General features: G+C 42.4%; 6 protein-coding genes across 6 annotated transcripts; all 6 read left to right on the top strand.

Moving 5' to 3' along the window:
- The first annotated feature begins 2,143 nt into the window (after positions 1-2,143).
- LOC137800190 (cytosolic sulfotransferase 3-like) lies at positions 2,144-7,601 on the top strand. Its single transcript, XM_068597254.1, has 8 exons — positions 2,144-2,176; positions 2,438-2,567; positions 3,718-3,840; positions 3,918-4,018; positions 5,514-5,640; positions 5,730-5,827; positions 5,923-6,097; positions 6,185-7,601. The coding sequence occupies exons 1-8, from the start codon at positions 2,159-2,161 to the stop codon at positions 6,295-6,297; spliced, it is 885 nt and encodes a 294-aa protein (XP_068453355.1). The 5' UTR covers positions 2,144-2,158; the 3' UTR covers positions 6,298-7,601.
- Positions 7,602-9,404: 1,803 nt separating this feature from the next.
- On the top strand, positions 9,405-13,291 carry LOC137800067 (cytosolic sulfotransferase 3-like). The gene is made up of 9 exons (XM_068597075.1): positions 9,405-9,542; positions 10,794-10,888; positions 11,306-11,441; positions 11,551-11,679; positions 11,965-12,065; positions 12,161-12,287; positions 12,374-12,471; positions 12,915-13,089; positions 13,182-13,291. The coding sequence occupies exons 3-9, from the start codon at positions 11,306-11,308 to the stop codon at positions 13,289-13,291; spliced, it is 876 nt and encodes a 291-aa protein (XP_068453176.1). The 5' UTR covers positions 9,405-9,542; positions 10,794-10,888.
- A 22,130-nt stretch (positions 13,292-35,421) lies between these two features.
- On the top strand, positions 35,422-36,955 carry LOC137800068 (cytosolic sulfotransferase 1-like). Its single transcript, XM_068597076.1, has 4 exons — positions 35,422-35,483; positions 36,392-36,518; positions 36,608-36,705; positions 36,801-36,955. Exons 2-4 carry the CDS (start codon positions 36,425-36,427, stop codon positions 36,903-36,905), a joined length of 297 nt encoding a protein of 98 aa, XP_068453177.1. The 5' UTR covers positions 35,422-35,483; positions 36,392-36,424; the 3' UTR covers positions 36,906-36,955.
- A 234-nt stretch (positions 36,956-37,189) lies between these two features.
- Positions 37,190-42,359, top strand: LOC137800066 (cytosolic sulfotransferase 3-like). Its single transcript, XM_068597074.1, has 9 exons — positions 37,190-37,205; positions 38,157-38,251; positions 39,275-39,410; positions 39,520-39,648; positions 39,845-39,945; positions 40,041-40,167; positions 40,254-40,351; positions 41,114-41,285; positions 41,378-42,359. The coding sequence occupies exons 3-9, from the start codon at positions 39,275-39,277 to the stop codon at positions 41,488-41,490; spliced, it is 876 nt and encodes a 291-aa protein (XP_068453175.1). The 5' UTR covers positions 37,190-37,205; positions 38,157-38,251; the 3' UTR covers positions 41,491-42,359.
- Positions 42,360-43,216: 857 nt separating this feature from the next.
- LOC137800395 (cytosolic sulfotransferase 2-like) lies at positions 43,217-52,853 on the top strand. The gene is made up of 9 exons (XM_068597574.1): positions 43,217-43,367; positions 43,460-43,615; positions 43,681-43,803; positions 44,322-44,419; positions 44,917-45,055; positions 45,168-45,218; positions 45,406-45,462; positions 48,662-48,756; positions 52,809-52,853. Exons 1-8 carry the CDS (start codon positions 43,235-43,237, stop codon positions 48,718-48,720), a joined length of 816 nt encoding a protein of 271 aa, XP_068453675.1. The 5' UTR covers positions 43,217-43,234; the 3' UTR covers positions 48,721-48,756; positions 52,809-52,853.
- LOC137800392 (cytosolic sulfotransferase 3-like) lies at positions 52,809-56,954 on the top strand. Its single transcript, XM_068597573.1, has 7 exons — positions 52,809-52,944; positions 53,054-53,182; positions 53,572-53,672; positions 53,768-53,894; positions 53,981-54,078; positions 56,018-56,189; positions 56,282-56,954. The coding sequence occupies exons 1-7, from the start codon at positions 52,809-52,811 to the stop codon at positions 56,392-56,394; spliced, it is 876 nt and encodes a 291-aa protein (XP_068453674.1). The 3' UTR covers positions 56,395-56,954.
- Positions 56,955-59,547: the final 2,593 nt, after the last annotated feature.

Raw genomic sequence — 59,547 nt, 5'->3', positions numbered from 1 at the left:
AATATATATATGTATATATATATATATATATATATATATATATATATATATATATATATATATATGTAAAGATATATATATATATATGGATATATTACTTGCCCTTTTTTCATGAATGTATCCTATTCCTCTACATTTATAATTAATTGATAGTGAGGTTTTGCAAATAATTTGACTGAATTATCTCAAATCAAGGTCCACTTTCGAAACAAAAAAGTAGGTACAAACAGTACTGAACTTTTTAGTTAAATACTGAAAAAACAATATTTCATTTTTGAGAAATCGGTTTATTTTGTACATGAACCATATATTCTTTATTTTACATAATATGTAAAGTACACAAACGTTTGATACTATTGAATATAATAATAAATGGGCAGATCTTTTTTTCTTTTGACAAAAGATTATAAAAGAAAATATAATATTTTTGAAAAAATATTACATTATGTTCATATATCACTTCACACGTTTTTGTAGGTTTGTACTGCTTATTGGACAACATATATCTGCCATAAGTTTAGGCCTAGTTGATTTATTGGCCAGTGACTGAGATTATCAAAATATCCTCATGCAACGGATCCTTTGAAATCTTTTTACACCTCATTTTCGATACGATTTCAAGCGTCATGTGTCAGTGGGATACACTTTGATACAAGCATCTTTACAAAATAAACTTATTTTCAAAATAAACTTCACAGAAAATATCTTAGATTTAGGAAACAAAATTATTTGGTTAGGTTTTGGAAAAAAATCATACTGAGTTAGGTATAAGCAACAAACAATTGAGTTAGGTGTAACCAAGGTCACATAGAGTTTATGACGTAGGAGTGCCTTAGCCAATCAGAACGCAGGTCTGCAGGGTTGCAGGCAGACGAGGCAGCAGGTTCACTGGAGGTGAAACAATCCTGCACAGAGTCGATTACCGGCGATCGGCACTTTGCACGCCGGTTAGGTTTGTGTCCGTACTTGCTCCAAGGTCATGCACATACGGTTAACGATAATCTTGCGAGAGCGAGGAGGCCGCAGATTTTAGAGCCAGGCGCCACAGTAGCTCTCCACCGACTGTGTGGCCCAGTGCATGATGGGAAACGCCTGGCCGTCATCACATCAGAGAGCTGATTGGGTTTTAGATTTGTCAGCAAACGTGTTTTAAAATTTTTATTTCATGTGTAGTTGTAAGGCTTAATGCTGGATTGTTGACCATTAGTCTCATGTTTAATCAGAAAACACAATTTGTGTGGTTGATAAAACCAAATCTTATTTATACAAAACATATCAAAATGACTAGTAATGTATTGCACAGGCAGAGATAAAAAAGAACAAAGGATGCAGCCAGCTACACCCACATTTCTACATAATTATATGTTTATAAACACATATGAATAATTCCGAACGTGGTCTGTAAACTACATGTAGACTAACAGGAAGTAGCCGTGTCTGTGGCTTTCTGCCGAAAACTGTCTGACTTGACCACTGTTTCTTTTCTGCTGCCTGCTCGAAAGTCTTTGATCAAATTTAAGCATTATTCATCAATGTGACGGTGGTCCTCAAACCTAAATTCTAGCATAGATTAGTTTGATGTTAGATAATAAATCAAAAGTGTTGATGGCTGCATATCCAATTTGGGTTGTTCTTTAAATGTGTCCTGCCATACAATACATCTTGACATTAAAAGGTTGCAACACATTGGGTTTGCCTTAGTACGAGTGCTCCGTTGTTGAACTTCCTCTCTGCAGGTTCACTGAAAGTATTTATGAAAATGTGCCAAGACTCATAACACTTTATCTCATAATCACATACACACATAATAGAGAAAGGGTGGGTCACACTGAACTATGCCTTTCATTTGACCGAATAAACTGGTTGAACCAACGCACACTGTGAAGACATTTCCCGAGATGGCTTGTGTTTGTTAAATGTGGATGCAGTATGTTCAAGTTTTCTGTGTAAAGGAGATCTTTCAGAGTTGCGTGTGTCTTCATTCTTCTGTGACTACAGGGACAGCAGAACGCGGAAGGGTGGGAGCCCCGTATAACGTCCAGGATCGAGTGCCCAATTGCAAAGCTTGAAGTATTATGCAACAAGGAGAGAGAGAGAGGAAAGAAAACAGTTTCCCTTTCTGGTATTGTACTACAGCAGAGGAACAGCAGCAGTCAGCATGTCTTTGGATCCGAAGGTATGTGTTTCTATTAATCTAAGAAAGAGGAAAATGCAATTGCAACAAAGAGGACAGGGAGAAAAGGTTTAAAAAAAGTTTGGGTAAAAAACAAGACAAAAGTAAACATACAATAAAATGTATCACACTATATAAAGTGTATTTAGGATGTTGACTGTTTACTTTTTACAGATATAAAACAGATTTGAAATCTGACTTTAGTGTCTGCAACTGATAGCGAACAATGTTTGCGTTCTTTTCCACACCATCAATTTGCTGCAGTTACCTCGACCAGAATTGATTGATTTCCACGGGGTCTCGATGATCCGGTACTTCACTGACAACTGGGAGAACGTTCAAGACTTTCAGGCCCGGCCGGATGATATACTCATTGCTACATACCCCAAAGCAGGTAACCTATGATCCCATGAACACAAACACCCAGTGTGAATCATTTGTAGCTGATAATAAAATGTGTATCAAAGGTGAGTGATTGGGATCAGTTGCTTCCCGAGGCTCAAACATTCGGGCTCTGAAGCCCTGGGTGGTTTTTAACTAGCCTTGAATATTAATTAAAAAAAACAACTTTTAAAAAAATAATTGTACATGATGACTGAAGAAAGAAAAAGAAAAAGAAGATGTAAAGTCAAGTGTAGCGTGCAAGTTAAGACAGGAATACTGTACAAGACAAATGTTTAAAGTAAAACTGAAGACAAATGAACAAGGAAAAAAAGATGTAAAGAGTACATTAATAAAAGTTAAGTTCAAGAAACAAAGACAATAGGGAGAGTGAAGAACAGTTAAGACCTAACCTGAGACCTGTAAGAGTTACAAATATTCATGAAACATCTCAATGTTTACTGTTGCTGAATGGTTGCTGTTGGTCGGTGTGAGAAAAATTCACTCGACCCCTCGGAGAAAAATCATTAAAAGTCGGAACATTTATTCGTTGCAAGGAAGGAGCAGAGTCACAAGTGCAACATGAGAGACAAATTGCATAGCCAAGACTGCTCAATGATCTCTCAAAGAACCCCCTCTTGAAGACACATCATGACCCACTAACAGAAACCCTCATGACGTCTTCAGACGATAACGAAGGAACTGCATGTTCTTTCAGACAGAAACATACAGATTCTCCAGTCTTACTGCTATCAGGAGACATGCTGAGTTGGTGTGTAATATTAAACAGAGACAGTAAGATGAGAAGTCTGAATAGAACACTGAAACAGTGAATGATTAAGCGTGAAACATTTTTTATTCCAACAGCATGATCTGCATGATGAATGGGGCATTTTTGTGCCTGGGCTTTGAGGGAAGTTTGTGAAAATTGCTAGCCTATTTGGTATTAACTGGTAACCATGAAAGGCCTCAATTTGATTCAGTCCAGAAGACCAGGTACCTGTAGGGTATGTGGAGAGTGTTTCTATGTCTAAAGATTTCGTCGGGCGCTGTGCATCTGCTTCTCTCCTCCGGGCTAAGACCCGGATGTGTCAAACTCCTAGAGACGCCCCTGGTTGGGATCATTTATTTTTTCTCTCTGTCTCTCTCTTCCTGTCTTTTAGGAACCACCTGGGTCTCCTTCATCCTTGACCTGCTGCACTTTGGTCAGACAGAGCGCCAGACCTCCGTCCCAATATTTAATCGAGTGCCTTTCTTGGAGATTATCATCCCATCTTTGAGTTCAGGTATTTACCTCACTGTAGCTGTCAAGAAACTAACAGGTTCACTGCTTTACTCACTCCATTTGTACCTCTTCACACAGGAAAAGACCTGGCGGACAACCTCCCCACGTCTCCTCGACTCATCAAAACTCACTTTCCAGTCCAGTTCGTGCCAAAGTCCTTTTGGGAGCAAAACTGCAGGGTCAGTAGTTTGTGTGTTATTTGCAGTCGATCAATGAACATGCAAGATGTGACCGAGGCTTTCAGCGGCGTGTAGTTCACATAAGAGGTGGACTGGGAGAAAGAAAGTGTCCCGGGAGTTACTGTCACGTTCATACAGACTGTCACGTGTGGACAGCAGACACTTACTCTGTTATACGGACGATTTGTTTTTGGAGCTATTTTAACCACTTCATCGTGGAAAAAAAGGCGCTTCATTAACGGTTACTTACGCTTTAAACAAAAACAAAAAAACACATAGGTATCTTCTCACTAGGGTTATGATATTGTAGCAATTTAAATGAAGTTAAACAACCATGTGGTTACGGAGATTATTAAGGTGCAGTTGACAATGGAAAATCTGATTGTATGAAACTATCCTTAAAGGTTAGTCAGTTAGTAAGTTAGTAAGTTAGTAAGTTAGTAAGCAGCGCTGCAGGCCAAAGGCAGAGCAACACAGAGAGACAGGATATGTACAATGAGAAAATGAGTTAATAGGGAAAAATAGTTATAATACATGTAGTGTATTTGTGAAAAACAATTAAATTATACAAAATAGCTATAACTTTGTGATTCTGTTTAGGCCAGCAGAGAAGGTTTAGCAGGCTCTGACCGAATTGGTTTCACCGCGTTTATCTTCTGAAACTGTCTATAAATTCTATATTTATTGTATATTATAACTGTCTGTTATATGTGTATATGACAGGAAAAACATATTCACTCTCTTGAATCTGAGCGCTCAAAGCCTGTTACCCAAACAGGAAATGGGGAAATCTAGAGGAAATGAAATTGCTTCATAGTGGTAGTGATTAATGTAATGAAGACTTTGAGGACCAATCAGGTAGAGACACGTAGGAGGAGATCCCCAGCTTCACTATTCACTCACATGACCTCAATCGTAACTGAGTCAGTGTCCTTGCTTCTTCATTAGGTTGCAATTCAATATTGGCCAAATTAAGATAAATACAAATCAAATGGGTTGACGTTGTTTTGCTTTAAACTAGATATAAATATTAATTAGTTGAAGCGTGTTGTGGGCTCCCCAAACCAAATGATTATACATTTTAAACATTTAAATGGATTGTTGTCATCAAAAGGTGTTCATGAAACATGAATAATGTGTGTCATACTTATACACTTAAATGCAAGTGTGAAGCTATCATTTAGGAAAACTCTGCTGTGAATAGCCTTGAGAAATTCAGATAGCTATTTGGTTTTAGTCAGGTAACATGGAACCATGGAAATGGTGGATGGAGGGCCGGACAAAGCTTTGTTTGTAATCACAAGTGGCACCAACATTCGCAAAATGCCAGCAAACTATGAGCAAGCACTAAGGCACTCATGCTCAATGTGCTGTTTGTTATATTATAATCCGCTTTGTAAGTACAGATAGAAAACGAAATGTGACAAATGTGTATCAAATTGACAAATGTATAAAAGTATATTATGTCTCACTTAAGTGTTTTCTTCTCCTGTAGATCGTCTACGTGGCCCGCAATGCCAAAGACAACATGGTGTCTTTTTTTCACTTTGATCGCATGAACATGATTCAGCCAGAGCCCGGAGACTGGAGCGACTACTTCCACAGATTCCTGGATGGAAAAAGTATGAAACACAATAACAACAGAGAAGATGCAGAGATGTACAATGAACGATCCTAAGGTGCTTTTTATGTTTTCATTCTGTGGCCTCAGTGGTGTTTGGATCCTGGTTTGACCATGTGAACGGCTGGTGGAAGAAGAAACAGAGCTACTCCAAACTCCATTACATGTTCTATGAAGATCTGGCCGAGGTGATCTAGTTGTTCTTGTGGAGCTCTTCCTATTCGGGCTACTTTTCTCCTCTAGCTGGTAATGATGCAACAATGATATCTGACTGTGTTTCCAGGACACTGGACGGGAAATAGACAAACTCTGCAGCTTTCTTGGATTGTCTCGTTCGGACGAGGAGAAGAAAAGGGTTATGGAAGCAGTGCACTTTGATAACATGAAAAAGGACAAAATGGCCAACTACTCGACCATCGAAGTTATGAATTTCAAAATTTCTCCTTTCATGAGAAAAGGTAACTTGATGAATAAATGTATCTGACATGAAAAACAAACAGATGCTCCACAGCTAAACTACCAAAATGATTCTCTGTGGTTTACAGGGAAAGTTGGTGACTGGAAGAACCATTTCTCTGTGGCCCAAAATGAACAGTTTGATGAAAACTACAAAAAAAAGATGACGGACGTCACTCTTCAGTTCCGCACTGAAATTTGATCAAGAATGGCTGTAAATGTGTGGAGATGGGTGCAAGTGTGACCGACAGCTGTGAATGTGGCATTCCCCGGAGAAAATCAAGTTGCCTATAATGGTGTAGTAGGAGTTAGGAGTAAGTGTCTCACAGAAATATGTTTTATGTTATTCACGTCATCATGAACAAGGAACGATAACGATTGCAAAGGGCAAGTCAGGACAGGCGGGAGGAGAAGTGGACGAGTTTGACCCAGGAGACTGATATGTGTTCTCTTCTGTGAAACAAGAAGCAAATCATGTAACTTGGGTACTTTAGTAGTAGTTTTATTATTAGCACTTTATAATAACTAAACACTATTTACCACTCGTAAAGCATGAGTAAATCATTCATATAGCATTGTTCCAACATGAACACTCATTAGTAACTCATTAGAAAGTATAGGCTCAGAAAAAACTCTGACCAGATGACGGGAATTGAGTATGTTTATAGTTTACTGGTCCATATATATATTATTGATTATGAGTATCTAGCTATCACCTGAATTGGTCTACTTACAACACAAGCTTGTCTCAGGACCTTTGGTTAGTGACAAGCTTGCTAGCCGGCTAGCCAGCAAACAAGTCCCAGCTAGCGAGCTAGATACTCGTAATCAATAATGTGTACTCCAAAACCGCACCTGTAATAAAATCCACACAGTGACACCTGGGGTATGGGAGGAGGAGGGTCATCACACTAGCTAGCAAACAAGTCACAGCTAGCTAGCTGGATACTCAGACTCAATACTTGTGTCACTGACGGGCATCTTTCCACATCAACATCATGTCATGGATGGATTTATCACTTTGTGTTGTGTCTATTTCCATTTTCTGTTGAGAAAATAACTGATACTTAGTTAGCTTTGAGGCACTGCTTGCATTTCAATGTCATTCATAAATGCATTGTAAAGCATAGATAGAATTCACTTTCGATTGGTTCACACACAACATATAATACTTAACCACTAACTATCTGAATGAATCATAAGTTACAGTAATAAATCACTTGTATAAAGCACATGTGAACCATTAGTGCATCTGTGGCAAAGCCCTCATTTTGTCTTTTCTTTGGTCCCGTTTCATGATTTTGTGGCCTTTTATGTTCTTACGTTACGATGCTGTTGCATGTTTTGGCCTATAGATGGCGCTGTTATACCAGAGATAATGCAGGTGACGGGACGGTTAGAAGGAGACAAAGGTGAGAAGGATACAAAGGTAAGGGAGACAGAGTTGTCGAGAGAGCGAGAAGAAGTGGTCGTTGTGAAGTGAGCTGTAATATGTGTAAAGTATGAATAAATGAAGATAACCTTTCCCAGCACACGGTTGAGAGTTTTACTTTCTTTGAGTGTGCGACACATCATCTATGAGTCCTAGATAATTGGTTTGCAATATATGTTACTAAATTTACAAATGGGTAATCCATCATTTATAAAGTATGAAAACCCAATCATGAAAAGCATAATTGTCAATCTTATTAATAAAGAATGAAACATGTATACATGTATGACTGTGTTTATGAATTGCATACTAATGAGTTAAAGTGTTCATGTTGGAATAAAGCTTTTTAAATGACGAATTAAGTGTTTACTCATGCTTTACTAATGCGAAATAGTGTGTAGCTATTATAAAGTGCTACCGTTTTAACTGGATTCAAGACTGCTCTCTTTGCGAGATTAGGGCGGAGGACTTTCTCAGAGAGTCATAAACTCTCCCGTGCACGGTATCAGGCCTTTGAGTCTCTGGAGAAGTGAGGAGATGTTGAATCTGGCTCGAAGGACCAAATATGTTAGAAAGATTCACTCGACCCCTCGAAGTATAATCATTAAAACAGGAACATTTATTCGTTGCAAGGAAGGAGCAGAGTCACAAGTGCAACATGAGAGACAAATTGCATATCCAAGACTGCTCAATGATCTCTCAAAGAACCACCTCTTGAATACACATCATGACCCACTAACAGAAACCCTCATGACGTCTTCGGCCTAATCGTGAACCTTTCCCCTCGTCTCATAGAGCGGTTTGTAAGAAAGGGTCAGACGATAACGAAGGAACTGCATGTTCTTTCAGACAGAAACATACAGATTCTCCAGTCTTACTGCTATCAGGAGACATGCTGAGTTGGTGTGTAATATTAAACAGAGACAGTAAGATGAGAAGTCTGAATAGAACACTGAAACAGTGAATGATTAAGCGTGAATCATTTTTTATTCCAACAGTATGATCTACATGATGAATGGGGCATCTTTGTGCCTGGGCTATGATGGAAGTTTGTGAAAATTGCTAGCCTATTTGGTATTAACTGGTAACCATGAAAGGCCTCAATTTGATTCAGTCCAGAAGACCAGGTACCTGTAGGGCAGTGGTTCCCAAACTCAAGAATGCCGAGGCCCAATTTAAAATCTGAAAATCTTCTGGGGCCCACCTAAACCGCGCCTCATTTGACATTGTTTTGTTTGGCGGTGCCTTTTGTTGAATAACGACAGGCGGACAAGAACAGCCGTTTCGAGCGAGAGCCTTAATGTTTTATTAATCTGTTCGTTCAAATTGTTTGTGCTTCATCAATTAATGTTTCACATAACTAACGCCAGAATTGTTCAAATAATACTTAAACTGAGAAAAAGATGTGCGTTTGGTATCTTATCAATTATCAACCGTTTTAAGTAAAATACAGACATTTGCAACCCTAATGTTTTGACCAGGTCTTAGGACAGGAAAGAGCGAGACTACTATCCAACTTTGAGGGTTTTTTTTCGTATTTATTTGGGGATGGGAGAACAGCTTCAGGAGCCGACAAAGACAAAATAAAAAACAAAACACCTTTTGATGAAAATGCCATCAAACTCCTTACTTCCCTGCTCAATATCTACAAGTGTCTGCTCTAAACTTGTTGTGGAAGTCACAAAAACGTGTGAACATAAACTCCATTGTGTCTGGGTTCATAGTAGTATCTGTCGTCCCACAACAGCTTGAATGAAGCCGCTATCAGCGCTCCTTCCGGGTGACCGGCAGCAGTTTGATTCGCTGATTGGCTGATGCAACTGTTCCCTCCCTACGTCGTCATGGGGACGCACCATGACGACGACAAATACGCGCCGCCAGACGGCTCCAGTCCCGCCTGTCATTACATCTTACCCGGATACAAAAGATATATTTTTCTGATTGGCTGGAGCCCATTTCTTTCTTTGATTGGCTGATGAGTGGCTCCTCACGGGGGGTGGCTTGATTCCTCCGCGGTGAGGGCAGCGCGACTAAGTCATGTTTGCGCGTTGCGGCACATTAAATAGCCTGGAGTTTTTTTTCAGCGTGAGGAATACGATGTGTTGCGGAAGGGCGTGATTTAAGGTCGAAATGAGTGACTGTCACGCTCAATGAGTGACACTTGAGAGCCCTGCATACATAGTTTATAAATCAGTTTTCTTTTTTCTTTTACTGGTACTTTTCAGTAATAAGGGTCCCTGTTAGGGACAAACCACTGCTTCTCCGCTGACAGGCATCAGCGGCGGATTTGCGCATGCGCGATTCATGTTCAATCCAACGATGAGCCTGTCGGGAAGGTAGACTGAGCGCCTGTGAAGCTTGTACACGCGAGAACCTTAATACATCGCCTTCAAAGTAAAAGCCCCCCCCCCATTTTTTTTTTCAAAATTAAAAACGTTTTATTTATTGTAAATGGCCTCTCGCGGCCCACCTGCAGTACCTTCACGGCCCACCAGTGGGCCGCGGCCCACACTTTGGGAATCACTGTCCTAGATAATTGGTTTGCAATACATATTACTTAATTTACAAATAGGGAATCCATCATTTATAAAGTATGAAAAGTGCTACCGTTTTTATAACTGAATCTAAATCAGAATTTCACAATATCTTCCGAGACCTAAGCAAGCAGTTATGTAGCCTAAACTTAAACTAAGTTGTATAGTGTGAAGATGGAAGTTTATTTTGAAAAGACTGTATGCATGGATTGATCTTTATATGTCCAATAAATCAAGAAGAACTCTTTCATACTACTACTACTACTACTACTACTACTACTACTACTACTACTACTACTACTACTACTACTACTACTTCTTACATAATGTATTCCCTTAGTAGACATGAGTTTATGCTCTCAATCCCTAGTTTCAAGTCATCTTCAACACAACACGATGTTCATTTCGTAAATTATAGTCCATTTAGAGAAAAACAGACCATAAAGCAGGGTATGCTTTAGGGCGGGGCTACAAGGTGACTGATGCTACCAGAGCCGTATACATCCCTCCTCCATACTCCAAATAGGGTCACTTCTGTTCACCGGTTGCAAGAAACCGATGGCAGCGGACTAAATCCAAGATGGCGACGGCCAAAATGTCAAACTCAAGGCTTCAAAACCGCAGTTCACAAACCAACGGGTGAAATCATGACAAATTGAACTAATAATAGTGTGAGCATCAGCCAATAGATAAACAGGAGATCTGCTCCTGATCCCGCCTCTTTGTTCTCAGGTTGATGTTCAACATGCCTCAGTATAAAACAACCAACAAACTGGCTTCATTGTGGATGATTCAGACACAGGTTTGAGAAATACGCTCTCTGCAGGGTAAGTGGGCAACTTTGAACTGGAATTGGAACAAAAATGTATGTTTTAAACTGTGCTTCACTAGAAAGTTATTTGGTCACTTCTGCCAAATAGGATATTTAGTAGAAGTGAACCAGAAAGGCAAAGAAACTATTGGCTGAAATCTTCTATCGTCCTGTTTGCTTTGTCTCAGCAAGCAGTAAAGTTTACAACAACACACTAAAGTAAACAATTAGACAAACAGCTTAGGAAAAAGTGTAATGCAAAAACATGAATGCTCTCATCTAAGAGCGTTCATTAATGTTTGTCCATTCTGTGCTGCAACATTGTGGACTCTGCTCCCGATGTTGATATAAATGGCTTTTCGAAGCTAAATAAAACATATGTGTTTGACAGCATGAATTATACCCGATGATTCAAACTTATTCATCCTCACAGATGGAGGTGATACAGCCAACATTGTTTGACTTCAATGGAGTCTCCATGTCCAACTACTTCGTTAACAACTGGGACGAGGTCCAGAACTTTAAAGCGAGACCAGATGATATTCTTATCGCTACTTATCCTAAAGCAGGTGAGGAACTTGGAGCTTTTTTTCCTACTTTTTTATTAATCATTGTATGTTGATGAATGATTCCTTTGCTCATTCCACTAATTAGAGCGTATCCATGTTTTAATCTCAGGAACAACATGGGTCTGTTACATGCTGGATCTTCTGTATTTTGGACCGACATGTCCAGAGCGTCAGACGTCCATCCCTCTTAATGACAGAGTGCCGTTTCTGGAGATTGCCAAACCTTCTCTACCCACAGGTTCAATCATGAGATCAGGGTTGCGTCATGGTTGATAAACATTTTTTATCCAGTTATATAGGGATTACATAACCTTTTAACCTCCTTATAATATACTATGATGAGACAGCGATGATTAGAAAAGAATTATTATACATTCAAATCAGAATTACTGTATAATCTAATCACATGGTCAAATAGAGAGTAGACATTGGACAAGTAAACATATAGAACAGATTTATAATATAAAGTACAGTATACTATGCACGCAGTTAAGCCACTGACCCGTGCTTCTCCTCACAAAAGGTAAAGACTTGGCAGACCAACTTCCCACCACTCCTCGTCTCATTAAAACTCATCTACCCCTCCAGTTTGTGCCAAAGTCCTTCTGGGAGCAGAACGTCAGGGTAAAAGCCATGCACATCCAATGTGTATGTGTATGAGAGTTACAAACCACACTGATGCTGATAGATTATAATTCTTATGTTTTCTCTTTCTGTAGATAGTCAACGTATTTCGTAATGTAAAGGACACGGCGGTGTCTTATTACCATTTTTGCCGCATGAGCAAAAGCATGCCAGATCCAGGAGACTGGAGCACCTTTCTTCAGAACTTCATGGAGGGAAAAGGTGAGTTCAAAGAGGTGTTAGTGTAAGGGAGGCACACCATCTTGTCTTCTCCTATATCGTCACCTCATATAATGCTGTGTCTTCAGTGGTGTATGGATCCTGGCATGACCATGTGAACGGCTGGTGGGAGAAGAAAGAGACATATCCAAAAATTCACCAAATGTTCTATGAAGATCTGATTCAGGTGAGCTGAGGTGTTCAGACAGGAAGACAAGCCTCTCACGCAGGAATGGAAAGAGAGTCTGAGGACATCTGGTGGATAGTTAAAGCCTAGCAGGTCCAGGTGAAGAGGAGGATCAGAGCTGAAGACAGGGACAGAGAGCAAGGCTAAACAATAAAGAGACTTTAAAGCTATTGCAGCTGTTTCCTTCTCCTAGAGGTCTTCATGAAGAGCTAAACTAACTGGCTCTGGTTTCATATTAATTATACAGCCATTAGTGTTCATTCTTAGCTTCCTGAAATGTCAAACTACTCTTAAAATAGACTTTTAGTACATGTTAGTATGTTGTAGTGCCATACATCAAGATTACATGTAAGTTAGAATAATATTGCAATGTTTTGACTGGATATTGGTCAGAAAGATATCTATTATGTATTATTTTTTTTAAACTCTTACATTTTCTGTAGGACGCGGGACGAGAGATAGACCGACTCTGTTCCTTCCTCGGTTTGTCTCCTTCCGCTGAGGAGAAGGAAAGAGTCACAACGGAAGTGAAGTTTGACAAAATGAAAGAAAACAAGATGGTCAACTTTTCCACTGTCAAAAGTATGGATCAAAAAGTGTCTCCTTTCATGAGAAAAGGTACAGTGAAAATCGTTTTTGCACCCAAATCCGATCAATAATCTCTGATGCTATACATTAAATACATTTAATAATTCTCTCTGTTTCTCCAGGGAAAGTTGGTGGCTGGAAGAATCACTTCGCTGTGGCCCAGGATGAAAAGTTTAATGAGGACTACAAGCAGCAAATGAAGAATAGTACACTGCAGTTTCTTCAAGTTTAGAGGCCTTTGCACTCTGATAATGTTGAGTTCACTGAGTCAGATGTTATCTGGATGGATATAAATATTATGTGGAACAATTCTTGTTATTGTGATGTTGACTGATGACCTTGATGTGTTTAACCCTTGAATGCATCACATTGATCCCCGGTCACTGTGATGATTTGGGTGCTTTAAATGTAATATGGCCAAAGTAAAACCTATTAAAAACCTTCCTCTCAGGAGGCGTAATTCTGTTTCAGGAATCCTCACAAAACATTACAGAGTTTGTCACTTAACTTGTTTTCTGTCTTATTATTAAAGTTGATTAAAAAAAAATTAAAAGAAGAACATCCAGAGCCTAAATTGTGTAGTCAGATTGTCTTTTCCAAGGTCACGGGTATTGTAGCGTTAACAAGTGTTCAAAATTACACAGAAACATACTATTCATGCCGCCACATGTAGTGCTGAGTGCATTCTGTATTTTGTGGAGGGAAATCTACTAAATTGTGTGTGTGTGTGTGTGTGTGTATGTATGTCTATATGTATGTATATATGTATATATATGTATATATATATCATATATTTCATGTATACAAGAAAATATATTGATGTTGCACATCAAATTGAACACCAAAGCCTTTTGCTATGAAGCCATTAAAAAAACTCAAACAGAAAGAAAGATAATCATACAAGTATTAAAAGAAAATAAGCCCAAAATCAGCCCAATCAGCATGTTTCCAGAACCAGCAACCCTTAGCTTGGTGCTATCAGAAAATACCTGGTGTCCAAAGCATGACAATTCCAGAAATGCCTTCAAAATAAATCCACACCAAAGCATCAGGGAGATATGAGCCAAGGAACAGAGCAACATGAATCGCTTTATCGCTTTACAATCAGCAAATATTGCTTACCTTTGTTTGTTTCTACCGTTTGATAAAATATAAATCTGTTGATTCAGTTAATTTGTGTGCTTGTTTTATTTTAAAGGGAAAATATAGGTTGTTTTATGAATCTGTACTAAATCCTCTCTAACTTTGTTCTGCTTCACTTTATCAAAGTAAAACTGTACAGAAATAATGTTGAAATGTTGAGGTAGGCTTTGGGAGAAGTTTAGGCCTTGCGAGTGCATCATTTCAAAGAAATAATCATACTGAAAGTGCATTTTTTTCTCGGCGGACCTGAAAACTTGACATTTTTTTCTGTGTGTCATCTTCATTTACTCTCAACCAGTAACACATAGACTGATATTTACACGTCTGAGCAACATTTTACATTATACTTGTTGATTAACACCACGATTATTCAAATAGCTCTCGTGGTTGCAGAGACACGCCCATTTTAGTTTGGGCATGTCATTTTCAAACAGAAACCTAAAAAAAAGTGTTGGCGCTTACGGCTTGAAGATCCCTTCAACTTTCAGCTGAAGACGTTTTTTGTTTTATGAGGCAATATTGACTTTAACTGTTGTATGTAATAATTAACACAAGATGAAACTGTAATTGATGTGGGTTTTTTTTTAATTCTGTAAAGTATCAGATATTGTTGGAGCCAAAATGGTGTTTATTGTTGCGGGAAACACTGGGTGAGTGGGGACATGTAGTTCCTTTACTGCAACACAGGGTGGCACAGTCGGATTAAAGGGCATATAGCTAAGTGCCTGCTAATGGGAACGTATGTGTGTGTGTGTGTGTGTGTGTGTGTGTGTGTGTGAGTGTGTGTGTGAAGCGCAAGAGTCAGCTTCTCGTGCTTTACCACGGATTAAATGTATTGAAAAGATTTGTTTGTGGCAAGAACACGCGTCCGAACATGAGTGAACATTTATTCTCCAGATAAATAATAATTATATATTCTTCTGAAAGTCAAACATTCTAACATTCGTCATACCTTTTGTGTTGTGTTTATTTAGACTTATCACAATGCATCTATATTGTGTTCCATCCATCCATCCATTTCCCGCCGCTTATCCGGGGTCGGGTCGCGGTGGCAGCACACCCAGCAGACCGACCCAGGCCTCCCTCTGGCGTTCCCAGGCCAGCCGGGAGATGTAATCCCTCCAGCGTGTCCTGGGTCTTCCCCGGGGCCTCTTCCTAGCTGGACGTGCCTGGAAAACCTCTAAAGGGAGGCGTCCAGGAGGCATCCGGATTAGATGCTGAACCACCTCAGCTGACTCCTTTCGATACGAAGGAGCAGCGGCTCGACTCCAAGCTCCCTCCTGATGTCCGAGCTCCTTCACCTCTCTCTAAGGCTGAGCCCGGCCCCCCTGCGGAGGAAGCTCATTTCGGCCGCTTGTATCCGCGACCTCGTTCTTTCGGTCACGACCCCCTATATTGTGTTAAGTTGCTGAATTCAGATTTCTTTGACTATTTTTGACTTCTTACACCTCAGGAGACGCTGGGCGTTGCCACGATAATAACAATATTACTATTAGTTAGACTTACCTCATTGCCCTTGAGACTGCAATTGTTTTTAGAGTTTACGTCTTTGGCTCACATGCTTTAACCCTTGTGTGGCCTCACTGATCCGTACACACCCCGTGTCCTGCGGGTCAAACTGTCGAGTGTCCTTTCATCTGGAGCCTTCGATGTGTGGGCGCACACACCACTAGCATACAGCAGAGTGTTCACTGATAGCACTTTGTAGTTTGACTTTATTTAAGAAATTGTACTCTCTTGATTCCTGCTGTACTTTGTTTGTACTTACGGTTGAATGCACCTATTGTAAGTCGCTTTGGATAAAGGGGGAGGGGGTGTGTGGGGGGGTTTGATTCCTCCGTGGTGAGGGCAGCGCGTGACCAGGTCATGTCCGTGCGCTGCGGCACATTAAATAGCCTGGAGTTTTTTTTCAGCGTGAGGAATACGATGTGGCCGGAGGGCGTGATTTAAGGTCGAAATGAGTGACACTTGAGTGCCCTGTTCATTCTCTCATGGTGGGTCTGGTTCTCCAGAGGCCACCTGACCTGGTAACACAGCTGGGAATGGTGCACAAGTCTGGCCATAAGTCTGTCTGTCTCCTTACATTCAGTGCACCTCAGGAAGAAAGCCTCCAATTGTACTCCCTCTTATCTCTTCCCTAATAAATCTTCTGGTGGAGGAGTCCACAGGCCTGTTACTTCTCATCTGTTGGTATGTGACCTCGGACAAAGAGGAAGAGATTGGTTGGAGAGGGGGGGTCCAATTGATGGACTGGAAGAGGTGATAACCAGAGGAAGGGGGGCTGCAAGTATGTTGGTCAGGCTTGTGGAGACAGACGTCTCTTTTCTTCAGGTCTGACCAGACGTCCACTGCTTCTATCAAGGGTGAGTACATGACAAACAAGGCTTTTTACTCTCTCTCTCTCTCTCTCTCTCTCTCTCTCTCTCTCTCTCTCTCTCTCTCTCTCTCTCTCTCTCTCCGATCCACTAATTGCGGTCATAAACCCCCAATGACTGTTTGAATCTTGGTGTGTGTGTGTGTGTGTAAAATAAGATAAGATAATTCTTCACTAGTCCCTCTGCTTTGAGCATTTGTGAGTGATGTACGTTGAAGTGGTGCTTCAAGTGAAAGATAATGTGTACTCTATTGAGTTTTCATGTTATCAATTAGAATTCTTCAATGTATTAAATGATTGTGGAAGAACTCCAGTAAACATCAAGATTCCCCCAAAATTCCCCCCTTTTGTTCTGCGTTCACTATACGAACGCCCGTCTAGCCAAAATTTACCCAAACACCAATGACAGCTGCAAACTATCACCCGCCAGCCATACACATATGTTTTGATCATGCCCTAAATTAAAAGAGTTCTGGGTTAAAGTATTTAACACACTTGGGACGGTACTGGGCATAACGTTAACCTCACAGCCCTATTTGGAGTGCAACCGATGAAAGTAATTGATCTGCTGTCCAAAGGACGACGCATCCTGGCCTTTACGACACTTTTAGCAAGACACCTGATACTATTCAAGTGGAAACACATCCTCCCGTCCTCACATAACAGTTGGTTAACTGAGATTCTCGATAATTTCAAACTGGAAAAAATCAGATTCTCACGCAAAGACTCAAGTGACTCCTTCAAAGGGACTTGGGATCCTTTCATAAAGTACCTAAACGATGCTGAAATTAAAAAAGTCAATTGGCAGAGACCCCCCCCCCCCCCCCCATCTCTCCCTCTTCCCCCCTTTTATTTTCTATTTCTCTGTATCTTTACCATATTTACTTTATTTCTAACATTATTATTTTCTATTTGTTGTGTTGGTATTGTGGCTATTTGGGGGATTTGTTTTGCCTTTTATCTGAGTCAGCAGATTACTCGTATCCTCCCAGAGTGTTGTGTTTGTGTGTTTGTTGTTTGCACTCAGTGACAACTTTTCAGTTACACTATCCCCAAGCAATATGAAACTGAATGTAATAACATGTATATGATAACCCTGTTGGGACAGCCATGTTCACATTTTCTGCCTGAATTATTTGTAAAATCAATAAAAAAAAAAAGATTTAGAAAAAAAACATTCCCCCAAATAAGTTGTAAAGCCTGACGGGCTCAGGAATCTGCTTCTGATCCACTAATTGTAGTCATAAACCCCCATTTTCTGTTTGAACCTTGGTGTGCGTGTATGTGTGTGTGTGTGTGTGCGTGTGCGTGTGTGTGTGTGTGTGTGTGTGTGTGTGTGTGTAAAATAAGATAAGATTATCCTTTATAGTCTCACAAAGTGTTCGGTGTACTCAGAGTGGTTTTGTGCTCTACTGGGGGCTCAGCTGGTTGTGCAGCCTAAAGGCCCGATCACACCAGACGCGACTTTGAAAAACGCGTCGCAAGCAAAACCATTGATTCCCAATGGTACGGCGCGCCTTTCATTTGCGCTTTTTAAACGCTGCGCGGCGCCTTTTTCTAGCGTTTTTTCAGCACCTTTACAGTTTTTTTCGACTGCTAAACGACAGAGTGCACAACTGGAGTCACATGTGCAAAACTCTAACGACAGTCTGCACTAGCAACAGTCACCTGAGCTAAACAGTTCACATCACCTGCAAAACTCATTCCAAGCAACACAACTCTTAACACATGGCTCAACACACGCTCAGTGCAGCCCAACACTGTGCACAACCCTCACTGAGACAACACACACTGTCACTCAGAACACACTGAGGGTAAACACACTAGCATCAAACACAACACAGAAAATACAAACATCATCTTTATAGTTTGAACTATTTCAGTGACTTCATACAAAATAATATTTTCTTCAAAGAAAAGAGTGACATTCTTTTCTAAATGAGTCTTTCTGAGCTCTACCTATATATACTGTTATATATATATATATATATATATATATATATATATATATATATATATATATATATATATATATATATATATATATATATGTATGTGTGTGTGTGTGTGTGTGTTCACTAACAAGTCTAAAACAAGACACCTGCTCAGCCTTGCAGCTGAAATTGCAGTCAGCAGTGTTTAAAGGCACGAGGCTGAAATCTCTTCCGTTTTGAATGTGTGGTTCACAGTTTTGACAGCAGTGTGTCAGCGTTTGAACAAAGTGCTGTAAATCCACCGTGTTGTGCAGCTTGTGGTTAAAGTCATGGGATAAGTGTGTAGAGTTTTGAAAACTGTGTTCAAGCAATGAAAAAAGAATGTTTGGTCCTCGTGAACTGCTGCTGTGCAGACTGGAGTCAGAGTTTTGCACATGTGACTCCAGTTGGGCCCGCTGTCGTTTAGCATTTGGAAAAAACCTGTAAAAGTGAAAATATTCTCAACTTTTAAGCGCGCTGCGCGGAGTCGCACAGCTCATCACTGTCACTCTCGGCCATTTACAGTTTTTTTCGATCGCTAAACGACAGCTGGCACATCTGGAGTCACATGTGCAAAACTCTGACTCCAGTCTGCACAGCAGCAGTTCATGAGGACCAAACTTTCTTTTTTCATTGCTTGAACACAGTTTTCAAAACTCAACATTAGATGGGACGTTGATGAAAACATCATGATGCTCGAGAGACGCAGGATTAGCCCCTCAAGGATTTGTTTGAATTACACGATGTACTTTTAGTTTCCACCTTTTTTACTGTAACTCCGTAAATTACAACAGACTATTGAAGCAAACTGCTCATTTTCATTTAGGTAAAAGAATTGTTATGTTCTAAAAAAATTAATAAATCAATGTGAAAGAATGTCACTCTTATCTTTGAAGAAAATATTACTTTGTATGAAGTCACTGAAATAGTTCAAACTGTAAAGATGATGTTTGTGTTTTCTGTGTTGTGTTTGATGCTAGTGTGTTTACCCTCAGTGTGTTCTGAGTGACAGTGTGTGTTGTCTCAGTGAGGCTTGTGCACAGTGTTGGGCTGCACTGAGCGTGTGTTGAGCCATGTGTTAAGAGTTGTGTTGCTTGGAATGAGTTTTGCAGGTGATGTGAACTGTTCAGCTCAGGTGACTATTGGAGCAAATTGAAGTTTTGCACATGTGACTCCAGTTGTGCACTCTGGTGTTTAGCAATCGAAAAAAACTGTAAAAAAAAACGACCAGCGTGTTTTTGTTAAGGCGTTTTTTAAGCAGCTACACTTTAAAAAGTCGCCTAACAGCAGAAGAAAGGGGAAAGGGGAGAAAGGGCTTTGGGTATCTCTCCATAAGACACCGGGGATGAACCAGCTGGCTGAAGGAGCTGTGCAGCGAGGCCACAGCGTCCTGCATGGGGTGGGAGGCGTGGTTCATCATGGACGATAGCTTAGTCATCATCCTCCTGTGTGTGTGTGTGTGTGTGTGTGTGTGTGTGTGTGTGTGTGTGTGCAGGGGTGGGGTCGTCCTCCCATGCATGTGAAGTCTCTGCACCTCTGCAGCAGTGACTTCATACAAAGTAATATTTTCTTCAAAGAAAAGAGGGACATTCTTTCCAAAATGGAGGACGACTGGAGCTAAGAATATACTGTCTATATGCTGTGGGGAAATTACAGGATCACAGTAGCACTGCTCACAAGTAATAAGATAAAATAAACAAGTAATATAAATAAACAATAGAATAGTAATAAACAGATTAAAGATTTAAAAAGAAGAAGAAAAAAATTAGCAGTAACAAAGAAGAATATTAAATTTACAGATGGAATAAAAATATACAGATGGAATAAAAAATATACAGATGAGTCAGATATATACAAATATACAGATGGAATAAAAAATATACAACTGGAATAAAAAAAATTGTATTTACTGATAGATTAGAAATTGTACAAAGTACTGAATAAATACGGGAGTGAATATTGCATGGAAAGTGCATGGATTAAAGTGATCATCTCTCTGTCTCTCTCTCTTTCTCTCTCTGTCTCTCTTTATTCTCTCTTCATTCTCTCTCTCTCCGTCTTTTCAATTACTTCAGCTTCAAACTTTCAGCTTTTAGCATTTGTGAGTAATTTGAGTTAAAGTAGCGCTCCTAGTAAAAGATAATGTGTATTATATTGAGTTATGTCATGGTATCAATTAGAATTATTGAATGTATGAAGTGATTGTGGAAGGAATCCAGTAAACATTGTTGAGAGATTGAGAAATTATGAAAGTAAAAAAGTGTAATTATTAAAAACGTATAACTATTTTCTTTTTTAGTATAACCATTTTGATATTCTTGTATAACTATTTAGATTTTTTTTAGGTATAACCATTATCTTATTAACCATTGAAGGGATATATGTACTGTTTGGTCTTTATTTGAAGTTCAGTTTGTGATTAGACGATATGAAATGCATAGGATGCTATGAGTTGCTGTGTTTTAAACTCTTTTCTATACTATGGGTAAATGTAAAAAGCTCTCCTGTGAGGTACAAGAGGTGATGCACAGAGAGGAAAGCTCTCTCTCTCTCTCTCTCTCTCTCTCTCTCTCTCTCTCTCTCTCTCTCTCTCTCTCTCTCTCCGGACTTTGCTTTTTACTCTTCTTGTTCACCAGACCACGGTCTGGAAGAACAGATTTAGAGATGAAGACTAGACGTAACATGCAACTTTACTAGAACAGGAGAAAACTCTTCTCCACCCTGTCCCAGCCCTTAGGGGTTGGGACAGGGAACCCAGCTGGTCTGGAGGAAACTTCTGCTATCAGGAGCAGAGAGCCTGGCAGCAGTACACACAGGACGAGTATTATACAAATAAAAAGAATTTTAAAAAAAAAATAGTGATCGTCACAAATATGAGGCTTCAGTGGAGACTATGAAAACCCCTCCAATAGCACCAGAACCCACGGGACCAAATGCCCAAAACAATTCAGATGCGCCGCCGCACGCGCCGCATATACGCAGCCGTAACAGCCAATAACCTCCGTAACAGGGGCATGGACAAACTTTCAGTGCAATCGGGATACCCCGAATTACCGGCACTTGCACCAGAACCCTTACCCGGGAATCTAAAAAACAAAAGCACCAACAAAACCCACCGCTACCACCGCCTCTGAGGTGGATTAAAGCGCAGCCCTCACCGCAGGGAAACAGGCAAACTATTGCCCTGACGTAAATACCCCTTCTCCAGGGCCAGGGAGCACATATTTTACAATAAGAGGAAATTAATTTTCACCTCTGTACAACAGCCCTCTATAAAACCTACAGGCGGACTAGACTTCCACAAGGATTATGCAATTCTACTAATGTATTTCAATAAATAAAATATATCCAAAACAGGGATGAGCCAATAACCAGTAAAGACTATGTGTCCTCCCACATTCCTTTGCTCAGCCATGCAGCCGTTGCAAGATCAAAAGGGAAAAGGAAGAATTGGAGAACAACCTAAATACTGCCAGTGTTTAATGCTGACAAAGAGCAGGTGGAATTATATAGTGATATGTCCTTCACCATATTAGTGTTGGAAGGAATAAATAGATCAATCTGATATGTTATTTCAAAACTAATTAAAAAAAACACACCAATTTGTGATTCCCCCAACCCAACATAGCAGGCGGATGATCCTCTGGTATTTACGACCTCTCCCCCCGCACTCTAACTCCAGCCATGGAGAGCATGAGAGAGTCGAAGAGGAAGACGAAGAGGGGGGCTTACAGGTCGGACACAGAAGAAAATGAAAGGAACCGCACAAACAGCGGAAGTTATGGCCATAATGCAAGCTTTGGCTTGGATGGAGAAAGATTTAAAAAAAAAAAAAGAGGGCACAATAAATACAAACAGTTTATAGATAGCAATAGCTAAAAATTAGAAATATGGGAACTCAGAATCTTTAAGGCGACCCATTATCACACTCAGATTATTGGACAATAATCCCTGATCTTAGAAAAAAGTAAAAATTGTGATAAGGCACATTCGTAGCCACACAAAAGAAAAGAAAAGAAAACAAAACAAACAATGCACTCTTCAAATGAAGAGGTAAACAGAATGGCACCAAATTGAGATGATTATCCTCGTTCTATTGGCACAAACATGGGAGGAACTGTGCAAAGTGCTTTGCATCAATCAATCTGCATTTTCACTGAGGAGTGGGAACAAAATGAACAGACTGTTTTACATGAAAAATAAAACACAAAGAATCTTGTTGAAACTCCACCGATCTCTGGGTCACATTGGTTCAGAGAGAATGAGACTGTTCCTCAAAGACCAATGAATTTACCTTTTCATAAAATAAAAGAGAACTTTAATATCATGAAAAGAAGATGCGAAGATTGCGCGTTGAAAGGCGGGATGCCACGTGTAAAATTTGATATGAGAAATATCAAAACGCATAAAACCGAAAACCACTTTTCAGCTGACGTGGCGGGACCTTTAATCCTATCAATCCCGGGTAACAACTATATTGTAGTTATCACAGATGATGGTTGTGGAGATACAAAAGTGAATCCTGTCCGTTCCGCAAGAACCAGATTGGATTTAGGGCAAATTCCAAGAAAGATTGGCATGTTCCAGTTCAGCTACGAAACCTGAAGGACATTTATATTTGGCTAATCTAGTTGCTTATATCCCTGAAGTATCTAACCCCACTCACCCTATTTTTCAGAGAGGGGACGAGGTGTGGGTAGACACAGGGAATAGACAACCAGCATAACAATACAAAAAACTTGCAAAGGCACAGGAAAAAAAAAAGAAGTGATTTTCTTAAGGGGTAATATTGTTAATCTAAAATGAGTCGGTCCAGAATACCCGTTTTAAATACGGAAGAAACAATGGCTGAGGGATTAGATAATATAGATTACCATCCACTCATCAGACGCACTGCATATGTTTTGTCTCACGGAGGACAGGGAGGGATTCAAACAGGGAAGAAGTCACACCCTGAAAACCAAATTCAATATCTAACCAGGGGTCAATATGTACCAGGACAATGTATAATTTGTGAAACTACAAAAACAGAACTAATATGGAGAGGGAGTTAAAACAGACAGAAAGACCCTGCCTGAGGAAACCCCCGACCACAGAGCCAGAGAAGGCCTAGGGGACTGTCGTCACTATGTGTGATGCCTGCTATGCAGAAGCAGGATTTATGGCTAATCTGGTCAGAAAAGATCACCCTAACCCTCACAGCAATTTTGCAGAGGAGAATATAGGGACCACATGTGATAGACAGATGTATACCTGTCTCAAAACAGTTGTCCTGACCAGGACAACTTCCATCCTTACCATGATGGAATGAACTGAAATCATTCGCCATCAGTGCACCAGGAAGGATGGAAAAGGCAGCATAATCCTGACTGAGATGAAACAAGAGAGGGGGATGGTAAAACCCTCCAAAAAGACCCTGTTAGGGGACTTTATTGCTGACACCTGGCAAACATGGAGACATGTAGATAAGCCTTTTAAATACTAAGCATGCTCCATTACCTCACATGACTGGGCAACTGGCCTCTCATGTGCAGGGGACGGAGCACTGACCTCCCGACAGTTAAAATGGAAAGGGGGAGGATAAACAAACACCCTGTCACAACTGAACAGGAAGGAATTCCAAAAGAAAACCAATAAACAACCACAACTGTCAAGATCCCCCCCAAATAAGTTTTAAAGCCTGACCGGCTCAGGAATCTGCCTCTGATCCACGCCTGTATGCTCATTGTGGTCATAAACCCCTCTTGCCTTTTTAAATGTGTGACAGACTGAAGATGTGCAGCAGCGTCCGTCTGTCGACGACCGAAGGACGCGGCTGCGAGACGGAGGAGACGAGCCGCCGACAGAGAGACGCTGCTGTGTGGACAGGAACAGGCTGTGTGAAGGGGACCAGGATCGGTGAACAGGACCATGATGTACAGTGTTCACATATGTATGTATGTATGTATGTATGTATGTATGTATGTATGTATGTATGTATGTATGTATGTATGTATGTATGTATGTATGTATGTAAATATGTATGTATGTATGTATATTTGTCACAACGAGCACAGGCTCAGTGACCAGGACCAGGCTGTGTGAACAGGACCAGGCTCGGTAAAGAGGACCAGGCTCAGTGACCAGGACCAGACTCAGTGAAGAGGACCAGGCTGTGTGAACAGGACCAGCCTTAATCAAGAGGACCAGGCTCGGTAAGGCGGACCAAGCTCTGTGACCAGGCTCAGTGACCAGGACCAGGCCGTTTGAACAGGCACAGGCAGTGTAAACAGCACCAGGCTCAGTAAAGAGGTCCAGGCTCTGTGAACAGGACCAAGTCACCAGGTTAAGGCTTTATGTATAGTGTCTTCATATGTGTGTATGTATAGTTGTGACAACAGGACCAGGCTCAGTGAACAGGATCAGGCTCTAAGAACAGGACCAGGGTAAGTCACCAGATAAAGGCCATATGTACAGTGTTTTTCGTATGTATGTATGTATGTATGTATGTATGTATGTATGTATGTATGTATGTATGTATGTATAGTTGTCACAACGGGCACAGGCTCTGTGAACAGGACAACGCTCTAAGAACAGGACCAGGTGGTGTGAATAGGACGAGGCTCAGTAACCTGGACCAGGCTCAGTGAAGAGGACCAGGCTGTGTGAACAGAACCAGACTCAGTGACCAGGACCACTATGTACAGTGTTCACGTATGTATGTATGTATGTATATATGTATGTATGTATGTATGTATGGTTGTCACAACGGGCACAGGCTCTGTGAACGGGACCAGGCTCGGTATAGAGGACCAGGCTCAGTAAAGAGGACCAGGCTCAGTGACCAGGATCCGGATTCAGTGAAGAGGACCAGGCTGTGTGAAGAGGACCAGGCTCCGTCACCAAGACCAGGCTTTGTGTACAGAACCAGACTCAGTGACCAGGACCACTATGTACAGTGTTCACATATGTATGTATGTATGTATGTATGTATGTATGTATGTATGTATGTATGTATGTATGTATGTATGTATAGTTGTCACAACGGGCACAGGCTCTGTGAACAGGACCAGGCTCAGTGACCAAGCACAGGTTTAGTGATCAGGCACAGGCTATGTGAACAGGACAACGCTCTAAGAACAGGACCAGGTGGTGTGAATAGGACGAGGCTCAGTAACCTGGACCAGGCTCAGTGACCAGGCACAGGCTGTGTGAACAGGACCAGGCTCGGTATAGAGGACCAGGCTCAGTAAAGAGGACCAAGCTCGGTGAACAGGACCAGGCTGTGTGAACAGGACCAGAATTGGTAAAGAGGATCAGGCTCAGTGACCAGGACCAGACTCAGTGAATAGGACCATGCTCAGTGACCTGGACCATGCTCAGTGAAGAGGACCAGGCTGTGTGAAGAGGACCAGGCTCCGTGACCAAGACCAGGCTGTGTGAACAGAACCAGATGCAGTGACCAGGACCACTATGTACAGTGTTCACGTATGTATGTATGTATGTATGTATGTATGTATGTATGTATGTATGTATGTATGTATGTATGAATGTATGGTGTGTTCATATGTATGCATGTATAGTTCTAACAAAATGACCAGGCTCTGTGAACAGGACCAGGCTGTGTGATCAGTACCAGGCTCGGTAAAGAGGACCAGGCTCAGTGACCAGGACCAGGCTGTGTGATCAGTACCAGGCTCGGTATAGAGGACCAGGCTCAGTGACCAGGACCAGGCTGTGTGAACAGGACCAGGCTCGGTAAAGAGGACCAGGCTCAGTGACCAAGACCAGGCTGTGTGAACAGGCACAAGCTGTGTGAACAGGACCAGGCTCAGTGTCCAGGACCAGGCTGTGTGAACAGGACCAGTCTCGGTATGAGGACTAGGCTCAGTAAAGAGGACCAAGCTCGGTGAACAGGACCAGGCTGTGTGAACAGGACCAGGCTCGGTAAAGAGGACCAGGCTCAGTGACCAGGACCAGGACCAGGCTGTGTGAACAGGACCAGGCTCGGTAAGGCGGACCAAGCTCTGTGACCATGCTCAGTGAAGAGGACCAGGCTCCGTGACCAAGACCACTATGCACAAACAAAATGACCAGGCTCTGTGAACAGGACCAAGTCACCAGGTAAAGGCTTTATGTATAGTGTCTTCATATGTGTGTGTGTATAGTTGTGACAACAGGACCAGGCTCTGTGAACAGGACCAGGCTCTGTGAACAGGACCAGGGTAAGTCACCAGATAAAGGCCATATGTACAGTGTTTTTCGTATGTATGTATGTATGTATGTATGTATGTATGTATGTATGTATGTATGTATGTATGTATGTATGTATGTATAGTTGTCACAACAGGCACAGGCTGTGTGAACAGGACCATGCTCGGTATGAGGACCTGGCTCAGTAAAGAGGACCAGGCTTAGTGAAGAGGACCAGGCTCAGTGACCAGGACCAGGCTGTGTGAACAGGACCAGGCTCGGTAAAGAGGACCAGGCTCAGTGACCAGGACCAGGCTGTGTGAACAGGACCAGGCTCGGTAAAGAGGACCAGACTCAGTGACCAGGATCCGGATTCAATGAAGAAGACCAGGCTCAGTGAACAGGACCAGGCTCAGTGAACAGGCACAGGCAGCGTAAACAGGACCAGGCTCAGTGAAGAGGACCATCCTCCGTGACCAAGACCAGGCTGTGTGAACAGAACCAGACTCAGTGACCAGGACCACTATGTACAGTGTTCACATATGTATGTATGTATGTATGTATGTATGTATGTATGTATGTATGTATGTATGTATGTATGTATGTATAGTGTGTTCATATGTATGCATGTATAGTTCTAACAAAATGACCAGGCTCTGTGAACAGGACCAAGTCAACAGGTAAAGGCTTTATGTATAGTGTCTTCATATGTGTGTATGTATAGTTGTGACAACAGGACCAGGCTCTGTGAACAGGACCAGGCTCTAAGAACAGGACCAGGGTAAGTCACCAGATAAAGGCCATATGTACAGTGTTTTTCATATGTCTGTATGTATGTATGTATGTATGTATGTATGTCTGTATGTATGTATGTATGTATGTATGTATGTATGTATGTATGTGTGTATAGTTGTCACAACGGGCACAGGCTCTGTGAACAGGACCAGGCTCAGTGACCAAGCACAGGTTTAGTGATCAGGCACAGGCTATGTGAACAGGACAACGCTCTAAGAACAGGACCAGGTGGTGTGAATAGGACGAGGCTCAGTAACCTGGACCAGGCTCAGTGACCAGGCACAGGCTGTGTGAACAGGACCAGGCTCGGTATAGAGGACCAGGCTCAGTGACCAGGACCAGGCTGTGTGAACAGGACCAGGCTCGGTAAAGAGGACCAGGCTCAGTGACCAAGACCAGGCTGTGTGAACAGGCACAAGCTGTGTGAACAGGACCAGGCTCAGTGTCCAGGACCAGGCTGTGTGAACAGGACCAGTCTCGGTATGAGGACCAGGCTCAGTAAAGAGGACCAGGACCAGGCTGTGTGAACAGGACCAGGCTCGGTAAGGCGGACCAAGCTCTGTGACCAGGCTTAGTGAACAGGACCAGGCTCTGTGACCTGGACCATGCTCAGTGAAGAGGACCAGACTGTGTGAAGAGGACCAGGCTCCGTGACCAAGACCACTATGCACAAACAAAATGACCAGGCTCTGTGAACAGGACCAAGTCACCAGGTAAAGGCTTTATGTATAGTGTCTTCATATGTGTGTATGTATAGTTGTGACAACAGGACCAGGCTCTGTGAACAGGACCAGGCTCGGTAAGGCGGACCAAGCTCTGTGACCAGGCTCAGTGAACAGGACCAGGTTGTGTGAACAGGACCAGGCTCGGTAAAGAGGACCATGCTCGGTGAACAGGACCAGGCTGTGTGAACAGGACCAGGCTCGGTAAAGAGGACCAGGCTCAGTGAGCAGGACCAGACTCAGTGAAGAGGACCAGGCTCAGTGACCAGGACCAGGCTGTGTGAACAGTACCAGGCTCGGTATAGAGGACCCGGCTCAGTAAAGAGGACCAAGCTCGGTGAACAGGACCGGGCACGGTAAAGAGGACCAGGCTCAGTGACCAAGACCAAGCTGTGTGAACAGCACCAGGCTCGGTATAGAGGACCAGGCTCAGTGACCAGGACCAGGCTGTGTGAACAGGACCAGACTCAGTGAACAGGACCAGGCTGTGTGAACAGGACCAGACTCAGTGACCAGGACCACTATGTACAGTGTTCAAATGACCAGGCTCTGTGAACAGGACCAAGTCACCAGGTAAAGGCTTTATGTATAGTGTCTTCATATGTGTGTATGTATAGTTGTGACAACAGGACCAGGCTCTGTGAACAGGACCAGGCTCTGTGAACAGGACCAGGCTCTGTGAACAGGACCAGGGTAAGTCACCAGATAAAGGCCATATGTACAGTGTTTTTCATGTGTCTGTATGTATGTATGTGTGTATATTTGTCACAACGGGCACAGGCTGTGTGAACAGGACCAGGCTCGGTATAGAGGACCAGGCTCAGTGACCAGGACCAGGCTGTGTGAACAGGACCAGGCTCGGTAAGGCGGACCAAGCTCTGTGACCAGGCTTAGTGAACAGGACCAGGCTCTAAGAACAGGACCAGGGTAAGTCACCAGATAAAGGCCATATGTGTTTTTCGTATGTATGTATGTATGTATGTATGTATGTATGTATGTATGTATGTATGTATGTATGTATGTATGTATGTATGTATGTATGTATGTACGTATGTATAGTTGTCACAACGGGCACAGGCTCTGTGAACAGGACCAGGCTGTGTGAACAGGACCAGGCTCGGTAAAGAGGACCAGGCTCAGTGACCAGGACCAGGCTGTGTGAACAGGACCAGGCTCGGTAAAGAGGACCAGGCTCAGTGACCAGGACCAGGCTGTGTGAACAGGACCAGGCTGTGTGAACAGGACCAGGCTCGGTAAAGAGGACCAGGCTCAGTGACCAGGACCAGGCTGTGTGAACAGGACCAGGCTCGGTAAAGAGGACCAGACTCAGTGACCAGGATCCGGATTCAGTGAAGAGGACCAGGCTCAGTGACCAGGACCAGGCTGTGTGAACAGGACCAGGCTCGGTAAAGAGGACCAGGCTCAGTGACCAGGACCAGGCTGTGTGAACAGGACCAGGCTCGGTAAAGAGGACCAGACTCAGTGACCAGGATCCGGATTCAATGAAGAAGACCAGGCTCAGTGAACAGGCACAGGCAGTGTAAACAGGACCAGGCTCAGTGAAGAGGACCATCCTCCGTGACCAAGACCAGGCTGTGTGAACAGAACCAGACTCAGTGACCAGGACCACTATGTACAGTGTTCACATATGTATGTATGTATGTATGTATGTATGTATGTATGTATGTATGTATGTATGGTGTGTTCATATGTATGCATGTATAGTTCTAACAAAATGACCAGGCTCGGTGAACAGGACCAGGCTCGGTAAAGAGGACCAGGCTCTGTGAACAGGACCAGGCTCTGTGAACAGGACCAGGGTAAGTCACCAGATAAAGGCCATATGTACAGTGTTTTTCATATGTCTGTATGTATGTATGTGTGTATAGTTGTGACAACAGGACCAGGCTCTGTGAACAGGACCAGGCTCAGTGACCAAGCACAGGTTTAGTGATCAGGCACAGGCTATGTGAACAGGACAACGCTCTAAGAACAGGACCAAGTGGTGTGAATAGGACGAGGCTCAGTAACCTGGACCAGGCTCAGTGACCAGGCACAGGCTGTGTGAACAGGACCAGGCTCGGTATAGAGGACCAGGCTCAGTAAAGAGGACCAAGCTCGGGGAACAGGACCAGGCTCGGTAAAGAGGACCAGGCTCAGTGACCAGGACCAGGCTGTGTGATCAGTACCAGGCTCGGTATAGAGGACCAGGCTCAGTGACCAGGACCAGGCTGTGTGAACAGGACCAGGCTCGGTAAAGAGGACCAGGCTCAGTGACCAAGACCAGGCTGTGTGAACAGGCACAAGCTGTGTGAACAGGACCAGGCTCAGTTTCCAGGACCAGGCTGTGTTAACAGGACCAGTCTCGGTATGAGGACCAGGCTCAGTAAAGAGGACCAAGCTCGGTGAACAGGACTAGGCTGTGTGAACAGGACCAGGCTCGGTAAAGAGGACCAGGCTCAGTGACCAGGACCAGGACCAGGCTGTGTGAACAGGACCAGGCTCGGTAAGGCGGACCAAGCTCTGTGACCAGGCTTAGTGAACAGGACCAGGCTCTGTGACCTGGACCATGCTCAGTGAAGAGGACCAGGCTGTGTGAAGAGGACCAGGCTCCGTGACCAAGACCACTATGCACATGACCATGCTCTGTGAACAGGACCAAGTCACCAGGTAAAGGCTTTATGTATAGTGTCTTCATATGTGTGTGTGTATAGTTGTGACAACAGGACCAGGCTCTGTGAACAGGACCAGGCTCTAAGAACAGGACCAGGGTAAGTCACCAGATAAAGGCCATATGTACAGTGTTTTTCGTATGTATGTATGTATGTATGTATGTATGTATGTATGTATGTATGTATGTATGTATGTATGTATGTATGTATGTATGTATGTATAGTTGTCACAACAGGCACAGGCTCTGTGAACAGGACCAGGCTGTGTGAACAGGACCATGCTCGGTATGAGGACCTGGCTCAGTAAAGAGGACCAGGCTTAGTGAAGAGGACCAGGCTCAGTGACCAGGACCAGGCTGTGTGAACAGGACCAGGCTCGGTAAGGCGGACCAAGCTCTGTGACCAGGCTCAGTGACCAGGACCAGGCTGTGTGAACAGTACCAGGCTCGGTATAGAGGACCAGGCTCATTGACCAGGACCAGGCTGTGTGAACAGGACCAGGCTCGGTAAAGAGGACCAGGCTCAGTGACCAGGACCAGGCTGTGTGAACAGGACCAGGCTCGGTAAAGAGGACCAGACTCAGTGACCAGGATCCGGATTCAGTGAAGAGGACCAGGCTCAGTGACCAGGACCAGGCTGTGTGAACAGGACCAGGCTCGGTAAAGAGGACCAGGCTCAGTGACCAGGACCAGGCTGTGTGAACAGGACCAGGCTCGGTAAAGAGGACCAGACTCAGTGACCAGGATCCGGATTCAATGAAGAAGACCAGGCTCAGTGAACAGGACCAGGCTCAGTGAACAGGCACAGGCAGCGTAAACAGGACCAGGCTCAGTGAAGAGGACCATCCTCCGTGACCAAGACCAGGCTGTGTGAACAGAACCAGACTCAGTGACCAGGACCACTAAGTACAGTGTTCACATATGTATGTATGTATGTATGTATGTATGTATGTATGTATGTATGTATGTATGTATGTATGTATGTGTGTATAGTTGTCACAACGGGCACAGGCTCTGTGAACAGGACCAGGCTCAGTGACCAAGCACAGGTTTAGTGATCAGGCACAGGCTATGTGAACAGGACAACGCTCTAAGAACAGGACCAGGTGGTGTGAATAGGACGAGGCTCAGTAACCTGGACCAGGCTCAGTGACCAGGCACAGGCTGTGTGAACAGGACCAGGCTCGGTGTAGAGGTCCAGGCTCAGTGACCAGGACCAGACTCAGTGAAGAGGACCAGGCTCAGTGACCAGGACCAGGCTGTGTGAACAGTACCAGGCTCGGTATAGAGGACCAGGCTCATTGACCAGGACCAGGCTGTGTGAACAGGACCAGGCTCGGTAAAGAGGACCAGGCTCAGTGACCAGGATCCGGATTCAATGAAGAAGACCAGGCTCAGTAAACAGGACCAGGCTCAGTGAAGAGGACCATCCTCCTTGACCAAGACCAGGCTGTGTGAACAGAACCAGACTCAGTGACCAGGACCACTATGTACAGTGTTCACATATGTATGTATGTATGTATGTATGTTTGTATGTATGTATGTATGTATGTATGTATGTATGTATGTATGTATGTATGTATGTATGTATGTATGTATGTATGGTGTGTTCATATGTATGCATGTATAGTTCTAACAAAATGACCAGGCTCGGTGAACAGGACCAGGCTCGGTAAAGAGGACCAGGCTCTGTGAACAGGACCAGGCTCTGTGAACAGGACCAGGGTAAGTCACCAGATAAAGGCCATATGTACAGTGTTTTTCATATGTCTGTATGTATGTATGTGTGTATAGTTGTGACAACAGGACCAGGCTCTGTGAACAGGACCAGGCTCAGTGACCAAGCACAGGTTTAGTGATCAGGCACAGGCTATGTGAACAGGACAACGCTCTAAGAACAGGACCAAGTGGTGTGAATACGACGAGGCTCAGTAACCTGGACCAGGCTCAGTGACCAGGCACAGGCTGTGTGATCAGGACCAGGCTCGGTATAGAGGACCAGGCTCAGTAAAGAGGACCAAGCTCGGGGATCAGGACCAGGCTCGGTAAAGAGGACCAGGCTCAGTGACCAAGACCAGGCTGTGTGAACAGGCACAAGCTGTGTGAACAGGACCAGGCTCAGTTTCCAGGACCAGGCTGTGTTAACAGGACCAGTCTCGGTATGAGGACCAGGCTCAGTAAAGAGGACCAAGCTCGGTGAACAGGACCAGGCTGTGTGAACAGGACCAGGCTCGGTAAAGAGGACCAGGCTCAGTGACCAGGACCAGGACCAGGCTGTGTGAACAGGACCAGGCTCAGTAAAGAGGACCAGGCTCAGTGACCAGGACCAGGACCAGGCTGTGTGAACAGGACCAGGCTCGGTAAGGCGGACCAAGCTCTGTGACCAAGCTTAGTGAACAGGACCAGGCTCTGTGACCTGGACCATGCTCAGTGAAGAGGACCAGGCTGTGTGAAGAGGACCAGGCTCCGTGACCAAGACCACTATGCACAAACAAAATGACCATGCTCTGTGAACAGGACCAAGTCACCAGGTAAAGGCTTTATGTATAGTGTCTTCATATGTGTGTGTGTATAGTTGTGACAACAGGACCAGGCTCTGTGAACAGGACCAGGCTCTAAGAACAGGACCAGGGTAAGTCACCAGATAAAGGCCATATGTACAGTGTTTTTCGTATGTATGTATGTATGTATGTATGTATGTATGTATGTATGTATGTATGTATGTATGTATGTATGTATGTATGTATGTATGTATGTATAGTTGTCACAACAGGCACAGGCTCTGTGAACAGGACCAGGCTGTGTGAACAGGACCATGCTCGGTATGAGGACCTGGCTCAGTAAAGAGGACCAGGCTTAGTGAAGAGGACCAGGCTCAGTGACCAGGACCAGGCTGTGTGAACAGGACCAGGCTCGGTAAGGCGGACCAAGCTCTGTGACCAGGCTCAGTGACCAGGACCAGGCTGTGTGAACAGTACCAGGCTCGGTATAGAGGACCAGGCTCATTGACCAGGACCAGGCTGTGTGAACAGGACCAGGCTCGGTAAAGAGGACCAGGCTCAGTGACCAGGACCAGGCTGTGTGAACAGGACCAGGCTCGGTAAAGAGGACCAGACTCAGTGACCAGGATCCGGATTCAGTGAAGAGGACCAGGCTCAGTGACCAGGACCAGGCTGTGTGAACAGGACCAGGCTCGGTAAAGAGGACCAGGCTCAGTGACCAGGACCAGGCTGTGTGAACAGGACCAGGCTCGGTAAAGAGGACCAGACTCAGTGACCAGGATCCGGATTCAATGAAGAAGACCAGGCTCAGTGAACAGGACCAGGCTCAGTGAACAGGCACAGGCAGCGTAAACAGGACCAGGCTCAGTGAAGAGGACCATCCTCCGTGACCAAGACCAGGCTGTGTGAACAGAACCAGACTCAGTGACCAGGACCACTATGTACAGTGTTCACATATGTATGTATGTATGTATGTATGTATGTATGTATGTATGTATGTATGTATGTATGTATAGTTGTCACAACGGGCACAGGCTATGTGAACAGGACAACGCTCTAAGAACAGGACCAGGTGGTGTGAATAGGACGAGGCTCAGTAACCTGGACCAGGCTCAGTGACCAGGCACAGGCTGTGTGAACAGGACCAGGCTCGGTATAGAGGTCCAGGCTCAGTGACCAGGACCAGGCTCGGTAAAGAGGACCAGGCTCAGTGACCAGGATCCGGATTCAATGAAGAAGACCAGGCTCAGTAAACAGGACCAGGCTCAGTGAAGAGGACCATCCTCCGTGACCAAGACCAGGCTGTGTGAACAGAACCAGACTCAGTGACCAGGACCACTATGTACAGTGTTCACATATGTATGTATGTATGTATGTATGTATGTATGTATGTATGTATGTATGTATGTATGTATGTATGTATGGTGTGTTCATATGTATGCATGTATAGTTCTAACAAAATGACCAGGCTCGGTGAACAGGACCAGGCTCGGTAAAGAGGACCAGGCTCTGTGAACAGGACCAGGCTCTGTGAACAGGACCAGGGTAAGTCACCAGATAAAGGCCATATGTACAGTGTTTTTCATATGTCTGTATGTATGTATGACCAAGCTCTGTGACCAGGCTCAGTGAACAAGACCAGGTTGTGTGAACAGGACCAGGCTCGGTAAAGAGGACCAGGCTCAGTGACCAGGACCAGGCTGTGTGAACAGTACCAGGCTCGGTATAGAGGACCAGGGTCATTGACCAGGACCAGGCTGTGTGAACAGGACCAGGCTCGGTAAAGAGGACCAGACTCAGTGACCAGGATCCGGATTCAGTCAAGAGGACCAGGTTCAGTGACCAGGACCAGGCTGTGTGAACAGAACCAGACTCAGTGACCAGGACCACTATGTACAGTGTTCACATATGTATGTATGTATGTATGTATGTATGTATGTATGTATGTATGTATGTATGTATGTATGGTGTGTTCATATGTATGCATGTATAGTTCTAACAAAATGACCAGGCTCAGTGAACAGGACCAGGCTTGGTGAAGAGGACCAGGCTGTGTGTACAGTGTCCTCATATGTATGTATGTATGTATGTATGTATGTATGTATGTATGTATGTATGTATGTATGTATGTATGTATGTATGTATGTATGTATGTCTGTATGTCTGTATGGTGTTTTCATATATATGTATAGTGTTTTTATATGTATGTATGTATAGTTGTCACAACAGGACCAGGCTCCCGGGCTCGTGCGACCTCGGCAAGGCTCTCGTCTGAGTCGGCTATTTTGATTTTTACTTCCTTGGTGATACTCGAGGGTCATTTCGACCCCAGGACAACGGCAGGGCCTCGGTGAAAAACACGGGTCAATCAGACCCAGGACAATGGCAGGGGCTCGGCAGTCTGAAGGCAGAGCAACAGAGGAAGAATGGATATGTGCAATGTGAAAATAAGTAATAGGGAAAGATTATTATAGATTATTTATGAAAAACAATTCAATTATATAACAGCTATAACTTGTTTATTCTGTTTAGGCCACCAGAGAAGGCTTAGGAGGCCTCAGCAGAATTGGTTTCACCTCATTTATCTTGTGGAACTCTCTATAAATGCTATATTCATTGTATAGCATAACTGTCTGTTATCTGTGCATATGACAGTAAAAACATCTTAAATCTCTTGATTCTTGAATCTGAACGCTCAAAGCCTGTTAATCAATAAGGAAATGAGGAATCGCGAGGAAATTAAATTGCTTGCTGTCAAAACCAAAGTGGTAGTGATTTGGTAATGAAGACTTTGAGGACCAATCAGGTAGAGACACGTAGGGGGAGATCCTCAGCTTCACTATTATGATTATGATTATGATTATGACATTATGATTCACTTTGTAACCACAGATACAAAACGAAATGTGAAAAATGTGTATCAAATTGACAAACGTATAAAAGTATATTATGTCTCACTTAAGTGTTTTCTTCTCCTGTAGATCGTCTACGTGGCCCGCAATGCCAAAGACAACATGGTGTCTTTTTTTCACTTTGATCGCATGAACATGATTCAGCCAGAGCCCGGAGACTGGAGCGACTACTTCCACAGATTCCTGGATGGAAAAAGTATGAAACACAATAACAACAGATAAGATGCAGAGATGTACAATGAACGATCCTAAGGTGCTTTTTATGTTTTCATTCTGTGGCCTCAGTGGTGTTTGGATCCTGGTTTGACCATGTGAACGGCTGGTGGAAGAAGAAACAGAGCTACTCCAAACTCCATTACATGTTCTATGAAGATCTGGCCGAGGTGATCTAGTTGTTCTTGTGGAGCTCTTCCTATTCGGGCTACTTTTCTCCTCTAGCTAGGATTAATGCAACAATGATATCTGACTGTGTTTCCAGGACACTGGACGGGAAATAGACAAACTCTGCTGCTCTTTCTTGGGTTGTTTCATTCGGACGAGGAGAAGAAAAGGGTTATGGAAGCAGTGCACTTTGATAACATGAAAAAGGACAAAATGGCCAACTACTCGACCATCGAAGTTATGAATTTCAAAATGTCTCCTTTCATGAGAAAAGGTAACTTGATGAATAAATGTATCTGACATGAGAAGAGATTCTCCACTTTGAGCTGAAGTATTAACATGATTCTCTGTGGTTTTAGTTGGTGACTGGAAGAACCATTTCTCTGTGGCCCAGATTGAACAGTTTGATGAAGACTATGGAAAAAAGATGATGGACGTCACTCTTCAGTTCCACACTGAAATTTGATCAAGAATGGCTGTAAATGTGTGGAGATGGGTCCAGGTGTGACTGACAGATATAAATGTGGCATTCCACATTCAGAAAATTCAGAAAAAGTTGCTTATAATGGTATAGTAGAGGTTTGGACTACATACACTGTAAAAAAAAAACGCATGTGAAATAGACTGTGTTTGTGAGCAGTAACCTATTTCCCAGTAAAATACTGTGTATTCATTAAAATATTAGAATAGTCAAAGCTTTACTGTAAAAACATTATAAAAACACAGTAGTGCTGTGGGAAAATCACAGTTACCAAGGATCTACTGTAAAAAAAATCATAGCACCCAAAAAAGTACTTTAGAAAATGACAGTAACTAATAAGCTACTGTAATTATATACTGTGTTTTTAAAAAAAATGTTTTTTTACAGTAAGGTACTTGTTAATGGCTGCCAGTTAATAACTGTCAATTTCACAGTGTTTTTTTTACAGTGTATCCCACAGACATATGTTGTATGTTATTCACGTCATCATGAACAAGGAACGATAATGATTGCAAAGGGCAAGTCAGGACAGGCGGGAGGAGAAGTGGACGAGTTTGACCCAGGAGACTGATATGTGTTCTCTTCTGTAAAACAAGAAGCAAATCATGTAACTTGCGTACTTCATTAGTAGTTTTACTGTTCACACTTTATATTAACTAAACACTATTTATCATTAGTAAAGCATGAGTAAACATTTAATTCATCATTTATAAAGCATTGAATTACTAATAAACACTTATTAGTAATTCATTAGAAAGTATAGAGTCAGAAAAAACTAAAAGGTGATCTGTGCAACTTTGTTGTTCATAAAGTTTATATCAAACAAGTACCCCTTTGTATTATTTTGTACCTAGAAGTAGCTCTCGGTTTCAAAAAGGTTGGTGACCCCTGGTCTATAAACTAATCATAGTTTGAGCATTATCCAATAGATAAACAGGAGATCTGGTCTTGATCCTGCCTCTATGTTCTCAGGTCGATGTTCAACATGCCTCAGTATAAAACAACCAACAAACTGGCTTCATTGTGGATGATTCAGACACAGGTTTGAGAAATACGCTCTCTGCAGGGTAAGTGGGCAACTTTGAACTAGAATTGGAACAAAAATGTATGTTTTAAACTGTGCTTCACTACGAAGTTATTTGGTCACTTCTGCCAAATAGAATATTTAGTAGAAGTGAACCAGAAAGGCAAAGAAACTATTGGCTGAAATCTTCTGGGGCCCTGTTTGCTTTGTCTTAGCAAGCAGTAAAGTTTACAACTACAACTAAACAAAACAAAACCAATTAGACTACTGACCAGGACCTTTGTAACAAATGTAATGCAACAGCACGAACGGCTCTCGTCTCGAGCCAGTGTTCGTTAATGTTTGTCCATTCTGGGCTGCAACATGATGGACCCTGCTCCCTTTGATTCAGATTGAGCTTAAACTTTATTGTCATTGCACATTGTAGTTTGCATCTATCCAGAGTGCAAAAGAATCAGTTAAGGTGCAATGCAATGTGGTGGATAAAATGATATAGACATGATGGACAGTATAAACAGGTATTTGCATTATATTTATTTACATTATATGTATATATATATATAGCTAAATACAACATGTGTTTGGCAGCATGGATTACAGCCGTCCCTCGCTGTAACGCGGTTCACCTTTCGCAGACTCGCTGTTTCGCAGATTTTTTTTTAGATTTTTTTTACAGTGTACAGTATGAACGCGCATTGTGTTCTGCGCCCTCATCAAGCTGAGTGGCTCCCGGACAAAGAGGCGTGGTCAGAGGACCTCGTAGATTGATCATTAAAATTAAATTCGTTAAACATGTTCGGGCTTATTTTTTTTAAATCCGCGAAACTTTGAGAGTGTTTAAATAAGAGAGAAATGTGAGAAAATGTTAATGCCTGTCTGAGAATCGTGTATAAAAGTGTGTGGTTAGAGGTTTCACGGCCTTAAAACTTGTATAATAATGGTAAAAAAAAATAAAGCTGATTACTTCGCAGATTTCGTCTATTGCGAGTTATTTTTGGAACGTATGTCCCGCGATAAACGAGGGACCACTCTATACCTGATGATTCAAAATTATTCATCCTCACAGATGGAGGTGATACAGCCAACATTGTTTGACTTCCATGGAGTCTCCATGTCCAACTACTTTGTTAAAAACTGGGACGAGGTCCAGAACTTTAAAGCGAGACCAGATGATATTCTTATCGCTACTTATCCTAAAACAGGTGAGGAACTTGGAGCTTTTTTTCCTACTTTTTTATTAATCATTGTATGTTGATGAATGATTCCTTTGCTCATTCCACTAATTAGAGCGTATCCATGTTTTAATCTCAGGAACAACATGGGTCTGTTACATGCTGGATCTTCTGTATTTTGGACAGACATGTCCAGAGCGTCAGACGTCCATCCCTCTTGATGACAGAGTGCCGTTTCTGGAGTATGCCAAACCTTCTCTCCAAACAGGTTCAATCAGCACAGTTTCAGACAAATAGAAATTAATTATTATACATTCAAATCAGAATTAGCGTATAATCTAATCACATGGTTAAAATAGAGTGTAGACATTGGACAAGTAAACATATAGAACAGATCTATAATATAAACTATAGTACACTATGCACGCAGTAAGGCCACTGACTCGTGCTTCTCCTCACAAAAGGTAAAGACTTGGCAGACCGACTTCCCACCACTCCTCGTCTCATTAAAACTCATCTACCACTCCAGTTTGTGCCAAAGTCCTTCTGGGAGCAGAACGTCAGGGTAAAAGCCATGCACATCCAATGTGTATGTGTATGAGAGTTACAAACCACACTGATGCTGATAGATTATAATTCTTATGTTTTCTCTTTCTGTAGATAGTCAACGTGTTTCGTAATGCAAAGGACACCGCGGTGTCTTATTACCATTTTTGCCGCATGAGCAAAAGCATGCCAGATCCAGGAGACTGGAGCACCTTTCTTCAGAACTTCATGGAGGGAAAGGGTGAGTTCAAAGAGGTGTTTGTGTAAGGGAGGCACACCATCTTGTCTTTTCCTATATCGTCACCTCATATAATGCTGTGTCTTCAGTGGTGTATGGATCCTGGCATGACCATGTGAACGGCTGGTGGGAGAAGAAAGAGACGTATCCAAAAATTCACCCAATGTTCTATGAAGATCTGATTCAGGTGAGCTGAGGTGTTTTGATATGTGAGTTGTTTTCAAGAGATCTTAACAATACAGCGGACTGAGTCCTTCCTTCCTCAAGACTCCTCACCTAATCAAGAATTAGTTCAGCATTTAAGGCAACAAGCAGCTTTGATATTGTGCTAATTTTGGCAGTGGTGAGCCATGGATTTTTTTTACCTGCACCTTCAGTGCCATCTCATGATGACGCCACAGCTACCGGTTATTATTTGTTTTGCTTAAACACATGAAGCTCCAGCATAAGTTCAGACAGAAAGACAACCCCCTCTCGCTCAAAGGCCTCTCACACCGTCAGAGTAGTCATAGTCTTGATCAGCTGTTTAACAGCTGAGTCAGTGTCTTTGCTTCTTCATAAGGTTTGCAGTTCAATATTTGCCAAAGTTAGATGTATCCGAATCTAGTGGGTTGACATTCTTTTCTTCAAAACTACCATATTAGTAGAAGCGTGTTTTGGGTCTACAAACCGAATGATTATAAAACATGTTACTTTAAACTGATTTTTGTCATCAAAGATGTTCATGTGAATGAAGTGTCGCCTACTTAGTCACTTAAATACAAGTGTGAAGTTATCATTTGGGAAAACTCTCCTGTGGATAACCTTGAGAAGTTCAGTCAGCTATTTGGTTTAAGACTGCCAACATGGAAGAGTGATCTAGTTTGTTCTTGTGGAGCTCTTCCTTTTCAAGCTACTTTCCTCCTCTGGCTGGTAATGATGCAACAATGATATCTGACTGTGTTTCCAGGACACTGGACGGGAAATAGACAAACTCTGCAGCTTTCTTGGGTTGTCTCGTTCGGACGAGGAGAAGGAAAGGGTTATGGAAGCAGTGCACTTTGATAACATGAAAAAAGACGAAATGGCCAACCCAAAAACACCAGCTATGGATTTCAAAATTTCTCCTTTCATGAGAAAAGGTATCCTGATGAATGAATGTGTCTGACATGAAAAACAAAAGAGATCCTCCACTTTGAGCTAAAATACACAAATGATTGTCTGTGGTTTACAGGTAAAGTTGGTGACTGGAAGAACCATTTCTCTGTGGCCCAGAGCGAACAGTTTGATGAAGACTACAAAAAAAAGATGACGGACGTCACTCTTCAGTTCCGCACTGAAATATGATCAAGATGGCTGTAAATGGTTGGAGATGAGTCCAGGTGTGACTGGAAATGTAGCATTTTTGGGAGAAGATGGAGTTGCAGTATCAAGCTATCACCTGGATTGGTCTACTTCCAACTGGGGTGGCGCATGCTTGTCTCAGGACCTCTCGGTAGTAACAAGCTGGCTAGCTGGCTAGTTAGCAAACAAGTCATAACTAGCGAGCTAGATACTCATAATCAATAATGTGTACTCCAAAACTGCACCTGTAATAGAATCCACACAGTGACACCTCGGGTACAGGACGAGGAGGGTCATCACACTAGCTAGCAAACAAGTCACAGCTAGCTAGCTAGATACTCAAAATCAATTACATGTATGCAACAAACTATGAAAACACACGCAATACTTGTGCCACTGACGGGCATCGTCCCACATCACCATCATATTATGGATGTTCTTCATCACTTTGTGTTGTCTATTTTCCTTTTATGAAGATAACATATACTTTTGTTAGCTTTGAGGCAATGCTGGCCTTTCAATGTCATTCATAAATGCATTGTAAAGCATATTCTTCACTTTAGATTGGTTCATACAAAACACATAACTAATACTTAACTAACGACTAACTACCTGAATGAATCATAAGTTGCAGGATTAAAATGCATGTATAAAGCACATGTGAACCATTAGTGAATCATCTATGAGTCCTAAATAATTGGTTTGCAATACATATTAATTAATTTAAAAAAATAGGGAATCTATCATTTATAAAGTATGAAAACCCAATCATGAAACGCATGATTGTCTAGCTTATTAATCAAGAATGAAACATGTATGACTGTGTTCATGAATTGCATACTAGTGAGTTACTAAGTGTTCATGTTGGAATAAAGCTTTTTAAATGACAAATTAAGTGTTTACTCATGCTTTACTAATGCTAAATAGTGTGTAGTTATCATAAAGTGCTCCCGTTTTAACTGAATCTAAATCAGAATTTCACAATATCTCCGTAAATCTAACAAAGTAGTTGTGTAGCCTAAACCTAAACTAGGTTGTATCGTTTGAAGATGGAAGTTTATTTTGAAAAGACTGTATGCATGGATTGATCTTTATATCTTCAAAAAAAAACAAGAAGAGCTCTTTCATATAGTCCCTTTTGTTTTTTTTTCATTAGTCAGCTATATACATATTGATAAACAACAACATATTATAAAAATACACTACCGTTCAAATGTTTGGGGTCACTTAGAAATGTCCTCATTTTTCAAAGAAAAGCACTGATTTTAAATAAAGATAACATTAAATTAATCAGAAATACACTCTATACATTGTTGATGTGGTAAATGACTATTTTAGGTGGAATTGTCTGGTTTTTAATGAAATATCTATATAGGTGTATAGAGGCCCGTTTCCAGCAGCTATCCCTCCAGCGTTTAAAAGAGTGAAGTTTATGAAGAATACAGAACACAGACATAAAACATCAGAGATTCCTCTGATCTTTTGTTGCCCTATTAGCTTTGTCTCACGTAAGCAGTAAGGTTTACAAGAATAAACTAAACAATTAGACTACTGACAAACAGCTTTGTAAAAAATGTAAAGCAAAAACATGAACGCTCTCGTCTAAGAGCGTTCATTAATGTTTGTCCATTCTGTGCTGCAACATGGTGGACTCTGCTCCCTACGTTGATATAAATGGATTTTTCAAAGCTAAATAAAACATATGTGTTTGGCAGTCTGGATTATACCCGATGATTCATCCTCACAGATGGAGGTGATACAGCCAACATTGTGTGACTTCCATGGAGTCTCCATGTCCAACCTCTTTGTTACCAACTGGGACGAGGTCCAGAACTTTAAAGCGAGACCAGATGATATTCTTATCGCTACTTATCCTAAAGCAGCTGAGGAACTTGTGGCTTTTTTTCTTAGTTTGTTGATGAATGCTTCCTTTGCTTATTCCACTAATTAGAACGTGTCCATGTTTTAATCTCAGGAACAACATGGGTCTGTTACATGCTGGATCTTCTGTATTTTGGACAGACATGTCCAGAGCGTCAGACGTCCATCTCTCTTGATGACAGAGTGCCGTTTCTGGAGATTGCCAAACCTTCTCTACCCACAGGTTCAATCATAAGATCAGGGTTGCGTCATGGTTGACAAAATATTGTAATATATTGTTATAATTCTTATGTTTTCTCTTTCTGTAGATAGCCAACGTGTTACGTAATGCAAAGGACACGGCGGTGTCCTATTACCATTTTTGCCGCATCAGCAAAAGCATGCCAGATCCAGGAGACTGGAGCACCTTTCTTCAGAACTTCATGGAGGGAAAGGGTGAGTTCAAAGAGGTGTTAGTGTAAGGGAGGCACCGCATCCTGTCTTTTTCTATATTGCCCCTGAAGAGATACAGAGCTTTGACTATGTTCCATCACGAGATAAAAAGTTCAGGCCGGTGAGTCCACAAGTTTAGAGGGGGAGCGTTCATGTTTTTTCAAACTATCTATGTGCTGCGCTCAAGCGTTAATCACTGATATACACAAGCTGCATAATTTAAGTGCTTTGTAATAAAATGTAAAGGGTCACAGCTTATAATTTAGTACCCCGGTCACGGGATTCACATAACCTTTTTAGAACATACCAACAGATGAGAAGTAACAGGCCTATGGACCCTCCCACCAGGTGATTTATTAGGGAAGAGATAAGAGGGAGTACAATTGGAGTTCATGCATGTAATTGCTTCATAAATAATCATTGTTTATACTATAACCTGTTCTGTCAATTCTTGAACACTTGAGAAATATCCTGTTGACGGACTTTTCTCTTCACCACCTCATATAATGCTGTGTCTTCAGTGGTGTATGGATCCTGGCATGACCATGTGAACGGCTGGTGGGAGAAGAAAGAGACATATCCAAAAATTCACCCAATGTTCTATGAAGATCTGATTCAGGTGAGCTGAGGTGTTCAGACAGGAAGACAAGCCTCTCACGCTCGTAGGCCTCTCGTACCGGAGATCACCTTCAGAGGAGTCATAGTCTCAATCAGCTGTTTAACAGCTGGGGACGCACAATTAACAATGCAGGTTAACAGTATGTGGACACAAATGAGACTCATGAGAAAGCAGCAATATGAATTGTGTGAAATATTTTCAAAAGCTTGTGGGGGGAGCAGGAATGGAAAGAGAGTCTGAGGACATCTGGTGGATAGTTAAAGCATAGCAGGTCCAGGTGAAGAGGAGGATCAGAGCTGAAGACAGGGACAGAAGATGTCAAATTACTCCTAAAATAGACTTTTAGTACATGTTAGTATGTTGTAGTGCCATACATCAAGATTACATGTAAGTTAGAATAATATTGCAACGTTTTGACTGAATATTGGTCAGAAAGATATCTATTATGTATCTTTAATTCATGTGTAATAAGGCTTGAACTCTTACATTTTCTGTAGGACACGGGACGAGAGATAGACCGACTCTGTTCCTTCCTCGGTTTGTCTCCTTCCGCTGACAAAATGAAAGAAAACAAGATGGCCAACTTTTCCACTGTCAAAAGTATGGATCAAAAAGTGTCTCCTTTCATGAGAAAAGGTACAGTGAAAAACGTTGATTGAGACAGAAATTCCTGGTTGCACCCAAATCCGCTCATTAATCTCTGATTCAAAAAGTCAAATACATTTAATAATTCTCTCTGTTTCTCCAGGGAAAGTTGGTGACTGGAAGAATCACTTCACTGTGGCCCAGGATGAAAAGTGTAATGAGGACTACAAGCATAAAATAATAATTCGTATTTTTTTATCTCATAATTATAACTTTTTATTAAAAAAAAACAACAACTGGTGGTGTAAATGGGCTTCAACAGCGTCTTTTACTTCCAAGGGAATCAAACTAAAACCACTTTCCCTCATTTGACCAACTTCCGGTTGAAACCGAAACTAAAGCGACTCCCGCCATCCCGCGTGTCTCCTCCCGGTGTGTCTGCGGCTCTCGGTGCCACGGTGAGTCCTTTCTGCATCAAAGTCTTCCTCTGATGAAGCTTTTGTTTCTCATGCTGCACTTTGTCAAATCAAACGCGGAAGTTACAGCAGAAGTTTTTCCAAAAGAAGCAAAGCTATGACGCGGACTGTGGTGTCTTCGTTTAATGGTGATTTTTTTTAATATGTATTAATGTAGATTATAATATTCATTTCTTGTTTTCCGTCCCGTTTCTTGCCTTTTGTTTCTGTTCAGTAACGCGGTCACAGTCTGAGTATAGATCCTGATTATGTCCAATAATTTACGGAAACTACTTTTATAGAAGCAAACGTCGTGAAGGCTTTATAAACCGGGTAAAATAACTTTATTACTGCATGATTTATTAATAACGCAACGTTGTGCTAAATATGTATCAATTATGCAGCTCTTCAAGGTGTCTGCGCTGTTTGTACACGACGTGTAAACAGTTGTTTAATGTACACAAAAAACAACCCCGATGTATCCGTTTATCGCTTCATTCTTGATGGGATCAAGTTGCATGATGGGAAATGTAGGATCCAGCGAGTTTTGGAGCTTCGAGGACTAAAATTCAGGATATCTCAGCCCCAGATCTGAATGTTCAAAATGTATTTTTTTTTAAGGATTGTGCCATTAAACAATAACACAGGATTCCTTATAATATAATGCAAACTTATAATATAGAACATATAATAGCTGTATAAACAGCGCTAAAGGAAGATCAAAGGTTATTAAACAGCTTGACTTATCAATTTGTAACGGACTATAAAGTGTGCTTGTTCCATTTTGTATGATATATATATATATATATATATATATATATATATATATATATATATATACACACACACACACACACACACACACACACACACACACACACACAGTGGTCCCTCGTTTATCGCAGGGGATAAGTGTTCCAAAAATAACCCGTGATAGACGAAATCCGCGAAGTAATCAGCTTTATTTTTTACCATTATTATAGATGTTTTAAGGCCGTAAAACCCCTAACCACACACTTTTATACACTTTTCTCAGACAGGCATTAACATTTTCTCACATTTCTCTCTTATTTAAACACTCTCAAAGTTTCGCGGATTTAAAAAAAATAAGCCCGAACATGTTTAACAAATTTAATTTAATGATCAATCTACGAGGTCCTCTGACCACGCCTCTTTGTCCAGGAGCCGCTCAGCTGACTTTTTATCCGGATGTATTCTGTACTGTACAGGAGACAGTGCTCAGAGGAGATTGATTACAAGGTGTACAGTACAGTCCCTCAGCTTAATGAGGGCGCAGAACACAATGTGCGTTCATACTGTACGTTGTAAAAAAAAAAAAAAGCAACAAAAAAAAAATGTGAACCGCGATATAGCGAGGGACGACTGTATTGTGTGTGTTTTTTTTTTTTTTTTTTTTTTTTACAGTAAGGTACTTCTTAATGGCTGCCAGTCAATAACTGTCATTTCTCAGTGCATTTTTTTTTTACAGTGTATCCCACAGACATATGTTATATGTTATTCACGTCATCATGAACAAGGAACGATAATGATTGCAAAGGGCAAGTCAGGACAGGCGGGAGGAGAAGTGGACGAGTTTGACCCAGGAGACTGATATGTGTTCTCTTCTGTGAAACAAGAAGCAAATCATGTAACTTGCGTACTTCATTAGTAGTTTTACTGTTCACACTTTATATTAACTAAACAGTATTTCGCATTAGTAAAGCATGAGTAAACACTTAATTCATCATTTATAAAACATTGCTCCAACATAAACACGCATTAGTAATTCATTAGAAAGTATAGAATCAGAAAAAACTAAAAGGTGATCTGTACAACTTTGTTGTTCATAAAGTTTACAGTGTTTCCCCTAGGTTTACAGGTTCAGGAGGTGGGGGGACCTCGACGACACAGACAATGACACAAACACCAAAAGCATTACTTTTTCTGTAAATTACATCCTTTTGTAACTCCATCTGTGCTTTTATAAATAACAGAACAAAGAACAATAACAATAACTTTCAATTTAACCAAATTGCCCCGTCAGACCACAAAAAAAGAAAAGAAAATTTCAATCACTTAAAACAATAAAAATAAAGTTCTATCTGTGCAAAAAATAAATAATATGTAGTTACTACTAAATAGGTTATTGTGGAAAACTAAAAGCAAATTGCAGAACAAAACAGAATGAGACTGCAGATGTGAGCATCAGGTTGTATCAGTGTTACTGCTGCAGTGAGCTGCTTTCCTCTACACATCTTTTTAAAACGCGGTTGTAGACTTGATACGGACGCTCTCAGTTCATGCTCCATGTTGAGATGAGATCTTTTTATGGTTTTGAGAGACGGAACAGCAAAAAAAGACGACTTCACAGAGACTTTGCAGAGATTGGCTTTTGGCAAAACGCTAAAAATCGCAGAGTCGCGCATGCGCAGCGTAATCTGGTAACTGTAAACATTTACTCGACATTTACCCGGCATTTCTCCATGTATTTAGTTTTATGTCCGTGTACTTAGTAATGTGTGAAGCCAGCAGCTCGTTGTTGGTCAGAGACACGAGCGCTTTGGCTCGTTTCACTTGAGCAGGAAAGCAGCTCCGGTGCTTCTTTCAGGAGAGCTACTGTTGCTGTCTTCTCCCTGGGAGCGTTTAAAACGCAGATATAGTTGTCTGCTTTTTTACGCGACATATTTCCCCCGGCTGTCTGCCCGCTGCTGGGTGCCCAGCGCTCACCTGTGTGCGCCCGCGTGTTTCTGCGCATCGGTACGCAACAACGCCGTGCGCGATACAGAGAGCAGCGCAGAGGAGAAGTGTTTACGCGCGACCACGTCGAGACAGAAATGACAAGCTGTCGTGTAGATCCGATCAATAAAATACGGCCGTTTAGTTTGTTTAATAACAGGAAAAGGTGTAGACCTGTTCTATAGGAAAGAGAACCTTAAATTACTTATTGTGATCTGGCGATATATAGAGAAAATTAGAGGGGCGCGGGGGTTTATTTCAGGGGGGCGCCCCGCCCCCCTATTATAATGTAGGGGAAACACTGAGTTTGTATCAAACAAGTAGCCCTTTGTATTATTTTGTACCTAGAAGTAGCTCTCGGTTTCAAAAAGGTTGGTGACCCCTGGTCTATGAACTAATCATAGTTTGAGCATTATCCAATAGATAAACAGGAGATCTGCTCTTGATCCTGCCTCTATGTCCTCAGGTCGATGTCCAACATGCCTCAGTATAAAACAACCAACAAACTGGCTTCATTGTGGATGATTCAGACACAGGTTTGAGAAATACGCTCTCTTCAGGGTAAGTGGGCAACTTTGAACTGGAACAAAAATGTATGTTTTAAACTGTGCTTCACTAGAAAGTTATTTGGTCACTTCTGCCAAAGAGAATATTTAGTAGAAGTAAACCAGAAAAGCAAAGAAACTATTGGCTGAAATCTTCTGGGGCCCTGTTTGCTTTGTCTTAGCAAGCATTAAAGTTTACAACAACAACAACAACAACAACAACTACAACTAAAAAAAACAATTAGACTACTGACCAGGACCTTTGTAACAAATGTAATGCAAAAACACGAACGGCTCTCGTCTCGAGCCAGTGTTCGTTAATGTTTGTCCATTCTGGGCTGCAACATGGTGGACCCTGCTCCCTTTGATTCAGATTGAGCTTAAACTTTATTGTCATTGCACATTGTAGTTTGCATCTATCCAGAGTGCAAAAGAATCAGTTAAGGTGCAATGCAGTGTGGTGGATAATATGATATAGACATGATGGACAGTATAAACAGGTATTTACATTATATTTATTTACATTATATGGATATATATATATATATATATATATATATATATATATATATATATATATATATATATATATATATATATATATATATATATATATATCACTCCGTGGACTCACCACCCGCGGAGAGGATCATCGGGGTCGGGTGCAATGCAGACCGGGCGGCAGACCACGCAGAAGACCTGGGCGAGCCGATCGCCGGCAGCATGGACTAGCTCTAGGGACGTGGAACGTCACCTCGCTAGCGGGGAAAGAGCCGGAGCTGGTGCAGGAGGTGGAGCAGTACCAGCTAGATATAGTTGGGCTCACCTCCACGCACAGCAAAGGCTCTGGAACCAAGCTCCTGGAGAAGGGTTGGACTTTGTCCTTTTCTGGAGTTGCCCAGGGTGAGAGGCGCCTGGCGGGTGTGGGGATACTCACGAGCCCCCGGCTGAGCGCCGCTATGTTGGAGTTTTTTCCAGTGAACGAGAGGATCGCCTCCCTGCGCCTCCGGGTTGCGGGGAGTAAGGCTCTGACTGTTGTTTGTGCTTATGCACCGAACAGCAGCTCGGAGTATCCGGCCTTCTTGGAGTCGGTTGGAGGGGTCCTGGAGAGGGCGCCTCCTGCCGACTCTATAGTTCTCCTGGGAGACTTCAACGGTCACGTGGGTAATGACAGTGAAACTTGGCGGGGGGTGATTGGGAGGAACGGCTTGCCCGATCTGAACCCGAACGGTGTTCTGTTGTTGGACTTCTGTGCTAGCCACGGTTTGGCCATCACAAACACCATGTTCGAGCATAAGGTGGTTCATAAGTGTACCTGGTACCAGAACACCTTAGGCCAAAGATCAATGATCGACTTTGTAATCGTATCATCTGATCTGCGGCCGTATGTCTTGGACACTCGGGTGAAGAGAGGAGCAGAGCTGTCAACTGATCACCACCTGGTGGTGAGTTGGATCAGATGGCGAGGGAGACGGCTGGAAAGACCTGGCAAGCCCAAACGTGTTGTGAGGGTGAACTGGGAACGTCTGGCTGAGGATCCTGTCCGGAAGGTCTTCAACTCCCACCTCCGGAAGAACTTTTCACGCATCCTGAGGGAGGTTGGGGACATGGAATCCGAGTGGACCTTGTTCAAAGCCTCTATTGTGGAAGCTGCTGCCAGGAGTTGTGGTCGGAAGGTCGTTGGTGCCTGTCGCGGCGGTAACCCGAGAACCCGGTGGTGGACACCGGGGGTGAGGGAAGCCGTCAAGCTGAAGAAGGAGGCCTTTCGGGCCTGGTTGGCCCAGGGGTCTCCTGAAGCAGCTGACGGGTACCGGCAGGCCAAGAGGGCTGCAGCTGCGGCGGTAGCGGATGCTAAAACTTGGTCATGGGAAGAGTTCGGGGAGGCCATGGAGAAGGACTCTGGGGAGGGGGCAGCGCCTGAAGACCTTGGGGTGGGTGCACCCATATCCCTGGCAGAGGTCACTAAGGTAGTAAGTGTAGTAAGTAAGAGCTTCTTGGTGGCAAGGCACCGGGGGTAGATGAAATCCGCCCTGAGATGCTGAAAGCGCTGGACATTGCTGGGCTGTCTTGGCTGACACGCCTTTTCAGTGTCGCATGGGGGTCGGTAACAGTGCCCATGGACTGGCAGACCGGGGTGGTGGTTCCCATCTTCAAGAAGGGGGACCGGAGAGTGTGCTCGAACTATCGTGGTATCACACTACTCAGCCTCCCGGGAAAAGCTTATGCCAGGGTGCTGGAAAGGAGACTCCGACCGCTTGTCGAACCTCGGATTCAAGAGGAGCAGTGCGGATTCCGTCCCGGTCGTGGAACAGTGGACCAGCTCTTTACCCTTGCGGGACTACTGGAGGGGTCTTGGGAGTTTGCCCAACCAGTCTACATGTGCTTTGTGGACTTGGAGAAGGCTTTTGACCGTGTCCCACGGGGGCTTCTGTGGGGGGTGCTGCAGGAGTACGGGGAGCCGGATCCGTTTGCACGGGCTATCCGGTCTCTATATGCCTGCAGTAGGAGTTGTGTCCATATCCTCGGTATTAAGTCAGACACGTTCCCGGTGGGTGTTGGCCTCCGCCAGGGCTGCCCTTTATCACCGGTCCTGTTTGTGACTTTCATGGACAGGATTTCTAGGCGCAGCCGGGGGGCGGAGGAAATCCGGTTCGGGGGCCTCGGGATCGCCTCTCTGCTGTTTGCAGATGATGTGGTCCTGTTTGCTTCCTCGGACCATGACCTCCAGCATTCGCTGGGGCGTTTTGCAGCCGAGTGTGAAGCGGCAGGGATGAGGGTTAGCTCCTCCAAATCCGAGGCCATGGTTCTCTGCCGGAAACCGGTGGATAGCTCCCTTCAGGTGGGGACAACATGCCTGCCCCAAGCGAAGGAGTTCAAGTACCTCGGGGTCTTGTTCACGAGTGAGGGTAAGGTGGAGCGGGAGATCGACAGGCGGATCGGTGCGGCTGCAGCAGTAAAACAGGCGCTGTACCGGTCCTTCTTGGTGAAGAGGGAGCTGAGTCGGAAGGCGAAGCTCTCCATTTACTGGTCGGTCTACGTTCCAACCCTCACCTATGGTCACGAACTCTGGGTCGTGACCGAAAGAACGAGGTCGCGGATACAAGCGGCCGAAATGAGCTTCCTCCGTAGGGTGGCCGGGCTCAGCCTTAGAGATAGGGTAAGGAGCTCGGACATCAGGAGGGAGCTTGGAGTCGAGCCGCTGCTCCTTCGTATCGAAAGGAGTCAGCTAAGGTGGTTCGGGCATCTAATCCGGATGCCTCCTGGACGCCTCCCATTAGAGGTTTTCCAGGCACGTCCAACTGGAAAGAGGCCCCGGGGAAGACCCAGGACACGCTGGAGGGATTATATCTCCCGGCTGGCCTGGGAATGTCTCGGGGTCCCCCAGAACGAGCTGGAAAATGTTGCGGGTGAGAGGGAAGCCTGGGTCGGTCTGCTGGGTGTGCTGCCACCGCGACCCGACCCCGGATAAGCGGCGGAAAATGGATGGATAGATGGATATATATATATATATATATATCCATATAATGTAATACATGGATATATATATGCCCCTCGCAGATTTTTTTTTTTGTTGCTTTTTTTTTTTTACAGCGTACAGTATGAACGCACATTGTGTTCTGCGCCCTCATTAAGCTGAGGGACTGTACTGTACACCTTGTAATCAATCTCCTCTGAGCACTGTCTCCTGTACAGTACAGAATACGTTCGGATAAAAAGTCAGCGGAGTGGCTCCCGGACAAAGAGGCGTGGTCAGAGGACCTCGTAGATTGATCATTAAATTAAATTTGTTAAACATGTTCGGGCTTATTTTTTTAAATCCGCGAAACTTTGAGAGTGTTTAAATAAGAGAGAAATGTGAGAAAATGTTAATGCCTGTCTGAGAAATGTGTATAAAAGTGTGTGGTTAGAGGTTTCACGGCCTTAAAACTTGTATAATAATGGTAAAAAAAAAATAAAGCTGATTACTTCGCGGATTTCGTCTATTGCGAGTTATTTTTGGAACGTATGTCCCGCGATAAACGAGGGACCACTCTATACCTGATGATTCAAAATTATTCATCCTCACAGATGGAGGTGATAAAGCCAACATTGTTTGACTTCCATGGAGTCTCCATGTCCAACTACTTTGTTAAAAACTGGGACGAGGTCCAGAACTTTAAAGCGAGACCAGATGATATTCTTATCGCTACTTATCCTAAAACAGGTGAGGAACTTGGAGCTTTTTTTCCTACTTTTTTATTAATCATTGTATGTTGATGAATGATTCCTTTGCTCATTCCACTAATTAGAGCGTATCCATGTTTTAATCTCAGGAACAACATGGGTCTGTTACATGCTGGATCTTCTGTATTTTGGACAGACATGTCCAGAGCGTCAGACGTCCACCCCTCTTGATGACAGAGTGCCGTTTCTGGAGATTGCCAAACCTAATCTACCCACAGGTTCAATCAGCACAGTTACAGACGAATAGAAAATTATTATTATACATTCAAATCAGAATTACCATATAATCTAATCACATGGTGGTGTCTGTGGCTCAGTGGTTAGCATGCCCGTCTTTCAATCAGAGTATCGGTGGTTAGATCCCCGGCTCCGCAAGTCCATGTCGTTGTGTCCTTGAGCAAGACACTTAACCCCTAATTGCTCCCCGTTGCTGTGTCTACGTTGTATTGAGCAACAATGTAAGTCGCTTTGGATAAAAGCGTCAGACATGTAATGTAAAAAGAGAGTAGACATTGGACAAGTAAACATATAGAACAGATTTATAATATAAACTACAGTACACTATGCACGCAGTAAGGCCACTGACCCGTGCTTCTCCTCACAAAAGGTAAAGAGTTGGCAGACCGACTTCCCACCACTCCTCGTCTCATTAAAACTCATCTACCCCTCCAGTTTGTGCCAAAGTCCTTCTGGGAGCAGAACGTCAGGGTAAAAGCCATGCACATCCAATGTGTATGTGTATGAGAGTTACAAACCACACTGATGCTGATAGATTATAATTCTTATGTTTTCTCTTTCTGTAGATAGTCAACGTGTTACGTAATGCAAAGGACACGGCGGTGTCTTATTACCATTTTTGCCGCATGAACAAAGGCATGCCAGATCCAGGAGACTGGAGCACCTTTCTTCAGAACTTCATGGAGGGAAAGGGTGAGTTCAAAGAGGTGTTAGTGTAAGGGAGACACACCATCTTGTCTTTTCCTATATCGTCACCTCATATAATGCTGTGTCTTCAGTGGTGTATGGATCCTGGCATGACCATGTGAACGGCTGGTGGGAGAAGAAAGAGACGTATCCAAAAATTCACCCAATGTTCTATGAAGATCTGATTCAGGTGAGCTGAGGTGTTTTGATATGTGAGTTGTTTTCAAGAGATCTTAACAATACAGCGGACTGAGTCCTTCCTTCCACCTAATCAAGAAATAGTTCAGCATTTAAGGTATAGGTCACTAACTGGCGGACCGCGGTCCGGGTCCGGACCCATAGGCCGTCCCATCCGGACCTGGACCGCCAGCCAAAACAGAAGGTTATGATTTTAAACCTGACAGGGCGCTTCAATTTTTTTAGCCGGCGGCGCGGCGCAGCTTTTGCAGTCTTTACGGTAGTGGTTTAGCGGATGAGGAAACACACAGACCAACTGCATGCGAGTTAAGCCATCCCACGCGATACCACTCAGCCAATCAAATCTATGCATTCTCGGCGGTAAACATTACGTCTCAACAGACAGCGCTGCGCAGACAGCTGAGAAAGTCAGAGGCAGGTTACACATGGAAACACGGTAGAAAGAAAAAGAAAGATAGCGATACATTTAGAAGACAAAAGAAGAGAAACGGACGACTGTGCCGGAGAAAGTTGAGAAAAAGTTGAGTGGGACAGCGAAAGGGAGAGAAACATAAAGAGCAAATGTCGCTCTCCAAAAAAAGAAAAGTTGACACCGAAAATAGAGCATTTAATCCGGAATGGACTGACTCATTTCTGTTCATACTTCCCACAAGGAGCACAACACCAGTGTGGTTATATGTTCAGAAACCGTGGCACTTATAAAAAGTGGCAATGTGAAACGCCATTATGAGACAAAACATAAAGGTTTTGAACAAACATACCCACTCAAATCCAAAGTGAGATCACAGAAGATAAGTGGCCTCACAGCCCAATATGAACAGTCCAGCAGGATCCTGAGCCACACGTTCACTGCCCAACAACGTGCTCATGAGTGTTCCCTCACAGTTGCTTGGATTTTGGGGCAACACAAAAAGCCATTTACTGATGGAGGGCACTTTATTTGATATTTGATAATGATTTGATATTTATTTTATTATTTATTATTACATGCACCATTTCCATTTTGTATTTATTTTATTTTAAATTGCAGCCCTACTTTTATTTAGTTCATGAGAGAACATTATACATATCTGCAGTCACACATAAGTCCAGTTCTATGTTTTAATCGTACTGAATTCATTTGATTTGAAATGTATTGATTACATGTAGATGTTGATACAACTACCAGGCTACTTAAATATATATCACACTAAATAGTTAGACATTATTATCTTCTGGACCTTTGCTTCAAGAAAATTTCTCTAACTGGACCTCTTAACATTTTAGTTGAATACCCATGATTTAAGGCAACAAGCAGCTTTGATATTGTGCTAATTTTGGCAGTGGTGAGCCATGGATTTTTTTTACCTGCACCTTCAGTGCCATCTCATTATGACGCCGCAGCTACCGGTTATTATTTGTTTTGCTTAAACACATGAAGCTCGAGCATAAGTTCAGACAGAAAGACAATCCCCTCTCGCTCTAAGGCCTCTCACACCGTCAGAGTAGTCTTAGTCTTGATCAGCTGTTTAACAGCTGAGTCAGTGTCCTTGCTTCTTCATAAGGTTTGCAGTTCAATATTTGCTAAAGTTAGATGTATCCGAATCTAGTGGGTTGACATTCTTTTCTTCAAAACTACCATATTAGTAGAAGCATGTTTTGGGTCTACAAACCGAATGATTATAAAACATGTTACTTTAAACTGATTTTTGTCATCAAAGATGTTCATGTGAATGAAGTGTCGCCTACTTAGTCACTTAAATACAAGTGTGAAGCTATCATTTGGGAAAACTCTCCTGTGGATAACCTTGAGAAGTTCAGTCAGCTATTTGGTTTAAGACTGCCAACATGGAAGAGTGATTTAGTTTGTTCTTGTGGAGCTCTTCCTTTTCAAGCTACTTTCCTCCTCTGGCTGGTAATGATGCAACAATGATATCTGACTGTGTTTCCAGGACACTGGACGGGAAATAGACAAACTCTGCAGCTTTCTTGGGTTGTCTCGTTCGGACGAGGAGAAGAAAAGGGTTATGGAAGCAGTGCAATTTGATAACATGAAAAAAAACGAAATGGCCAACCCAAAAACACCAGCTATGGATTTCAAAATTTCTCCTTTCATGAGAAAAGGTATCCTGATGAATGAATGTGTCTGACATGAAAAACAAAAGAGATTCTCCACTTTGAGCTAAAATACACAAATGATTGTCTGTGGTTTACAGGTAAAGTTGGTGACTGGAAGAACCATTTCTCTGTGGCCCAGAGCGAACAGTTTGATGAAGACTACAAAAAAAAGATGACGGACGTCACTCTTCAGTTCCGCACTGAAATATGATCAAGATGGCTGTAAATGGTTGGAGATGAGTGCAGGTGTGACTGGAAATGTAGCATTTTTGGGAGAAGATGGAGTTGCAGTATCAAGCTATCACCTGGATTGGTCTACTTCCAACTGGGGTGGCGCATGCTTGTCTCAGGACCTCTCGTTAGTAACTAGCTTGCTAGCTGGCTAGTTAGCAAACAAGTCACAGCTAGCTAGCTAGATAATGCATTGTAAAGCATAGCTAGTCTTCACTTTAAATTGGTTCACACAAAACACATAACTAATACTTAACTAACGACTATCTACCTGAATGAATCATAAGTTGCAGGATTAAAACACATGTATAAAGCACATGTGAACCATTAGTGAATCATCTATGAGTCCTAAATAATTGGTTTGCAAAACATATTACTTAATTTACAAATAGGGAATCCATCATTTATAAAGTATGAAAACTCAATCGTGAAACGCATGATTGTCTGGCTTATTAATCAAGAATGAAACATGTATGACTGTGTTCATGAATTGCATACTAGTGAGTTACTAAGTGTTCATGTTGGAATAAAGCTTTTTAAATGACGAATTAAGTGTTTACTCATGCTTTACTAATGCTAAATAGTGTGAAGTTATTATAAAGTGCTACCGTTTTAACTGAATCTAAATCAGAATTTCACAATATCTCCGTAAACCTAACAAAGTACAAGTACAAAGGACATTTTATCTTATAATTTAAAAAAAATATTTAAAAAATATTTAAAAAATTGTGGTGTAAATGGGCTTCAACAGCGTCTTTTACTTCCAAGGGAATCAAACTAAAACCACTTTCCCTCATTTGACCTACTTCCGGTTGAACTAAAGCGACTCCCGCCATCCCGCGTGTCTCCTCCCGGTGTGTCTGCGGCTCTCGGTGCCACGGTGAGTCCTTTCTGCATCAAAGTCTTCCTCTGATGAAGCTTTTGTTTCTCATGCTGCACTTTGTCAAATCAAACGCGGAAGTTTCAGCAGAAGTTTTTCCAAAAGAAGCAAAGCTATGACGCGGACTGTGGTGTCTTCTTTTAATGGTGATTTTTTAAATATGTATTAATGTAGATTATAATATTCATTTCTTGTTTTCCGTCCCGTTTCTTGCCTTTTGTTTCTGTTCAGTAACGCGGTCACAGTCTGAGTATCAGATCCTGATTATGTCCAATAATGTCTGGAAGGATTTACGGAAACTACTTTTATAGAAGCAAACGTCGTGAAGGCTTTATAAACCGGGTAAAATAACTTTATTACTGCATGATTTATTAATAACGCAACGTTGTGCTAAATATGTATCTATTATGCAGCTCTTCAAGGTGTCTGCGCTGTTTGTACACGACGTGTAAACAGTTGTTTAATGTACACAAAAAACAACCCCGATGTATCCGGTTATCGCTTCATTCTTGATGGGATCAAGTTGCATGATGGGAAATGTAGGATCCAGCGAGTTTTGGAGCTTCAGGGACTAAAATTCAGGATCTCTCAGCCCCAGATCTGAATGTTCAAAATGTTTTTTTTGTTTTTTTTAAAGGATTGTGCCATTAAACAATAACACAGGATTCCTTACAAAGAACACTTTATAATATAATGAAAACTTATAATATAGAACATATAATAACTGTATAAACAGCGCTAAAGGAAGATCAAAGGTTATTAAATAGCTTGACTTATCAATTTGTAACGGACTATAAAGTGTGCTTGTTCCATTTTGTATAATATATATATATATATATATATATATATATATATATATATATATATATATATATATATATATATATATATATATATAGTCTAAACGTAAAAGATGTTTTCGTCTTTGTTTGAACTATTACGATTATTAAAAGTGTAAAATACATCTCAGGATGTTTTGAGTTTGGTGTGGATGTCTGTGGACAAGCTTAATTATGATCATTTACTATTTATTAATCCACTCTTGCACATTATTTACATCAAAAGTATTTTTTTAGTTGAAAAATGTAAATGTGTACTTGAAAAAGTGTTGTTAAATTTCCAGATTAATTATTAATTGTGAAGATAAAATGAGTAGTTGTGAATAATTAGTATTGAAGATAACTATTAGTTATTTAATATATGTATGTGAACAGTGGTGGAATGTAACAATGTACTAAAAAAAAGTACTGTACTAAAGGGCAATTTTGAAGTATTCATTTTATACTACTTTATACTTCCACTCCACTACAGCCAAATGAACTTTCCACATTGGGCCGACCTTATTAATCTTCTTATTAATGTGCATATATCTGATCTGTATCAACATCATTAAATTATTTGTGCGATTAGCCGCAGCCCTCAAGATCGTAATCTCCTGTAAAAGTTGGACGGATGTCAGATTATTCTTCATCTTTTTGTCAGATTATTCCTTTAACATTGAATGCTGAACATATTTCCCCTCACCTGCCGTCACAGTGAGCAGAGATGGCGGTTCCCCGACTGCTGCTTGAGACTCTCGATGATTTGACCCAAAATGACTTCACGCGGTTTCAGTGGGGGCTCGTGAACGATGACTTGGAGAAATGGCAACTGATTCCCCGGTCACACCTGGAGAATGCGAGCCAAATTGACACCGTGGACGTGATGATAAAGTGCTACGGCGAAAATATGGCTGTTGACGTCGCTGTTGAAATCCTGAAGAGGATGACCAACAATAACGCTGCGGAGAAGCTGAAGAAGAAATACGCTGGTGAATGTTTTTTCTTCTATACGTTAAGCAAAATCGGAAGATACTTTACCTTTTTTCTCACAATATTCTCTGCATCTGTGTGCTTTCATCAGCAGGACGGGCACCTTGATCCACGTCCACATCTTCAGCGTGATGATCACCCCGACGGTCGCTGGTGGCGCCTCTGGGACATGGACTACAACCATCAACGAATACACTCATGAGACATGTCGAGATCAAGATAACAAAATACATATTCTGGTGTCCAAATAATATACACTACCGTTCAAAAGTTTGGGGTCACTCAGACAAATTTTCAGTTTTCTTCACAAGTTCTCGCATTGGAATATCCTTAATTTCTAAGAACAGGAGGAGACGGGAGAGTTTCACATGAAAGTTCTCTTTTTCTGGCCATTTTAAAAGTATATTTGTTGTCTTGACCCATGCTGCCCACACCGGGGTCG

The sequence above is a fragment of the Clinocottus analis genome, unplaced genomic scaffold, assembly GCF_023055335.1.
Source record: "Clinocottus analis isolate CAN_PGR_092001 unplaced genomic scaffold, fCliAna1.0.p SCAF_4, whole genome shotgun sequence".
Classification (NCBI taxonomy): Eukaryota; Metazoa; Chordata; class Actinopteri; order Perciformes; family Cottidae; genus Clinocottus; species Clinocottus analis.
Note: the sequence above shows the minus strand (reverse complement) of the source record. Positions and strands in the feature narration are given on the sequence as shown.

Coding starts and splice junctions, on each gene's coding strand:
- LOC137800068 (XM_068597076.1), top strand. CDS start 36,425: ATGGTGTCTTTTTTTCACTTTGATCGCATGAACATGATTCAGCCAGAG. Junction 36,519..36,607: donor CAGATTCCTGGATGGAAAAA/GTATGAAACACA, acceptor CTGTGGCCTCAG/TGGTGTTTGGATCCTGGTTT. Junction 36,706..36,800: donor TCTATGAAGATCTGGCCGAG/GTGATCTAGTTG, acceptor CTGTGTTTCCAG/GACACTGGACGGGAAATAGA.
- LOC137800392 (XM_068597573.1), top strand. CDS start 52,809: ATGGAGGTGATAAAGCCAACATTGTTTGACTTCCATGGAGTCTCCATG. Junction 53,895..53,980: donor GAACTTCATGGAGGGAAAGG/GTGAGTTCAAAG, acceptor CTGTGTCTTCAG/TGGTGTATGGATCCTGGCAT. Junction 56,190..56,281: donor TTCTCCTTTCATGAGAAAAG/GTATCCTGATGA, acceptor TGTGGTTTACAG/GTAAAGTTGGTGACTGGAAG.
- LOC137800066 (XM_068597074.1), top strand. CDS start 39,275: ATGGAGGTGATACAGCCAACATTGTTTGACTTCCATGGAGTCTCCATG. Junction 39,649..39,844: donor CAAACCTTCTCTCCAAACAG/GTTCAATCAGCA, acceptor TCCTCACAAAAG/GTAAAGACTTGGCAGACCGA. Junction 40,352..41,113: donor TCTATGAAGATCTGATTCAG/GTGAGCTGAGGT, acceptor CTGTGTTTCCAG/GACACTGGACGGGAAATAGA.
- LOC137800395 (XM_068597574.1), top strand. CDS start 43,235: ATGGAGGTGATACAGCCAACATTGTGTGACTTCCATGGAGTCTCCATG. Junction 44,420..44,916: donor TCTATGAAGATCTGATTCAG/GTGAGCTGAGGT, acceptor CATTTTCTGTAG/GACACGGGACGAGAGATAGA. Junction 45,056..45,167: donor GTCTCCTTTCATGAGAAAAG/GTACAGTGAAAA, acceptor CTGTTTCTCCAG/GGAAAGTTGGTGACTGGAAG.
- LOC137800067 (XM_068597075.1), top strand. CDS start 11,306: ATGGAGGTGATACAGCCAACATTGTTTGACTTCAATGGAGTCTCCATG. Junction 11,442..11,550: donor CGCTACTTATCCTAAAGCAG/GTGAGGAACTTG, acceptor TTTTAATCTCAG/GAACAACATGGGTCTGTTAC. Junction 12,472..12,914: donor TCTATGAAGATCTGATTCAG/GTGAGCTGAGGT, acceptor CATTTTCTGTAG/GACGCGGGACGAGAGATAGA.
- LOC137800190 (XM_068597254.1), top strand. Junction 5,828..5,922: donor TCTATGAAGATCTGGCCGAG/GTGATCTAGTTG, acceptor CTGTGTTTCCAG/GACACTGGACGGGAAATAGA. Junction 6,098..6,184: donor TTCTCCTTTCATGAGAAAAG/GTAACTTGATGA, acceptor TGTGGTTTACAG/GGAAAGTTGGTGACTGGAAG.